The sequence below is a fragment of the Rhopilema esculentum genome, chromosome 10 (genome assembly GCF_057945365.1).
Source record: "Rhopilema esculentum isolate cy_ngs chromosome 10, ASM5794536v1, whole genome shotgun sequence".
In the NCBI taxonomy this organism is placed as follows: domain Eukaryota; kingdom Metazoa; phylum Cnidaria; class Scyphozoa; order Rhizostomeae; family Rhizostomatidae; genus Rhopilema; species Rhopilema esculentum.
In genome coordinates, this window is record NC_142824.1 from 3360046 (window position 1) to 3420993 (window position 60948).

At 32.6% G+C, this 60948-nt stretch overlaps 2 protein-coding genes and 2 long non-coding RNA genes across 6 annotated transcripts; all 4 read right to left on the reverse strand.

Annotated features, from left to right (window-relative positions):
* Positions 1-9655: 9655 nt before the first annotated feature.
* Positions 9656-11642, reverse strand: LOC148959221 (uncharacterized). Its single transcript, XR_016144106.1, has 3 exons — positions 11525-11642; positions 10133-10255; positions 9656-9795 (listed from the first exon to the last, which is right to left on the reverse strand). It is a non-coding gene; the product is annotated as an uncharacterized LOC148959221 (long non-coding RNA).
* Positions 11643-19145: 7503 nt separating this feature from the next.
* On the reverse strand, positions 19146-24133 carry LOC148959222 (uncharacterized). 2 transcript variants are annotated; one of them, XR_016144104.1, is made up of 4 exons: positions 24088-24133; positions 23628-23750; positions 20373-20954; positions 19154-20023 (listed from the first exon to the last, which is right to left on the reverse strand). It is a non-coding gene; the product is annotated as an uncharacterized LOC148959222 (long non-coding RNA). The 2 variants fall into 2 exon arrangements; XR_016144105.1 differs by lacking the exons at positions 23628-23750; positions 24088-24133 and adding an exon at positions 21304-21518 and having other exon boundaries at positions 19146-20023.
* Positions 24134-33342: 9209 nt separating this feature from the next.
* On the reverse strand, positions 33343-40296 carry LOC148959223 (uncharacterized). Its single transcript, XM_089110816.1, has 5 exons — positions 40284-40296; positions 39431-39589; positions 38038-38160; positions 37106-37228; positions 33343-33524 (listed from the first exon to the last, which is right to left on the reverse strand). Exons 1-5 carry the CDS (start codon positions 40294-40296, stop codon positions 33343-33345), a joined length of 600 nt encoding a protein of 199 aa, XP_088966942.1.
* A 2799-nt stretch (positions 40297-43095) lies between these two features.
* On the reverse strand, positions 43096-60670 carry LOC135687883 (uncharacterized). Of its 2 annotated transcripts, XM_089110380.1 has the most exons (7): positions 60549-60670; positions 59159-59352; positions 49344-49442; positions 47367-47489; positions 44573-44695; positions 43642-43764; positions 43096-43292 (listed from the first exon to the last, which is right to left on the reverse strand). In XM_089110380.1, exons 2-7 carry the CDS (start codon positions 59235-59237, stop codon positions 43111-43113), a joined length of 729 nt encoding a protein of 242 aa, XP_088966506.1. In that variant the 5' UTR covers positions 59238-59352; positions 60549-60670; the 3' UTR covers positions 43096-43110. The 2 variants fall into 2 exon arrangements, with proteins under 2 accessions (XP_088966506.1, XP_088966507.1); XM_089110381.1 differs by lacking the exons at positions 43096-43292; positions 43642-43764; positions 60549-60670 and adding an exon at positions 44027-44223 and having other exon boundaries at positions 59159-59415.
* Between the last annotated feature and the right edge of the window lie 278 nt (positions 60671-60948).

Below are 60948 nucleotides of genomic sequence, written 5' to 3' on the forward strand. Positions count from 1 at the left end.
TAAGCATTCCTCAACATCTAAAAACAAATATGAAATACATTCAAAATGATATCACAATTACGAATTCTATAACAGGAATTAGCAAAATAAAGTTTTCAACATCATGTCAATTAAAAAACAACATGTATTCGTCAAGAAAATCAATAAAGGAAAGAACAGAACATGTTTCTACAAAATAAGGTACAAAATCAACATTGAATAAAGGAATACCTTACAAGCATTAAAACCAACACGAAAATTACCAAAGGACACATGGGAAAAACAAAGCAATCCCAGGATTTTTTTAAACATATCTTCATAACAATTTTTTGTTCTGAAAGAGTTCACACGATACTTTCTTTAATAGAAACGAACCGTTACAATTTCTGCCATCTCCTACAAAACCACTTTTACATGAACAAGTGTAGTTGCCAACTGTGTTTGTACAAGAGGCGTTTGAGTGACAAGTATGAGCATTGAGTAAGCATTCCTCAACATCTAAAAACAAATATGAAATACATTCAAAATGATATCACAATTACGAATTCTATAACAGGAATTAACAAATTAAAGTTTTCAACATCATGTCAATTAAAAAACAACATGTATTCGTCAAGAGAATCAATAAAGGAAAGAACAGAACATGTTTCTACAAAATAAGGTACAAAATCAACATTGAATAAAGAAATACCTTACAAGCATTAAAACCAACACGAAAATTACCAAAGGACACATGGGAAAAACAAAGCAATCCCAGGATTTTTTTAAACATATCTTCATAACAATTTTTTGTTCTGAAAGAGTTCACACGATACTTTCTTTAATAGAAACGAACCGTTACAATTTCTGCCATCTCCTACAAAACCACTTTTACATGAACAAGTGTAGTTGCCAACTGTGTTTGTACAAGACGCGTTAGAGTGACAAGTATGAGCATTGGTTGAGCATTCGTCAACATCTAAGAACAAATATGAGATACACTTAAAAATTGCCACTGTAATTAAGAAACAAACTTTTCATAACTCTATAAAAAAAACATACAAAATTAGGTTTTTAATATCATCGCAATTAAAAACCAGCATAAATTGCCTAGGAGATTCAGTATATAAAGAACATGATATTTTCCAGAAAATAAGGTATAATCCAAAGTTTATAGATAGGAATACCTTACATGCATTTAAAAAAGACGAAAATTGACAAAGGACACATGGCCAATACGAAACAATTCCATGATGTTTTAAACAGACGTTCATAACTCATTTTTCTTTTTCAATTGTACACGTGACATTTTGTAATAGTAGATACAAACCTGTACAATTTCTCCCGTCACCTACAAAACCACTATTACATGAACAAGTGTAGTTGCCAACTGTGTTTGTACAAGAGGCGTTTGAGTGACAAGTATGAGCATTGAGTAAGCATTCCTCAACATCTAAAAACAAATATGAAATACATTCAAAATGATATCACAATTACGAATTCTATAACAGGAATTAGCAAAATAAAGTTTTCAACATCATGTCAATTAAAAAACAACATGTATTCGTCAAGAAAATCAATAAAGGAAAGAACAGAACATGTTTCTACAAAATAAGGTACAAAATCAACATTGAATAAAGGAATACCTTACAAGCATTAAAACCAACACGAAAATTACCAAAGGACACATGGGAAAAACAAAGCAATCCCAGGATTTTTTTAAACATATCTTCATAACAATTTTTTGTTCTGAAAGAGTTCACACGATACTTTCTTTAATAGAAACGAACCGTTACAATTTCTGCCATCTCCTACAAAACCACTTTTACATGAACAAGTGTAGTTGCCAACTGTGTTTGTACAAGAGGCGTTTGAGTGACAAGTATGAGCATTGAGTAAGCATTCCTCAACATCTAAAAACAAATATGAAATACATTCAAAATGATATCACAATTACGAATTCTATAACAGGAATTAACAAAATAAAGTTTTCAACATCATGTCAATTAAAAAACAACATGTATTCGTCAAGAGAATCAATAAAGGAAAGAACAGAACATGTTTCTACAAAATAAGGTACAAAATCAACATTGAATAAAGAAATACCTTACAAGCATTAAAACCAACACGAAAATTACCAAAGGACACATGGGAAAAACAAAGCAATCCCAGGATTTTTTTAAACATATCTTCATAACAATTTTTTGTTCTGAAAGAGTTCACACGATACTTTCTTTAATAGAAACGAACCGTTACAATTTCTGCCATCTCCTACAAAACCACTTTTACATGAACAAGTGTAGTTGCCAACTGTGTTTGTACAAGACGCGTTAGAGTGACAAGTATGAGCATTGGTTGAGCATTCGTCAACATCTAAGAACAAATATGAGATACACTTAAAAATTGCCACTGTAATTAAGAAACAAACTTTTCATAACTCTATAAAAAAAACATACAAAATTAGGTTTTTAATATCATCGCAATTAAAAACCAGCATAAATTGCCTAGGAGATTCAGTATATAAAGAACATGATATTTTCCAGAAAATAAGGTATAATCCCAAGTTTATAGATAGGAATACCTTACATGCATTTAAAAAAGACGAAAATTGACAAAGGACACATGGCCAATACGAAACAATTCCATGATGTTTTAAACAGACGTTCATAACTCATTTTTCTTTTTCAATTGTACACGTGACATTTTGTAATAGTAGATACAAACCTGTACAATTTCTCCCGTCACCTACAAAACCACTATTACATGAACAAGTGTAGTTGCCAACTGTGTTTGTACAAGAGGCGTTTGAGTGACAAGTATGAGCATTGAGTAAGCATTCCTCAACATCTAAAAACAAATATGAAATACATTTAAAATGATATCACAATTACGAATTCTATAACAGCAATTAACAAATTAAAGTTTTCAACATCATGTCAATTAAAAAACAACATGTATTCGTCAAGAGAATCAATAAAGGAAGGAACAGAACATGTTTCTACAAAATAAGGTACAAAATCAACATTGAATAAAGGAATACCTTACAAGCATTAAAACCAACACGAAAATTACCAAAGGACACATGGGAAAAACAAAGCAATTCCAGGATTTTTTTAAACAGATCTTCATAACAATTTTTTGTTCTGAAAGAGTTCACACGATACTTTCTTTAATAGAAACGAACCGTTACAATTTCTGCCATCTCCTACAAAACCACTATTACATGAACAAGTGTAGTTGCCAACTGTGTTTGTACAAGACGCGTTAGAGTGACAAGTATGAGCATTGGTTGAGCATTCGTCAACATCTAAGAACAAATATGAGATACACTTAAAAATTGCCACTGTAATTAAGAAACAAACTTCTCATAACTCTATAAAAAAAACATACAAAATTAGGTTTTTAATATCATCGCAATTTAAAACCAGCATAAATTGCCTAGGAGATTCAGTATATAAAGAACATGATATTTTCCAGAAAATAAGGTATAATCCCAAGTTTATAGATAGGAATACCTTATATGCATTTAAAAAAGACGAAAATTAACAAAGGACACATGGCCAATACGAAACAATTCCATGATGTTTTAAACAGAAGTTCATAACTCATTTTTCTTTTTCAATTGTACACGTGACATTTTGTAAGAGTAGATACAAACCTGTACAATTTCTCCCATCTCCTACAAAACCACTATTACATGAACAAGTGTAGTTGCCAACTGTGTTTGTACAAGAGGCGTTTGAGTGACAAGTATGAGCATTGAGTAAGCATTCCTCAACATCTAAAAACAAATATGAAATACATTCAAAATGATATCACAATTACGAATTCTATAACAGGAATTAGCAAAATAAAGTTTTCAACATCATGTCAATTAAAAAACAACATGTATTCGTCAAGAAAATCAATAAAGGAAAGAACAGAACATGTTTCTACAAAATAAGGTACAAAATCAACATTGAATAAAGGAATACCTTACAAGCATTAAAACCAACACGAAAATTACCAAAGGACACATGGGAAAAACAAAGCAATCCCAGGATTTTTTTAAACATATCTTCATAACAATTTTTTGTTCTGAAAGAGTTCACACGATACTTTCTTTAATTGAAACGAACCGTTACAATTTCTGCCATCTCCTACAAAACCACTTTTACATGAACAAGTGTAGTTGCCAACTGTGTTTGTACAAGAGGCGTTTGAGTGACAAGTATGAGCATTGAGTAAGCATTCCTCAACATCTAAAAACAAATATGAAATACATTCAAAATGATATCACAATTACGAATTCTATAACAGGAATTAACAAAATAAAGTTTTCAACATCATGTCAATTAAAAAACAACATGTATTCGTCAAGAGAATCAATAAAGGAAAGAACAGAACATGTTTCTACAAAATAAGGTACAAAATCAACATTGAATAAAGAAATACCTTACAAGCATTAAAACCAACACGAAAATTACCAAAGGACACATGGGAAAAACAAAGCAATCCCAGGATTTTTTTAAACATATCTTCATAACAATTTTTTGTTCTGAAAGAGTTCACACGATACTTTCTTTAATAGAAACGAACCGTTACAATTTCTGCCATCTCCTACAAAACCACTTTTACATGAACAAGTGTAGTTGCCAACTGTGTTTGTACAAGACGCGTTAGAGTGACAAGTATGAGCATTGGTTGAGCATTCGTCAACATCTAAGAACAAATATGAGATACACTTAAAAATTGCCACTGTAATTAAGAAACAAACTTTTCATAACTCTATAAAAAAAACATACAAAATTAGGTTTTTAATATCATCGCAATTAAAAACCAGCATAAATTGCCTAGGAGATTCAGTATATAAAGAACATGATATTTTCCAGAAAATAAGGTATAATCCCAAGTTTATAGATAGGAATACCTTACATGCATTTAAAAAAGACGAAAATTGACAAAGGACACATGGCCAATACGAAACAATTCCATGATGTTTTAAACAGACGTTCATAACTCATTTTTCTTTTTCAATTGTAGACGTGACATTTTGTAAGAGTAGATACAAACCTGTACAATTTCTCCCGTCACCTACAAAACCACTATTACATGAACAAGTGTAGTTGCCAACTGTGTTTGTACAAGAGGCGTTTGAGTGACAAGTATGAGCATTGAGTAAGCATTCCTCAACATCTAAAAACAAATATGAAATACATTTAAAATGATATCACAATTACGAATTCTATAACAGGAATTAACAAAATAAAGTTTTCAACATCATGTCAATTAAAAAACAACATGTATTCGTCAAGAGAATCAATAAAGGAAAGAACAGAACATGTTTCTACAAAATAAGGTACAAAATCAACATTGAATAAAGGAATACCTTACAAGCATTAAAACCAACACGAAAATTACCAAAGGACACATGGGAAAAACAAAGCAATCCCAGGATTTTTTTAAACATATCTTCATAACAATTTTTTGTTCATAAAGAGTTCACACGATACTTTCTTTAATAGAAACGAACCGTTACAATTTCTGCCATCTCCTACAAAACCACTTTTACATGAACAAGTGTAGTTGCCAACTGTGTTTGTACAAGACGCGTTAGAGTGACAAGTATGAGCATTGGTTGAGCATTCGTCAACATCTAAGAACAAATATGAGATACACTTAAAAATTGCCACTGTAATTAAGAAACAAACTTCTCATAACTCTATAAAAAAACATACAAAATTAGGTTTTTAATATCATCGCAATTTAAAACCAGCATAAATTGCCTAGGAGATTCAGTATATAAAGAACATGATATTTTCCAGAAAATAAGGTACAATCCCCAGTTTATATATAGGAATACCTTATATGCAATTAAAAAAGACGAAAATTAACAAAGGACACATGGCCAATACGAAACAATTCCATGATGTTTTAAACAGACGTTCATAACTCATTTTTCTTTTTCAATTGTACACGTGACATTTTGTAAGAGTAGATACAAACCTGTACAATTTCTGCCATCTCCTACAAAACCACTATTACATGAACAAGTGTAGTTGCCAACTGTGTTTGTACAAGAGGCGTTTGAGTGACAAGTATGAGCATTGAGTAAGCATTCCTCAACATCTAAAAACAAATATGAAATACATCTAAAATGATATCACAATTACGAATTCTATAACAGGAATTAACAAAATAAAGTTTTCAACATCATGTCAATTAAAAAACAACATGTATTCGTCAAGAGAATCAATAAAGGAAAGAACAGAACATGTTTCTACAAAATAAGGTACAAAATCAACATTGAATAAAGGAATACCTTACAAGCATTAAAACCAACACGAAAATTACCAAAGGACACATGGGAAAAACAAAGCAATCCCAGGATTTTTTTAAACATATCTTCATAACAATTTTTTGTTCTGAAAGAGTTCACACGATACTTTCTTTAATAGAAACGAACCGTTACAATTTCTGCCATCTCCTACAAAACCACTTTTACATGAACAAGTGTAGTTGCCAACTGTGTTTGTACAAGATGCGTTAGAGTGACAAGTATGAGCATTGGTTGAGCATTCGTCAACATCTAAGAACAAATATGAGATACACTTAAAAATTGCCACTGTAATTAAGAAACAAACTTCTCATAACTCTATAAAAAACATACAAAATTATGTTTTTAATATCATCGCAATTTAAAACCAGCATAAATTGCCTAGGAGATTCAGTATATAAAGAACATGATATTTTCCAGAAAATAAGGTATAACCCCAAGTTTATATATAGGAATACCTTATATGCAATTAAAAAAGACGAAAATTAACAAAGGACACATGGCCAATACGAAACAATTCCATGATGTTTTAAACAGACGTTCATAACTCATTTTTCTTTTTCAATTGTACACGTGACATTTTGTAAGAGTAGATACAAACCTGTACAATTTCTGCCATCTCCTACAAAACCACTATTACATGAACAAGTGTAGTTGCCAACTGTGTTTGTACAAGAGGCGTTTGAGTGACAAGTATGAGCATTGAGTAAGCATTCCTCAACATCTAAAAACAAATATGAAATACATTCAAAATGATATCACAATTACGAATTCTATAACAGGAATTAACAAAATAAAGTTTTCAACATCATGTCAATTAAAAAACAACATGTATTCGTCAAGAGAATCAATAAAGGAAAGAACAGAACATGTTTCTACAAAATAAGGTACAAAATCAACATTGAATAAAGGAATACCTTACAAGCATTAAAACCAACACGAAAATTACCAAAGGACACATGGGAAAAACAAAGCAATCCCAGGATTTTTTTAAACATATCTTCATAACAATTTTTTGTTCTGAAAGAGTTCACACGATACTTTCTTTAATAGAAACGAACCGTTACAATTTCTGCCATCTCCTACAAAACCACTTTTACATGAACAAGTGTAGTTGCCAACTGTGTTTGTACAAGATGCGTTAGAGTGACAAGTATGAGCATTGGTTGAGCATTCGTCAACATCTAAGAACAAATATGAGATACACTTAAAAATTGCCACTGTAATTAAGAAACAAACTTCTCATAACTCTATAAAAAACATACAAAATTATGTTTTTAATATCATCGCAATTTAAAACCAGCATAAATTGCCTAGGAGATTCAGTATATAAAGAACATGATATTTTCCAGAAAATAAGGTATAACCCCAAGTTTATATATAGGAATACCTTATATGCAATTAAAAAAGACAAAAATTAACAAAGGACACATGGCCAATACGAAACAATTCCATGATGTTTTAAACAGACGTTCATAACTCATTTTTCTTTTTCAATTGTACACGTGACATTTTGTAAGAGTAGATACAAACCTGTACAATTTCTGCCATCTCCTACAAAACCACTATTACATGAACAAGTGTAGTTGCCAACTGTGTTTGTACAAGAGGCGTTTGAGTGACAAGTATGAGCATTGAGTAAGCATTCCTCAACATCTAAAAACAAATATGAAATACATTCAAAATGATATCACAATTACGAATTCTATAACAGCAATTAACAAAATAAAGTTTTCAACATCATGTCAATTAAAAAACAACATGTATTCGTCAAGAGAATCAATAAAGGAAAGAACAGAACATGTTTCTACAAAATAAGGTACAAAATCAACATTGAATAAAGGAATACCTTACAAGCATTAAAACCAACACGAAAATTACCAAAGGACACATGGGAAAAACAAAGCAATCCCAGGATTTTTTTAAACATATCTTCATAACAATTTTTTGTTCTGAAAGAGTTCACACGATACTTTCTTTAATAGAAACGAACCGTTACAATTTCTGCCATCTCCTACAAAACCACTTTTACATGAACAAGTGTAGTTGCCAACTGTGTTTGTACAAGACGCGTTAGAGTGACAAGTATGAGCATTGGTTGAGCATTCGTCAACATCTAAGAACAAATATGAGATACACTTAAAAATTGCCACTGTAATTAAGAAACAAACTTTTCATAACTCTATAAAAAAAACATACAAAATTAGGTTTTTAATATCATCGCAATTTAAAACCAGCATAAATTGCCTAGGAGATTCAGTATATAAAGAACATGATATTTTCCAGAAAATAAGGTATAATCCCAAGTTTATATATAGGAATACCTTATATGCAATTAAAAAAGACGAAAATTAACAAAGGACACATGGCCAATACGAAACAATTCCATGATGTTTTAAACAGACGTTCATAACTCATTTTTCTTTTTCAATTGTACACGTGACATTTTGTAAGAGTAGATACAGACCTGTACAATTTCTGCCATCTCCTACAAAACCACTATTACATGAACAAGTGTAGTTGCCAACTGTGTTTGTACAAGACGCGTTTGAGTGACAAGTATGCGCGTTGGTTGAGCATTCGTCAACATCTAAAAAAAATATGAAATACAGTTAAAATGATATCACAATTACGAATTCTATAACAGGAATTAACAAAATAAAGTTTTCAACATCATGTCAATTAAAAAACAACATGTATTCGTCAAGAGAATCAATAAAGGAAAGAACAGAACATGTTTCTACAAAATAAGGTACAAAATCAACATTGAATAAAGGAATACCTTACAAGCATTAAAACCAACACGAAAATTACCAAAGGACACATGGGAAAAACAAAGCAATCCCAGGATTTTTTTAAACATATCTTCATAACAATTTTTTGTTCTGAAAGAGTTCACACGATACTTTCTTTAATAGAAACGAACCGTTACAATTTCTGCCATCTCCTACAAAACCACTTTTACATGAACAAGTGTAGTTGCCAACTGTGTTTGTACAAGACGCGTTAGAGTGACAAGTATGAGCATTGGTTGAGCATTCGTCAACATCTAAGAACAAATATGAGATACACTTAAAAATTGCCACTGTAATTAAGAAACAAACTTCTCATAACTCTATAAAAAACATACAAAATTAGGTTTTTAATATCATCGCAATTTAAAACCAGCATAAATTGCCTAGGAGATTCAGTATATAAAGAACATGATATTTTCCAGAAAATAAGGTATAATCCCAAGTTTATATATAGGAATACCTTATATGCAATTAAAAAAGACGAAAATTAACAAAGGACACATGGCCAATACGAAACAATTCCATGATGTTTTAAACAGACGTTCATAACTCATTTTTCTTTTTCAATTGTACACGTGACATTTTGTAAGAGTAGATACAAGCCTGTACAATTTCTGCCATCTCCTACAAAACCACTATTACATGAACAAGTGTAGTTGCCAACTGTGTTTGTACAAGAGGCGTTTGAGTGACAAGTATGAACATTGAGTAAGCATTCCTCAACATCTAAAAACAAATATGAAATACATTTAAAATGATATCACAATTACGAATTCTATAACAGGAATTAACAAAATAAAGTTTTCAACATCATGTCAATTAAAAAACAACATGCATTCGTCAAGAAAATCAATAAAGGAAAGAACAGAACATGTTTCTACAAAATAAGGTACAAAATCAACATTGAATAAAGGAATACCTTACAAGCATTAAAACCAACACGAAAATTACCAAAGGACACATGGGAAAAACAAAGCAATCCCAGGATTTTTTTAAACATATCTTCATAACAATTTTTTGTTCTGAAAGAGTTCACACGATACTTTCTTTAATAGAAACGAACCGTTACAATTTCTGCCATCTCCTACAAAACCACTTTTACATGAACAAGTGTAGTTGCCAACTGTGTTTGTACAAGACGCGTTTGAGTGACAAGTATGCGCGTTGATTGAGCATTCGTCAACATCTAAAAAAAATATGAAATACAGTTAAAATGATATCACAATTACGAAATCTATAACAGGAATTACCAAAATAAAGTTTTCAACATCATGTCAATTAAAAAACAACATGTATTCGTCAGGAGAGTCAGTAAAGGAAAGAACAGAACATGTTTCTACAAAATTAGGTACGAGATCAACATTAAATAAAGGAATACCTTACAAGCATTAAAACCAACACGAAAATTACCAAAGGACACATGGGAAAAACAAAGCGATCCCAGGATTTTTTTAAACAGATCTTCATAACAATTTTTTGTTCTGAAAGAGTTCACACGATACTTTCTTTAAAAGAAACGAACCGTTACAATTTCTGCCATCTCCTACAAAACCACTATTACATGAACAAGTGTAGTTGCCAACTGTGTTTGTACAAGAGGCGTTTGAGTGACAAGTATGAGCATTGAGTAAGCATTCCTCGACATCTAAAAACAAATATGAAATACATTTAAAATGATATCACAATTACGAATTCTATAACAGGAATTAACAAAATAAAGTTTTCAACATCATGTCAATTAAAAAACAACATGTATTCGTCAAGAGAATCAATAAAGGAAAGAACAGAACATGTTTCTACAAAATAAGGTACAAAATCAACATTGAATAAAGGAATACCTTACAAGCATTAAAACCAACACGAAAATTACCAAAGGACACATGGGAAAAAACAAAGCAATCCCAGGATTTTTTTAAACATATCTTCATAACAATTTTTTGTTCTGAAAGAGTTCACACGATACTTTCGTTAATAGAAACGAACCGTTACAATTTCTGCCATCTCCTACAAAACCACTTTTACATGAACAAGTGTAGTTGCCAACTGTGTTTGTACAAGACGCGTTAGAGTGACAAGTATGAGCATTGGTTGAGCATTCGTCAACATCTAAGAACAAATATGAGATACACTTAAAAATTGCCACTGTAATTAAGAAACAAAGTTCTCATAACTCTATAAAAAACATACAAAATTAGGTTTTTAATATCATCGCAATTTAAAACCAGCATAAATTGCCTAGGAGATTCAGTATATAAAGAACATGATATTTTCCAGAAAATAAGGTATAACCCCAAGTTTATATATAGGAATACCTTATATGCAATTAAAAAAGACGAAAATTAACAAAGGACACATGGCCAATACGAAACAATTCCATGATGTTTTAAACAGACGTTCATAACTCATTTTTCTTTTTCAATTGTACACGTGACATTTTGTAAGAGTAGATACAAACCTGTACAATTTCTGCCATCTCCTACAAAACCACTATTACATGAACAAGTGTAGTTGCCAACTGTGTTTGTACAAGAGGCGTTTGAGTGACAAGTATGAGCATTGAGTAAGCATTCCTCAACATCTAAAAACAAATATGAAATACATTCAAAATGATATCACAATTACGAATTCTATAACAGGAATTAACAAAATAAAGTTTTCAACATCATGTCAATTAAAAAACAACATGTATTCGTCAAGAGAATCAATAAAGGAAAGAACAGAACATGTTTCTACAAAATAAGGTACAAAATCAACATTGAATAAAGGAATACCTTACAAGCATTAAAACCAACACGAAAATCACCAAAGGACACATGGGAAAAACAAAGCAATCCCAGGATTTTTTTAAACATATCTTCATAACAATTTTTTGTTCTGAAAGAGTTCACACGATACTTTCTTTAATAGAAACGAACCGTTACAATTTCTACCATCTCCTACAAAACCACTTTTACATGAACAAGTGTAGTTGCCAACTGTGTTTGTACAAGACGCGTTAGAGTGACAAGTATGAGCATTGGTTGAGCATTCGTCAACATCTAAGAACAAATATGAGATACACTTAAAAATTGCCACTGTAATTAAGAAACAAACTTCTCATAACTCTATAAAAAAACATACAAAATTAGGTTTTTAATATCATCGCAATTTAAAACCAGCATAAATTGCCTAGGAGATTCAGTATATAAAGAACATGATATTTTCCAGAAAATAAGGTATAATCCCAAGTTTATATATAGGAATACCTTATATGCAATTAAAAAAGACGAAAATTAGCAAAGGACACATGGCCAATACGAAACAATTCCATGATGTTTTAAACAGACGTTCATAACTCATTTTTCTTTTTCAATTGTACACGTGACATTTTGTAAGAGTAGATACAAACCTGTACAATTTCTGCCATCTCCTACAAAACCACTATTACATGAACAAGTGTAGTTGCCAACTGTGTTTGTACAAGACGCGTTTGAGTGACAAGTATGCGCGTTGGTTGAGCATTCGTCAACATCTAAAAAAAATATGAAATACAGTTAAAATGATATCACAATTACGAAATCTATAACAGGAATTACCAAAATAAAGTTTTCAACATCATGTCAATTAAAAAACAACATGTATTCGTCAGGAGAGTCAGTAAAGGAAAGAACAGAACATGTTTCTACAAAATTAGGTACGAGATCAACATTAAATAAAGGAATACCTTACAAGCATTAAAACCAACACGAAAATTACCAAAGGACACATGGGAAAAACAAAGCGATCCCAGGATTTTTTTAAACAGATCTTCATAACAATTTTTTGTTCTGAAAGAGTTCACACGATACTTTCTTTAAAAGAAACGAACCGTTACAATTTCTGCCATCTCCTACAAAACCACTATTACATGAACAAGTGTAGTTGCCAACTGTGTTTGTACAAGAGGCGTTTGAGTGACAAGTATGAGCATTGAGTAAGCATTCCTCAACATCTAAAAACAAATATGAAATACATTTAAAATGATATCACAATTACGAATTCTATAACAGGAATTAACAAAATAAAGTTTTCAATATCATGTCAATTAAAAAACAACATGTATTCGTCAAGAGAATCAATAAAGGAAAGAACAGAACATGTTTCTACAAAATAAGGTACAAAATCAACATTGAATAAAGGAATACCTTACAAGCATTAAAACCAACACGAAAATTACCAAAGGACACATGGGAAAAACAAAGCAATCCCAGGATTTTTTTAAACATATCTTCATAACAATTTTTTGTTCTGAAAGAGTTCACACGATACTTTCTTTAATAGAAACGAACCGTTACAATTTCTGCCATCTCCTACAAAACCACTATTACATGAACAAGTGTAGTTGCCAACTGTGTTTGTACAAGAGGCGTTTGAGTGACAAGTATGAGCATTGAGTAAGCATTCCTCAACATCTAAAAACAAATATGAAATACATTTAAAATGATATCACAATTACGAATTCTATAACAGGAATTAACAAAATAAAGTTTTCAACATCATGTCAATTAAAAAACAACATGTATTCGTCAAGAGAATCAATAAAGGAAAGAACAGAACATGTTTCTACAAAATAAGGTACAAAATCAACATTGAATAAAGGAATACCTTACAAGCATTAAAACCAACACGAAAATTACCAAAGGACACATGGGAAAAACAAAGCAATCCCAGGATTTTTTTAAACATATCTTCATAACAATTTTTTGTTCTGAAAGAGTTCACACGATACTTTCTTTAATAGAAACGAACCGTTACAATTTCTGCCATCTCCTACAAAACCACTTTTACATGAACAAGTGTAGTTGCCAACTGTGTTTGTACAAGACGCGTTAGAGTGACAAGTATGAGCATTGGTTGAGCATTCGTCAACATCTAAGAACAAATATGAGATACACTTAAAAATTGCCACTGTAATCAAGAAACAAAGTTCTCATAACTCTATAAAAAACATACAAAATTAGGTTTTTAATATCATCGCAATTTAAAACCAGCATAAATTGCCTAGGAGATTCAGTATATAAAGAACATGATATTTTCCAGAAAATAAGGTATAACCCCAAGTTTATATATAGGAATACCTTATATGCAACTAAAAAAGACGAAAATTAACAAAGGACACATGGCCAATACGAAACAATTCCATGATGTTTTAAACAGACGTTCATAACTCATTTTTCTTTTTCAATTGTACACGTGACATTTTGTAAGAGTAGATACAAACCTGTACAATTTCTGCCATCTCCTACAAAACCACTATTACATGAACAAGTGTAGTTGCCAACTGTGTTTGTACAAGAGGCGTTTGAGTGACAAGTATGAGCATTGAGTAAGCATTCCTCAACATCTAAAAACAAATATGAAATACATTCAAAATGATATCACAATTACGAATTCTATAACAGGAATTAACAAAATAAAGTTTTCAACATCATGTCAATTAAAAAACAACATGTATTCGTCAAGAGAATCAATAAAGGAAAGAACAGAACATGTTTCTACAAAATAAGGTACAAAATCAACATTGAATAAAGGAATACCTTACAAGCATTAAAACCAACACGAAAATTACCAAAGGACACATGGGAAAAACAAAGCAATCCCAGGATTTTTTTAAACATATCTTCATAACAATTTTTTGTTCTGAAAGAGTTCACACGATACTTTCTTTAATAGAAACGAACCGTTACAATTTCTGCCATCTCCTACAAAACCACTTTTACATGAACAAGTGTAGTTGCCAACTGTGTTTGTACAAGACGCGTTAGAGTGACAAGTATGAGCATTGGTTGAGCATTCGTCAACATCTAAGAACAAATATGAGATACACTTAAAAATTGCCACTGTAATTAAGAAACAAACTTCTCATAACTCTATAAAAAAAACATACAAAATTAGGTTTTTAATATCATCGCAATTTAAAACCAGCATAAATTGCCTAGGAGATTCAGTATATAAAGAACATGATATTTTCCAGAAAATAAGGTATAATCCCAAGTTTATATATAGGAATACCTTATATGCAATTAAAAAAGACGAAAATTAGCAAAGGACACATGGCCAATACGAAACAATTCCATGATGTTTTAAACAGACGTTCATAACTCATTTTTCTTTTTCAATTGTACACGTGACATTTTGTAAGAGTAGATACAAACCTGTACAATTTCTGCCATCTCCTACAAAACCACTATTACATGAACAAGTGTAGTTGCCAACTGTGTTTGTACAAGACGCGTTTGAGTGACAAGTATGCGCGTTGGTTGAGCATTCGTCAACATCTAAAAAAAATATGAAATACAGTTAAAATGATATCACAATTACGAAATCTATAACAGGAATTAACAAAATAAAGTTTTCAACATCATGTCAATTAAAAAACAACATGTATTCGTCAAGAGAATCAATAAAGGAAAGAACAGAACATGTTTCTACAAAATAAGGTACAAAATCAATATTGAATAAAGGAATACCTTACAAGCATTAAAACCAACACGAAAATTACAAAAGGACACATGGGAAAAACAAAGCAATCCCAGGATTTTTTTAAACATATCTTCATAACAATTTTTTGTTCTGAAAGAGTTCACACGATACTTTCTTTAATAGAAACGAACCGTTACAATTTCTGCCATCTCCTACAAAACCACTATTACATGAACAAGTGTAGTTGCCAACTGTGTTTGTACAAGAGGCGTTTGAGTGACAAGTATGAGCATTGAGTAAGCATTCCTCAACATCTAAAAACAAATATGAAATACATTTAAAATGATATCACAATTACGAATTCTATAACAGGAATTAACAAAATAAAGTTTTCAACATCATGTCAATTAAAAAACAACATGTATTCGTCAAGAGAATCAATAAAGGAAAGAACAGAACATGTTTCTACAAAATAAGGTACAAAATCAACATTGAATAAAGGAATACCTTACAAGCATTAAAACCAACACGAAAATTACCAAAGGACACATGGGAAAAACAAAGCAATCCCAGGATTTTTTTAAACATATCTTCATAACAATTTGTTGTTCTGAAAGAGTTCACACGATACTTTCTTTAATAGAAACGAACCGTTACAATTTCTGCCATCTCCTACAAAACCACTTTTACATGAACAAGTGTAGTTGCCAACTGTGTTTGTACAAGACGCGTTAGAGTGACAAGTATGAGCATTGGTTGAGCATTCGTCAACATCTAAGAACAAATATGAGATACACTTAAAAATTGCCACTGTAATTAAGAAACAAAGTTCTCATAACTCTATAAAAAACATACAAAATTAGGTTTTTAATATCATCGCAATTTAAAACCAGCATAAATTGCCTAGGAGATTCAGTATATAAAGAACATGATATTTTCCAGAAAATAAGGTATAACCCCAAGTTTATATATAGGAATACCTTACATGCATTTAAAAAAGACGAAAATTAACAAAGGACACATGGCCAATACGAAACAATTCCATGATGTTTTAAACAGACGTTCATAACTCATTTTTCTTTTTCAATTGTACACGTGACATTTTGTAAGAGTAGATACAAACCTGTACAATTTCTGCCATCTCCTACAAAACCACTATTACATGAACAAGTGTAGTTGCCAACTGTGTTTGTACAAGACGCGTTAGAGTGACAAGTATGAGCATTGGTTGAGCATTCGTCAACATCTAAGAACAAATATGAGATACACTTAAAAATTGCCACTGTAATTAAGAAACAAAGTTCTCATAACTCTATAAAAAACATACAAAATTAGGTTTTTAATATCATCGCAATTTAAAACCAGCATAAATTGCCTAGGAGATTCAGTATATAAAGAACATGATATTTTCCAGAAAATAAGGTATAATCCCAAGTTTATATATAGGAATACCTTACATGCATTTAAAAAAGACGAAAATTAACAAAGGACACATGGCCAATACGAAACAATTCCATGATGTTTTAAACAGACGTTCATAACTCATTTTTCTTTTTCAATTGTACACGTGACATTTTGTAAGAGTAGATACAAACCTGTACAATTTCTGCCATCTCCTACAAAACCACTATTACATGAACAAGTGTAGTTGCCAACTGTGTTTGTACAAGAGGCGTTTGAGTGACAAGTATGAGCATTGAGTAAGCATTCCTCAACATCTAAAAACAAATATGAAATACATTTAAAATGATATCACAATTACGAATTCTATAACAGCAATTAACAAAATAAAGTTTTCAACATCATGTCAATTAAAAAACAACATGTATTCGTCAAGAAAATCAATAAAGGAAAGAACAGAACATGTTTCTACAAAATTAGGAACAAGATCAACATTAAATAAAGGAATACCTTACAAGCATTAAAACCAACACGAAAATTACCAAAGGACACATGGGAAAAACAAAGCGATCCCAGGATCATTTTAGACAGATCTTCATAACAATTTTTTGTTCTGAAAGAGTTCACACGATACTTTCTTTAATAGAAACGAACCGTTACAATTTCTGCCATCTCCTACAAAACCACTATTACATGAACAAGTGTAGTTGCCAACTGTGTTTGTACAAGACGCGTTAGAGTGACAAGTATGAGCATTGGTTGAGCATTCGTCAACATCTAAGAACAAATATGAGATACACTTAAAAATTGCCACTGTAATTAAGAAACAAAGTTCTCATAACTCTATAAAAAACATACAAAATTAGGTTTTTAATATCATCGCAATTTAAAACCAGCATAAATTGCCTAGGAGATTCAGTATATAAAGAACATGATATTTTCCAGAAAATAAGGTATAACCCCAAGTTTATATATAGGAATACCTTACATGCATTTAAAAAAGACGAAAATTAACAAAGGACACATGGCCAATACGAAACAATTCCATGATGTTTTAAACAGACGTTCATAACTCATTTTTCTTTTTCAATTGTACACGTGACATTTTGTAAGAGTAGATACAAACCTGTACAATTTCTGCCATCTCCTACAAAACCACTATTACATGAACAAGTGTAGTTGCCAACTGTGTTTGTACAAGACGCGTTAGAGTGACAAGTATGAGCATTGGTTGAGCATTCGTCAACATCTAAGAACAAATATGAGATACACTTAAAAATTGCCACTGTAATTAAGAAACAAAGTTCTCATAACTCTATAAAAAACATACAAAATTAGGTTTTTAATATCATCGCAATTTAAAACCAGCATAAATTGCCTAGGAGATTCAGTATATAAAGAACATGATATTTTCCAGAAAATAAGGTATAATCCCAAGTTTATATATAGGAATACCTTACATGCATTTAAAAAAGACGAAAATTAACAAAGGACACATGGCCAATACGAAACAATTCCATGATGTTTTAAACAGACGTTCATAACTCATTTTTCTTTTTCAATTGTACACGTGACATTTTGTAAGAGTAGATACAAACCTGTACAATTTCTGCCATCTCCTACAAAACCACTATTACATGAACAAGTGTAGTTGCCAACTGTGTTTGTACAAGAGGCGTTTGAGTGACAAGTATGAGCATTGAGTAAGCATTCCTCAACATCTAAAAACAAATATGAAATACATTTAAAATGATATCACAATTACGAATTCTATAACAGGAATTAACAAAATAAAGTTTTCAACATCATGTCAATTAAAAAACAACATGTATTCGTCAAGAGAATCAATAAAGGAAAGAACAGAACATGTTTCTACAAAATAAGGTACAAAATCAACATTGAATAAAGGAATACCTTACAAGCATTAAAACCAACACGAAAATTACCAAAGGACACATGGGAAAAACAAAGCAATCCCAGGATTTTTTTAAACATATCTTCATAACAATTTTTTGTTCTGAAAGAGTTCACACGATACTTTCTTTAATAGAAACGAACCGTTACAATTTCTGCCATCTCCTACAAAACCACTATTACATGAACAAGTGTAGTTGCCAACTGTGTTTGTACAAGACGCGTTTGAGTGACAAGTATGAGAATTGGTTGAGCATTCGTCAACATCTAAAAACAAATATGAGATACACTTAAAAATTGCCATTGTAGAAAAGAAACAAACTTTTCATAACTCTATAAAAAACATACAAAATTAGGTTTTTAATATCATCTCAATTTAAAACCAGCATAAATTGCCTAGGAGATTCAGTATATAAAGAACATGATATTTTCCAGAAAATAAGGTATAATCCAAAGTTTATATATAGGAATACCTTATATGCAATTAAAAAAGACGAAAATTAACAAAGGACACATGGGCAACACGAAACAATGCCATGATTTTTTAAACAGACGTTTATAAATCGTTTTTGTTCTTTAATTGTACAAGTCACATTTTGTAAGAGTAGATACAGACCTGTACAATTTCTGCCATCTCCTACAAAACCACTATTACATGAACAAGTGTAGTTGCCAACTGTGTTTGTACAAGACGCGTTTGAGTGACAAGTATGCGCGTTGGTTGAGCATTCGTCAACATCTAAAAAAAATATGAAATACAGTTAAAATGATATCACAATTACGAAATCTATAACAGGAATTACCAAAATAAAGTTTTCAACATCATGTCAATTAAAAAACAACATGTATTCGTCAGGAGAGTCAGTAAAGGAAAGAACAGAACATGTTTCAAAAAAATTAGGTACAAAATCAACATTGAATAAAGGAATACCTTACAAGCATTAAAACCAACACGAAAATTACCAAAGGACACATTGGAAAAACAAAGCAATCCCAGGATTTTTTTAAACAGATCTTCATAACAATTTTTTGTTCTGAAAGATTTCACACGATACTTTCTTTAATAGAAACGAACCGTTACAATTTCTGCCATCTCCTACAAAACCACTATTACATGAACAAGTGTAGTTGCCAACTGTGTTTGTACAAGACGCGTTTGAGTGACAAGTATGAGAACTGGTTGAGCATTCGTCAACATCTAAAAACAAATATGAGATACACTTAAAAATTGCCATTGTAATTAAGAAACAAACTTTTCATAACTCTATAAAAAACATACAAAATTAGGTTTTTAATATCATCTCAATTTAAAACCAGCATAAATTGCCTAGGAGATTCAGTATATAAAGAACATGATATTTTCCAGAAAATAAGGTATAATCCCAAGTTTATATATAGGAATACCTTATATGCAATTAAAAAAGACGAAAATTAACAAAGGACACATGGGCAACACGAAACAATGCCATGATTTTTTAAACAGACGTTTATAAATCGTTTTTGTTCTTTAATTGTACAAGTCACATTTTGTAAGAGTAGATACAGACCTGTACAATTTCTGCCATCTCCTACAAAACCACTATTACATGAACAAGTGTAGTTGCCAACTGTGTTTGTACAAGACGCGTTTGAGTGACAAGTATGCGCGTTGGTTGAGCATTCGTCAACATCTAAAAAAAAAATGAAATACAGTTAAAATGATATCACAATTACGAAATCTATAACAGGAATTACCAAAATAAAGTTTTCAACATCATGTCAATTAAAAAACAACATGTATTCGTCAGGAGAGTCAGTAAAGGAAAGAACAGAACATGTTTCAAAAAAATTAGGTACAAAATCAACATTGAATAAAGGAATACCTTACAAGCATTAAAACCAACACGAAAATTACCAAAGGACACATTGGAAAAACAAAGCAATCCCAGGATTTTTTTAAACAGATCTTCATAACAATTTTTTGTTCTGAAAGATTTCACACGATACTTTCTTTAATAGAAACGAACCGTTACAATTTCTGCCATCTCCTACAAAACCACTATTACATGAACAAGTGTAGTTGCCAACTGTGTTTGTACAAGACGCGTTTGAGTGACAAGTATGAGAACTGGTTGAGCATTCGTCAACATCTAAAAACAAATATGAGATACACTTAAAAATTGCCATTGTAATTAAGAAACAAACTTTTCATAACTCTATAAAAAACATACAAAATTAGGTTTTTAATATCATCTCAATTTAAAACCAGCATAAATTGCCTAGGAGATTCAGTATATAAAGAACATGATATTTTCCAGAAAATAAGGTATAATCCCAAGTTTATATATAGGAATACCTTATATGCAATTAAAAAAGACGAAAATTAACAAAGGACACATGGGCAACACGAAACAATGCCATGATTTTTTAAACAGACGTTTATAAATCGTTTTTGTTCTTTAATTGTACAAGTCACATTTTGTAAGAGTAGATACAGACCTGTACAATTTCTGCCATCTCCTACAAAACCACTATTACATGAACAAGTGTAGTTGCCAACTGTGTTTGTACAAGACGCGTTTGAGTGACAAGTATGCGCGTTGGTTGAGCATTCGTCAACATCTAAAAAAAAAATGAAATACAGTTAAAATGATATCACAATTACGAAATCTATAACAGGAATTACCAAAATAAAGTTTTCAACATCATGTCAATTAAAAAACAACATGTATTCGTCAAGAGAATCAATAAAGGAAAGAACAGAACATGTTTCTACAAAATAAGGTACAAAATCAACATTGAATAAAGGAATACCTTACAAGCATTAAAACCAACACGAAAATTACCAAAGGACACATGGGAAAAACAAAGCAATCCCAGGATTTTTTTAAACAGATCTTCATAACAATTTTTTGTTCTGAAAGAGTTCACACGATACTTTCTTTAAAAGAAACGAACCGTTACAATTTCTGCCATCTCCTACAAAACCACTTTTACATGAACAAGTGTAGTTGCCAACTGTGTTTGTACAAGACGCGTTAGAGTGACAAGTATGAGCATTGGTTGAGCATTCGTCAACATCTAAGAACAAATATGAGATACACTTAAAAATTGCCACTGTAATTAAGAAACAAACTTCTCATAACTCTATAAAAAACATACAAAATTAGGTTTTTAATATCATCGCAATTTAAAACCAGCATAAATTGCCTAGGAGATTCAGTATATAAAGAACATGATATTTTCCAGAAAATAAGGTATAACCCCAAGTTTATATATAGGAATACCTTATATGCAATTAAAAAAGCGAAATTTAACAAAGGACACATGGCCAATACGAAACAATTCCATGATGTTTTAAACAGACGTTCATAACTCATTTTTCTTTTTCAATTGTACACGTGACATTTTGTAAGAGTAGATACAAACCTGTACAATTTCTGCCATCTCCTACAAAACCACTATTACATGAACAAGTGTAGTTGCCAACTGTGTTTGTACAAGAGGCGTTTGAGTGACAAGTATGAGCATTGAGTAAGCATTCCTCAACATCTAAAAACAAATATGAAATACATTCAAAATGATATCACAATTACGAATTCTATAACAGCAATTAACAAAATAAAGTTTTCAACATCATGTCAATTAAAAAACAACATGTATTCGTCAAGAGAATCAATAAAGGAAAGAACAGAACATGTTTCTACAAAATAAGGTACAAAATCAACATTGAATAAAGGAATACCTTACAAGCATTAAAACCAACACGAAAATTACCAAAGGACACATGGGAAAAACAAAGCAATCCCAGGATTTTTTTAAACATATCTTCATAACAATTTTTTGTTCTGAAAGAGTTCACACGATACTTTCTTTAATAGAAACGAACCGTTACAATTTCTGCCATCTCCTACAAAACCACTTTTACATGAACAAGTGTAGTTGCCAACTGTGTTTGTACAAGAGGCGTTTGAGTGACAAGTATGAGCATTGAGTAAGCATTCCTCAACATCTAAAAACAAATATGAAATACATTCAAAATGATATCACAATTACGAATTCTATAACAGGAATTAACAAAATAAAGTTTTCAACATCATGTCAATTAAAAAACAACATGTATTCGTCAAGAGAATCAATAAAGGAAAGAACAGAACATGTTTCTACAAAATAAGGTACAAAATCAACATTGAATAAAGAAATACCTTACAAGCATTAAAACCAACACGAAAATTACCAAAGGACACATGGGAAAAACAAAGCAATCCCAGGATTTTTTTAAACATATCTTCATAACAATTTTTTGTTCTGAAAGAGTTCACACGATACTTTCTTTAATAGAAACGAACCGTTACAATTTCTGCCATCTCCTACAAAACCACTTTTACATGAACAAGTGTAGTTGCCAACTGTGTTTGTACAAGACGCGTTAGAGTGACAAGTATGAGCATTGGTTGAGCATTCGTCAACATCTAAGAACAAATATGAGATACACTTAAAAATTGCCACTGTAATTAAGAAACAAACTTTTCATAACTCTATAAAAAAAACATACAAAATTAGGTTTTTAATATCATCGCAATTAAAAACCAGCATAAATTGCCTAGGAGATTCAGTATATAAAGAACATGATATTTTCCAGAAAAAAAGGTATAATCCCAAGTTTATAGATAGGAATACCTTACATGCATTTAAAAAAGACGAAAATTGACAAAGGACACATGGCCAATACGAAACAATTCCATGATGTTTTAAACAGACGTTCATAACTCATTTTTCTTTTTCAATTGTACACGTGACATTTTGTAATAGTAGATACAAACCTGTACAATTTCTCCCGTCACCTACAAAACCACTATTACATGAACAAGTGTAGTTGCCAACTGTGTTTGTACAAGAGGCGTTTGAGTGACAAGTATGAGCATTGAGTAAGCATTCCTCAACATCTAAAAACAAATATGAAATACATTTAAAATGATATCACAATTACGAATTCTATAACAGCAATTAACAAACTAAAGTTTTCAACATCATGTCAATTAAAAAACAACATGTATTCGTCAAGAGAATCAATAAAGGAAGGAACAGAACATGTTTCTACAAAATAAGGTACAAAATCAACATTGAATAAAGGAATACCTTACAAGCATTAAAACCAACACGAAAATTACCAAAGGACACATGGGAAAAACAAAGCAATCCCAGGATTTTTTTAAACAGATCTTCATAACAATTTTTTGTTCTGAAAGAGTTCACACGATACTTTCTTTAATAGAAACGAACCGTTACAATTTCTGCCATCTCCTACAAAACCACCATTACATGAACAAGTGTAGTTGCCAACTGTGTTTGTACAAGAGGCGTTTGAGTGACAAGTATGAGCATTGAGTAAGCATTCCTCAACATCTAAAAACAAATATGAAATACATTCAAAATGATATCACAATTACGAATTCTATAACAGGAATTAACAAAATAAAGTTTTCAACATTATGTCAATTAAAAAACAACATGTATTCGTCAAGAGAATCAATAAAGGAAAGAACAGAACATGTTTCTACAAAAGAAGGTACAAAATCAACATTGAATAAAGAAATACCTTACAAGCATTAAAACCAACACGAAAATTACCAAAGGACACATGGGAAAAACAAAGCAATCCCAGGATTTTTTTAAACATATCTTCATAACAATTTTTTGTTTATAAAGAGTTCACACGATACTTTCTTTAATAGAAACGAACCGTTACAATTTCTGCCATCTCCTACAAAACCACTTTTACATGAACAAGTGTAGTTGCCAACTGTGTTTGTACAAGACGCGTTAGAGTGACAAGTATGAGCATTGGTTGAGCATTCGTCAACATCTAAGAACAAATATGAGATACACTTAAAAATTGCCACTGTAATTAAGAAACAAACTTTTCATCACTCTATAAAAAAAACATACAAAATTAGGTTTTTAGTATCATCGCAATTTAAAACCAGCATAAATTGCCTAGGAGATTCAGTATATAAAGAACATGATATTTTCCAGAAAAAAAGGTATAATCCCAAGTTTATATATAGGAATACCTTACATGCATTTAAAAAAGACGAAAATTAACAAAGGACACATGGCCAATACGAAACAATTCCATGATGTTTTAAACAGACGTTCATAACTCATTTTTCTTTTTCACTTGTACACGTGACATTTTGTAATAGTAGATACAAACCTGTACAATTTCTCCCGTCACCTACAAAACCACTATTACATGAACAAGTGTAGTTGCCAACTGTGTTTGTACAAGAGGCGTTTGAGTGACAAGTATGAGCATTGAGTAAGCATTCCTCAACATCTAAAAACAAATATGAAATACATTTAAAATGATATCACAATTACGAATTCTATAACAGGAATTAACAAAATAAAGTTTTCAACATCATGTCAATTAAAAAACAACATGTATTCGTCAAGAGAATCAATAAAGGAAAGAACAGAACATGTTTCTACAAAATAAGGTACAAAATCAACATTGAATAAAGGAATACCTTACAAGCATTAAAACCAACACGAAAATTACCAAAGGACACATGGGAAAAACAAAGCAATCCCAGGATTTTTTTAAACATATCTTCATAACAATTTTTTGTTCTGAAAGAGTTCACACGATACTTTCTTTAATAGAAACGAACCGTTACAATTTCTGCCATCTCCTACAAAACCACTTTTACATGAACAAGTGTAGTTGCCAACTGTGTTTGTACAAGACGCGTTAGAGTGACAAGTATGAGCATTGGTTGAGCATTCGTCAACATCTAAGAACAAATATGAGATACACTTAAAAATTGCCACTGTAATTAAGAAACAAACTTCTCATAACTCTATAAAAAAAACATACAAAATTAGGTTTTTAATATCATCGCAATTTAAAACCAGCATAAATTGCCTAGGAGATTCAGTATATAAAGAACATGATATTTTCCAGAAAATAAGGTATAACCCCAAGTTTATATATAGGAATACCTTATATGCAATTAAAAAGACGAAAATGAACAAAGGACACATGGCCAATACGAAACAATTCCATGATGTTTTAAACAGACGTTCATAACTCATTTTTCTTTTTCAATTGTAGACGTGACATTTTGTAAGAGTAGATACAAACCTGTACAATTTCTGCCATCTCCTACAAAACCACTATTACATGAACAAGTGTAGTTGCCAACTGTGTTTGTACAAGAGGCGTTTGAGTGACAAGTATGAGCATTGAGTAAGCATTCCTCAACATCTAAAAACAAATATGAAATACATTTAAAATGATATCACAATTACGAATTCTATAACAGGAATTAACAAAATAAAGTTTTCAACATCATGTCAATTAAAAAACAACATGTATTCGTCAAGAGAATCAATAAAGGAAAGAACAGAACATGTTTCTACAAAATAAGGTACAAAATCAACATTGAATAAAGGAATACCTTACAAGCATTAAAACCAACACGAAAATTACCAAAGGACACATGGGAAAAACAAAGCAATCCCAGGATTTTTTTAAACATATCTTCATAACAATTTTTTGTTCATAAAGAGTTCACACGATACTTTCTTTAATAGAAACGAACCGTTACAATTTCTGCCATCTCCTACAAAACCACTTTTACATGAACAAGTGTAGTTGCCAACTGTGTTTGTACAAGACGCGTTAGAGTGACAAGTATGAGCATTGGTTGAGCATTCGTCAACATCTAAGAACAAATATGAGATACACTTAAAAATTGCCACTGTAATTAAGAAACAAACTTCTCATAACTCTATAAAAAAACATACAAAATTAGGTTTTTAATATCATCGCAATTTAAAACCAGCATAAATTGCCTAGGAGATTCAGTATATAAAGAACATGATATTTTCCAGAAAATAAGGTATAATCCCAAGTTTATATATAGGAATACCTTATATGCAATTAAAAAAGACGAAAATTAACAAAGGACACATGGCCAATACGAAACAATTCCATGATGTTTTAAACAGACGTTCATAACTCATTTTTCTTTTTCAATTGTACACGTGACATTTTGTAAGAGTAGATACAAACCTGTACAATTTCTGCCATCTCCTACAAAACCACTATTACATGAACAAGTGTAGTTGCCAACTGTGTTTGTACAAGAGGCGTTTGAGTGACAAGTATGAGCATTGAGTAAGCATTCCTCAACATCTAAAAACAAATATGAAATACATCTAAAATGATATCACAATTACGAATTCTATAACAGGAATTAACAAAATAAAGTTTTCAACATCATGTCAATTAAAAAACAACATGTATTCGTCAAGAGAATCAATAAAGGAAAGAACAGAACATGTTTCTACAAAATAAGGTACAAAATCAACATTGAATAAAGGAATACCTTACAAGCATTAAAACCAACACGAAAATTACCAAAGGACACATGGGAAAAACAAAGCAATCCCAGGATTTTTTTAAACATATCTTCATAACAATTTTTTGTTCTGAAAGAGTTCACACGATACTTTCTTTAATAGAAACGAACCGTTACAATTTCTGCCATCTCCTACAAAACCACTTTTACATGAACAAGTGTAGTTGCCAACTGTGTTTGTACAAGATGCGTTAGAGTGACAAGTATGAGCATTGGTTGAGCATTCGTCAACATCTAAGAACAAATATGAGATACACTTAAAAATTGCCACTGTAATTAAGAAACAAACTTCTCATAACTCTATAAAAAACATACAAAATTATGTTTTTAATATCATCGCAATTTAAAACCAGCATAAATTGCCTAGGAGATTCAGTATATAAAGAACATGATATTTTCCAGAAAATAAGGTATAACCCCAAGTTTATATATAGGAATACCTTATATGCAATTAAAAAAGACGAAAATTAACAAAGGACACATGGCCAATACGAAACAATTCCATGATGTTTTAAACAGACGTTCATAACTCATTTTTCTTTTTCAATTGTACACGTGACATTTTGTAAGAGTAGATACAAACCTGTACAATTTCTGCCATCTCCTACAAAACCACTATTACATGAACAAGTGTAGTTGCCAACTGTGTTTGTACAAGAGGCGTTTGAGTGACAAGTATGAGCATTGAGTAAGCATTCCTCAACATCTAAAAACAAATATGAAATACATTCAAAATGATATCACAATTACGAATTCTATAACAGGAATTAACAAAATAAAGTTTTCAACATCATGTCAATTAAAAAACAACATGTATTCGTCAAGAGAATCAATAAAGGAAAGAACAGAACATGTTTCTACAAAATAAGGTACAAAATCAACATTGAATAAAGGAATACCTTACAAGCATTAAAACCAACACGAAAATTACCAAAGGACACATGGGAAAAACAAAGCAATCCCAGGATTTTTTTAAACATATCTTCATAACAATTTTTTGTTCTGAAAGAGTTCACACGATACTTTCTTTAATAGAAACGAACCGTTACAATTTCTGCCATCTCCTACAAAACCACTTTTACATGAACAAGTGTAGTTGCCAACTGTGTTTGTACAAGAGGCGTTTGAGTGACAAGTATGAGCATTGAGTAAGCATTCCTCAACATCTAAAAACAAATATGAAATACATTCAAAATGATATCACAATTACGAATTCTATAACAGGAATTAACAAAATAAAGTTTTCAACATCATGTCAATTAAAAAACAACATGTATTCGTCAAGAGAATCAATAAAGGAAAGAACAGAACATGTTTCTACAAAATAAGGTACAAAATCAACATTGAATAAAGGAATACCTTACAAGCATTAAAACCAACACGAAAATTACCAAAGGACACATGGGAAAAACAAAGCAATCCCAGGATTTTTTTAAACATATCTTCATAACAATTTTTTGTTCATAAAGAGTTCACACGATACTTTCTTTAATAGAAACGAACCGTTACAATTTCTGCCATCTCCTACAAAACCACTTTTACATGAACAAGTGTAGTTGCCAACTGTGTTTGTACAAGACGCGTTAGAGTGACAAGTATGAGCATTGGTTGAGCATTCGTCAACATCTAAGAACAAATATGAGATACACTTAAAAATTGCCACTGTAATTAAGAAACAAACTTCTCATAACTCTATAAAAAAACATACAAAATTAGGTTTTTAATATCATCGCAATTTAAAACCAGCATAAATTGCCTAGGAGATTCAGTATATAAAGAACATGATATTTTCCAGAAAATAAGGTATAATCCCAAGTTTATATATAGGAATACCTTATATGCAATTAAAAAAGACGAAAATTAACAAAGGACACATGGCCAATACGAAACAATTCCATGATGTTTTAAACAGACGTTCATAACTCATTTTTCTTTTTCAATTGTACACGTGACATTTTGTAAGAGTAGATACAAACCTGTACAATTTCTGCCATCTCCTACAAAACCACTATTACATGAACAAGTGTAGTTGCCAACTGTGTTTGTACAAGAGGCGTTTGAGTGACAAGTATGAGCATTGAGTAAGCATTCCTCAACATCTAAAAACAAATATGAAATACATCTAAAATGATATCACAATTACGAATTCTATAACAGGAATTAACAAAATAAAGTTTTCAACATCATGTCAATTAAAAAACAACATGTATTCGTCAAGAGAATCAATAAAGGAAAGAACAGAACATGTTTCTACAAAATAAGGTACAAAATCAACATTGAATAAAGGAATACCTTACAAGCATTAAAACCAACACGAAAATTACCAAAGGACACATGGGAAAAACAAAGCAATCCCAGGATTTTTTTAAACATATCTTCATAACAATTTTTTGTTCTGAAAGAGTTCACACGATACTTTCTTTAATAGAAACGAACCGTTACAATTTCTGCCATCTCCTACAAAACCACTTTTACATGAACAAGTGTAGTTGCCAACTGTGTTTGTACAAGATGCGTTAGAGTGACAAGTATGAGCATTGGTTGAGCATTCGTCAACATCTAAGAACAAATATGAGATACACTTAAAAATTGCCACTGTAATTAAGAAACAAACTTCTCATAACTCTATAAAAAACATACAAAATTATGTTTTTAATATCATCGCAATTTAAAACCAGCATAAATTGCCTAGGAGATTCAGTATATAAAGAACATGATATTTTCCAGAAAATAAGGTATAACCCCAAGTTTATATATAGGAATACCTTATATGCAATTAAAAAAGACGAAAATTAACAAAGGACACATGGCCAATACGAAACAATTCCATGATGTTTTAAACAGACGTTCATAACTCATTTTTCTTTTTCAATTGTACACGTGACATTTTGTAAGAGTAGATACAAACCTGTACAATTTCTGCCATCTCCTACAAAACCACTATTACATGAACAAGTGTAGTTGCCAACTGTGTTTGTACAAGAGGCGTTTGAGTGACAAGTATGAGCATTGAGTAAGCATTCCTCAACATCTAAAAACAAATATGAAATACATTCAAAATGATATCACAATTACGAATTCTATAACAGGAATTAACAAAATAAAGTTTTCAACATCATGTCAATTAAAAAACAACATGTATTCGTCAAGAGAATCAATAAAGGAAAGAACAGAACATGTTTCTACAAAATAAGGTACAAAATCAACATTGAATAAAGGAATACCTTACAAGCATTAAAACCAACACGAAAATTACCAAAGGACACATGGGAAAAACAAAGCAATCCCAGGATTTTTTTAAACATATCTTCATAACAATTTTTTGTTCTGAAAGAGTTCACACGATACTTTCTTTAATAGAAACGAACCGTTACAATTTCTGCCATCTCCTACAAAACCACTTTTACATGAACAAGTGTAGTTGCCAACTGTGTTTGTACAAGATGCGTTAGAGTGACAAGTATGAGCATTGGTTGAGCATTCGTCAACATCTAAGAACAAATATGAGATACACTTAAAAATTGCCACTGTAATTAAGAAACAAACTTCTCATAACTCTATAAAAAACATACAAAATTATGTTTTTAATATCATCGCAATTTAAAACCAGCATAAATTGCCTAGGAGATTCAGTATATAAAGAACATGATATTTTCCAGAAAATAAGGTATAACCCCAAGTTTATATATAGGAATACCTTATATGCAATTAAAAAAGACGAAAATTAACAAAGGACACATGGCCAATACGAAACAATTCCATGATGTTTTAAACAGACGTTCATAACTCATTTTTCTTTTTCAATTGTACACGTGACATTTTGTAAGAGTAGATACAAACCTGTACAATTTCTGCCATCTCCTACAAAACCACTATTACATGAACAAGTGTAGTTGCCAACTGTGTTTGTACAAGAGGCGTTTGAGTGACAAGTATGAGCATTGAGTAAGCATTCCTCAACATCTAAAAACAAATATGAAATACATTCAAAATGATATCACAATTACGAATTCTATAACAGCAATTAACAAAATAAAGTTTTCAACATCATGTCAATTAAAAAACAACATGTATTCGTCAAGAGAATCAATAAAGGAAAGAACAGAACATGTTTCTACAAAATAAGGTACAAAATCAACATTGAATAAAGGAATACCTTACAAGCATTAAAACCAACACGAAAATTACCAAAGGACACATGGGAAAAACAAAGCAATCCCAGGATTTTTTTAAACATATCTTCATAACAATTTTTTGTTCTGAAAGAGTTCACACGATACTTTCTTTAATAGAAACGAACCGTTACAATTTCTGCCATCTCCTACAAAACCACTTTTACATGAACAAGTGTAGTTGCCAACTGTGTTTGTACAAGACGCGTTAGAGTGACAAGTATGAGCATTGGTTGAGCATTCGTCAACATCTAAGAACAAATATGAGATACACTTAAAAATTGCCACTGTAATTAAGAAACAAACTTTTCATAACTCTATAAAAAAAACATACAAAATTAGGTTTTTAATATCATCGCAATTTAAAACCAGCATAAATTGCCTAGGAGATTCAGTATATAAAGAACATGATATTTTCCAGAAAATAAGGTATAATCCCAAGTTTATATATAGGAATACCTTATATGCAATTAAAAAAGACGAAAATTAACAAAGGACACATGGCCAATACGAAACAATTCCATGATGTTTTAAACAGACGTTCATAACTCATTTTTCTTTTTCAATTGTACACGTGACATTTTGTAAGAGTAGATACAAACCTGTACAATTTCTGCCATCTCCTACAAAACCACTATTACATGAACAAGTGTAGTTGCCAACTGTGTTTGTACAAGAGGCGTTTGAGTGACAAGTATGAGCATTGAGTAAGCATTCCTCAACATCTAAAAACAAATATGAAATACATTTAAAATGATATCACAATTACGAATTATATAACAGGAATTAACAAAATAAAGTTTTCAACATCATGTCAATTAAAAAACAACATGTATTCGTCAAGAGAATCAATAAAGGAAAGAACAGAACATGTTTCTACAAAATAAGGTACAAAATCAACATTGAATAAAGGAATACCTTACAAGCATTAAAACCAACACGAAAATTACCAAAGGACACATGGGAAAAACAAAGCAATCCCAGGATTTTTTTAAACATATCTTCATAACAACTTTTTGTTCTGAAAGAGTTCACACAATACTTTCTTTAATAGAAACGAACCGTTACAATTTCTGCCATCTCCTACAAAACCACTTTTACATGAACAAGTGTAGTTGCCAACTGTGTTTGTACAAGATGCGTTAGAGTGACAAGTATGACCATTGGTTGAGCATTCGTCAACATCTAAGAACAAATATGAGATACACTTAAAAATTGCCACTGTAATTAAGAAACAAACTTCTCATAACTCTATAAAAAACATACAAAATTAGGTTTTTAATATCATCGCAATTTAAAACCAGCATAAATTGCCTAGGAGATTCAGTATATAAAGAACATGATATTTTCCAGAAAATAAGGTATAATCCCAAGTTTATATATAGGAATACCTTATATGCAATTAAAAAAGACGAAAATTAACAAAGGACACATGGGCAACACGAAACAATGCCATGATTTTTTAAACAGACGTTTATAAATCGTTTTTGTTCTTTAATTGTACAAGTCACATTTTGTAAGAGTAGATACAGACCTGTACAATTTCTGCCATCTCCTACAAAACCACTATTACATGAACAAGTGTAGTTGCCAACTGTGTTTGTACAAGACGCGTTTGAGTGACAAGTATGCGCGTTGGTTGAGCATTCGTCAACATCTAAAAAAAATATGAAATACAGTTAAAATGATATCACAATTACGAATTCTATAACAGGAATTAACAAAATAAAGTTTTCAACATCATGTCAATTAAAAAACAACATGTATTCGTCAAGAGAATCAATAAAGGAAAGAACAGAACATGTTTCTACAAAATAAGGTACAAAATCAACATTGAATAAAGGAATACCTTACAAGCATTAAAACCAACACGAAAATTACCAAAGGACACATGGGAAAAACAAAGCAATCCCAGGATTTTTTTAAACATATCTTCATAACAATTTTTTGTTCTGAAAGAGTTCACACGATACTTTCTTTAATAGAAACGAACCGTTACAATTTCTGCCATCTCCTACAAAACCACTTTTACATGAACAAGTGTAGTTGCCAACTGTGTTTGTACAAGACGCGTTTGAGTGACAAGTATGCGCGTTGATTGAGCATTCGTCAACATCTAAAAAAAATATGAAATACAGTTAAAATGATATCACAATTACGAAATCTATAACAGGAATTACCAAAATAAAGTTTTCAACATCATGTCAATTAAAAAACAACATGTATTCGTCAGGAGAGTCAGTAAAGGAAAGAACAGAACATGTTTCTACAAAATTAGGTACGAGATCAACATTAAATAAAGGAATACCTTACAAGCATTAAAACCAACACGAAAATTACCAAAGGACACATGGGAAAAACAAAGCGATCCCAGGATTTTTTTAAACAGATCTTCATAACAATTTTTTGTTCTGAAAGAGTTCACACGATACTTTCTTTAAAAGAAACGAACCGTTACAATTTCTGCCATCTCCTACAAAACCACTATTACATGAACAAGTGTAGTTGCCAACTGTGTTTGTACAAGAGGCGTTTGAGTGACAAGTATGAGCATTGAGTAAGCATTCCTCGACATCTAAAAACAAATATGAAATACATTTAAAATGATATCACAATTACGAATTCTATAACAGGAATTAACAAAATAAAGTTTTCAACATCATGTCAATTAAAAAACAACATGTATTCGTCAAGAGAATCAATAAAGGAAAGAACAGAACATGTTTCTACAAAATAAGGTACAAAATCAACATTGAATAAAGGAATACCTTACAAGCATTAAAACCAACACGAAAATTACCAAAGGACACATGGGAAAAAACAAAGCAATCCCAGGATTTTTTTAAACATATCTTCATAACAATTTTTTGTTCTGAAAGAGTTCACACGATACTTTCTTTAATAGAAACGAACCGTTACAATTTCTGCCATCTCCTACAAAACCACTTTTACATGAACAAGTGTAGTTGCCAACTGTGTTTGTACAAGACGCGTTAGAGTGACAAGTATGAGCATTGGTTGAGCATTCGTCAACATCTAAGAACAAATATGAGATACACTTAAAAATTGCCACTGTAATTAAGAAACAAAGTTCTCATAACTCTATAAAAAACATACAAAATTAGGTTTTTAATATCATCGCAATTTAAAACCAGCATAAATTGCCTAGGAGATTCAGTATATAAAGAACATGATATTTTCCAGAAAATAAGGTATAACCCCAAGTTTATATATAGGAATACCTTATATGCAATTAAAAAAGACGAAAATTAACAAAGGACACATGGCCAATACGAAACAATTCCATGATGTTTTAAACAGACGTTCATAACTCATTTTTCTTTTTCAATTGTACACGTGACATTTTGTAAGAGTAGATACAAACCTGTACAATTTCTGCCATCTCCTACAAAACCACTATTACATGAACAAGTGTAGTTGCCAACTGTGTTTGTACAAGAGGCGTTTGAGTGACAAGTATGAGCATTGAGTAAGCATTCCTCAACATCTAAAAACAAATATGAAATACATTCAAAATGATATCACAATTACGAATTCTATAACAGGAATTAACAAAATAAAGTTTTCAACATCATGTCAATTAAAAAACAACATGTATTCGTCAAGAGAATCAATAAAGGAAAGAACAGAACATGTTTCTACAAAATAAGGTACAAAATCAACATTGAATAAAGGAATACCTTACAAGCATTAAAACCAACACGAAAATCACCAAAGGACACATGGGAAAAACAAAGCAATCCCAGGATTTTTTTAAACATATCTTCATAACAATTTTTTGTTCTGAAAGAGTTCACACGATACTTTCTTTAATAGAAACGAACCGTTACAATTTCTGCCATCTCCTACAAAACCACTTTTACATGAACAAGTGTAGTTGCCAACTGTGTTTGTACAAGACGCGTTAGAGTGACAAGTATGAGCATTGGTTGAGCATTCGTCAACATCTAAGAACAAATATGAGATACACTTAAAAATTGCCACTGTAATTAAGAAACAAACTTCTCATAACTCTATAAAAAAACATACAAAATTAGGTTTTTAATATCATCGCAATTTAAAACCAGCATAAATTGCCTAGGAGATTCAGTATATAAAGAACATGATATTTTCCAGAAAATAAGGTATAATCCCAAGTTTATATATAGGAATACCTTATATGCAATTAAAAAAGACGAAAATTAGCAAAGGACACATGGCCAATACGAAACAATTCCATGATGTTTTAAACAGACGTTCATAACTCATTTTTCTTTTTCAATTGTACACGTGACATTTTGTAAGAGTAGATACAAACCTGTACAATTTCTGCCATCTCCTACAAAACCACTATTACATGAACAAGTGTAGTTGCCAACTGTGTTTGTACAAGACGCGTTTGAGTGACAAGTATGCGCGTTGGTTGAGCATTCGTCAACATCTAAAAAAAATATGAAATACAGTTAAAATGATATCACAATTACGAAATCTATAACAGGAATTACCAAAATAAAGTTTTCAACATCATGTCAATTAAAAAACAACATGTATTCGTCAGGAGAGTCAGTAAAGGAAAGAACAGAACATGTTTCTACAAAATTAGGTACGAGATCAACATTAAATAAAGGAATACCTTACAAGCATTAAAACCAACACGAAAATTACCAAAGGACACATGGGAAAAACAAAGCGATCCCAGGATTTTTTTAAACAGATCTTCATAACAATTTTTTGTTCTGAAAGAGTTCACACGATACTTTCTTTAAAAGAAACGAACCGTTACAATTTCTGCCATCTCCTACAAAACCACTATTACATGAACAAGTGTAGTTGCCAACTGTGTTTGTACAAGAGGCGTTTGAGTGACAAGTATGAGCATTGAGTAAGCATTCCTCAACATCTAAAAACAAATATGAAATACATTTAAAATGATATCACAATTACGAATTCTATAACAGGAATTAACAAAATAAAGTTTTCAATATCATGTCAATTAAAAAACAACATGTATTCGTCAAGAGAATCAATAAAGGAAAGAACAGAACATGTTTCTACAAAATAAGGTACAAAATCAACATTGAATAAAGGAATACCTTACAAGCATTAAAACCAACACGAAAATTACCAAAGGACACATGGGAAAAACAAAGCAATCCCAGGATTTTTTTAAACATATCTTCATAACAATTTTTTGTTCTGAAAGAGTTCACACGATACTTTCTTTAATAGAAACGAACCGTTACAATTTCTGCCATCTCCTACAAAACCACTATTACATGAACAAGTGTAGTTGCCAACTGTGTTTGTACAAGAGGCGTTTGAGTGACAAGTATGAGCATTGAGTAAGCATTCCTCAACATCTAAAAGCAAATATGAAATACATTTAAAATGATATCACAATTACGAATTCTATAACAGGAATTAACAAAATAAAGTTTTCAACATCATGTCAATTAAAAAACAACATGTATTCGTCAAGAGAATCAATAAAGGAAAGAACAGAACATGTTTCTACAAAATAAGGTACAAAATCAACATTGAATAAAGGAATACCTTACAAGCATTAAAACCAACACGAAAATTACCAAAGGACACATGGGAAAAACAAAGCAATCCCAGGATTTTTTTAAACATATCTTCATAACAATTTTTTGTTCTGAAAGAGTTCACACGATACTTTCTTTAATAGAAACGAACCGTTACAATTTCTGCCATCTCCTACAAAACCACTTTTACATGAACAAGTGTAGTTGCCAACTGTGTTTGTACAAGACGCGTTAGAGTGACAAGTATGAGCATTGGTTGAGCATTCGTCAACATCTAAGAACAAATATGAGATACACTTAAAAATTGCCACTGTAATTAAGAAACAAAGTTCTCATAACTCTATAAAAAACATACAAAATTAGGTTTTTAATATCATCGCAATTTAAAACCAGCATAAATTGCCTAGGAGATTCAGTATATAAAGAACATGATATTTTCCAGAAAATAAGGTATAACCCCAAGTTTATATATAGGAATACCTTATATGCAACTAAAAAAGACGAAAATTAACAAAGGACACATGGCCAATACGAAACAATTCCATGATGTTTTAAACAGACGTTCATAACTCATTTTTCTTTTTCAATTGTACACGTGACATTTTGTAAGAGTAGATACAAACCTGTACAATTTCTGCCATCTCCTACAAAACCACTATTACATGAACAAGTGTAGTTGCCAACTGTGTTTGTACAAGAGGCGTTTGAGTGACAAGTATGAGCATTGAGTAAGCATTCCTCAACATCTAAAAACAAATATGAAATACATTCAAAATGATATCACAATTACGAATTCTATAACAGGAATTAACAAAATAAAGTTTTCAACATCATGTCAATTAAAAAACAACATGTATTCGTCAAGAGAATCAATAAAGGAAAGAACAGAACATGTTTCTACAAAATAAGGTACAAAATCAACATTGAATAAAGGAATACCTTACAAGCATTAAAACCAACACGAAAATTACCAAAGGACACATGGGAAAAACAAAGCAATCCCAGGATTTTTTTAAACATATCTTCATAACAATTTTTTGTTCTGAAAGAGTTCACACGATACTTTCTTTAATAGAAACGAACCGTTACAATTTCTGCCATCTCCTACAAAACCACTTTTACATGAACAAGTGTAGTTGCCAACTGTGTTTGTACAAGACGCGTTAGAGTGACAAGTATGAGCATTGGTTGAGCATTCGTCAACATCTAAGAACAAATATGAGATACACTTAAAAATTGCCACTGTAATTAAGAAACAAACTTCTCATAACTCTATAAAAAAAACATACAAAATTAGGTTTTTAATATCATCGCAATTTAAAACCAGCATAAATTGCCTAGGAGATTCAGTATATAAAGAACATGATATTTTCCAGAAAATAAGGTATAATCCCAAGTTTATATATAGGAATACCTTATATGCAATTAAAAAAGACGAAAATTAGCAAAGGACACATGGCCAATACGAAACAATTCCATGATGTTTTAAACAGACGTTCATAACTCATTTTTCTTTTTCAATTGTACACGTGACATTTTGTAAGAGTAGATACAAACCTGTACAATTTCTGCCATCTCCTACAAAACCACTATTACATGAACAAGTGTAGTTGCCAACTGTGTTTGTACAAGACGCGTTTGAGTGACAAGTATGCGCGTTGGTTGAGCATTCGTCAACATCTAAAAAAAATATGAAATACAGTTAAAATGATATCACAATTACGAAATCTATAACAGGAATTAACAAAATAAAGTTTTCAACATCATGTCAATTAAAAAACAACATGTATTCGTCAAGAGAATCAATAAAGGAAAGAACAGAACATGTTTCTACAAAATAAGGTACAAAATCAATATTGAATAAAGGAATACCTTACAAGCATTAAAACCAACACGAAAATTACAAAAGGACACATGGGAAAAACAAAGCAATCCCAGGATTTTTTTAAACATATCTTCATAACAATTTTTTGTTCTGAAAGAGTTCACACGATACTTTCTTTAATAGAAACGAACCGTTACAATTTCTGCCATCTCCTACAAAACCACTATTACATGAACAAGTGTAGTTGCCAACTGTGTTTGTACAAGAGGCGTTTGAGTGACAAGTATGAGCATTGAGTAAGCATTCCTCAACATCTAAAAACAAATATGAAATACATTTAAAATGATATCACAATTACGAATTCTATAACAGGAATTAACAAAATAAAGTTTTCAACATCATGTCAATTAAAAAACAACATGTATTCGTCAAGAGAATCAATAAAGGAAAGAACAGAACATGTTTCTACAAAATAAGGTACAAAATCAACATTGAATAAAGGAATACCTTACAAGCATTAAAACCAACACGAAAATTACCAAAGGACACATGGGAAAAACAAAGCAATCCCAGGATTTTTTTAAACATATCTTCATAACAATTTGTTGTTCTGAAAGAGTTCACACGATACTTTCTTTAATAGAAACGAACCGTTACAATTTCTGCCATCTCCTACAAAACCACTTTTACATGAACAAGTGTAGTTGCCAACTGTGTTTGTACAAGACGCGTTAGAGTGACAAGTATGAGCATTGGTTGAGCATTCGTCAACATCTAAGAACAAATATGAGATACACTTAAAAATTGCCACTGTAATTAAGAAACAAAGTTCTCATAACTCTATAAAAAACATACAAAATTAGGTTTTTAATATCATCGCAATTTAAAACCAGCATAAATTGCCTAGGAGATTCAGTATATAAAGAACATGATATTTTCCAGAAAATAAGGTATAACCCCAAGTTTATATATAGGAATACCTTACATGCATTTAAAAAAGACGAAAATTAACAAAGGACACATGGCCAATACGAAACAATTCCATGATGTTTTAAACAGACGTTCATAACTCATTTTTCTTTTTCAATTGTACACGTGACATTTTGTAAGAGTAGATACAAACCTGTACAATTTCTGCCATCTCCTACAAAACCACTATTACATGAACAAGTGTAGTTGCCAACTGTGTTTGTACAAGACGCGTTAGAGTGACAAGTATGAGCATTGGTTGAGCATTCGTCAACATCTAAGAACAAATATGAGATACACTTAAAAATTGCCACTGTAATTAAGAAACAAAGTTCTCATAACTCTATAAAAAACATACAAAATTAGGTTTTTAATATCATCGCAATTTAAAACCAGCATAAATTGCCTAGGAGATTCAGTATATAAAGAACATGATATTTTCCAGAAAATAAGGTATAATCCCAAGTTTATATATAGGAATACCTTACATGCATTTAAAAAAGACGAAAATTAACAAAGGACACATGGCCAATACGAAACAATTCCATGATGTTTTAAACAGACGTTCATAACTCATTTTTCTTTTTCAATTGTACACGTGACATTTTGTAAGAGTAGATACAAACCTGTACAATTTCTGCCATCTCCTACAAAACCACTATTACATGAACAAGTGTAGTTGCCAACTGTGTTTGTACAAGAGGCGTTTGAGTGACAAGTATGAGCATTGAGTAAGCATTCCTCAACATCTAAAAACAAATATGAAATACATTTAAAATGATATCACAATTACGAATTCTATAACAGCAATTAACAAAATAAAGTTTTCAACATCATGTCAATTAAAAAACAACATGTATTCGTCAAGAAAATCAATAAAGGAAAGAACAGAACATGTTTCTACAAAATTAGGAACAAGATCAACATTAAATAAAGGAATACCTTACAAGCATTAAAACCAACACGAAAATTACCAAAGGACACATGGGAAAAACAAAGCGATCCCAGGATCATTTTAGACAGATCTTCATAACAATTTTTTGTTCTGAAAGAGTTCACACGATACTTTCTTTAATAGAAACGAACCGTTACAATTTCTGCCATCTCCTACAAAACCACTATTACATGAACAAGTGTAGTTGCCAACTGTGTTTGTACAAGACGCGTTAGAGTGACAAGTATGAGCATTGGTTGAGCATTCGTCAACATCTAAGAACAAATATGAGATACACTTAAAAATTGCCACTGTAATTAAGAAACAAAGTTCTCATAACTCTATAAAAAACATACAAAATTAGGTTTTTAATATCATCGCAATTTAAAACCAGCATAAATTGCCTAGGAGATTCAGTATATAAAGAACATGATATTTTCCAGAAAATAAGGTATAACCCCAAGTTTATATATAGGAATACCTTACATGCATTTAAAAAAGACGAAAATTAACAAAGGACACATGGCCAATACGAAACAATTCCATGATGTTTTAAACAGACGTTCATAACTCATTTTTCTTTTTCAATTGTACACGTGACATTTTGTAAGAGTAGATACAAACCTGTACAATTTCTGCCATCTCCTACAAAACCACTATTACATGAACAAGTGTAGTTGCCAACTGTGTTTGTACAAGACGCGTTAGAGTGACAAGTATGAGCATTGGTTGAGCATTCGTCAACATCTAAGAACAAATATGAGATACACTTAAAAATTGCCACTGTAATTAAGAAACAAAGTTCTCATAACTCTATAAAAAACATACAAAATTAGGTTTTTAATATCATCGCAATTTAAAACCAGCATAAATTGCCTAGGAGATTCAGTATATAAAGAACATGATATTTTCCAGAAAATAAGGTATAATCCCAAGTTTATATATAGGAATACCTTACATGCATTTAAAAAAGACGAAAATTAACAAAGGACACATGGCCAATACGAAACAATTCCATGATGTTTTAAACAGACGTTCATAACTCATTTTTCTTTTTCAATTGTACACGTGACATTTTGTAAGAGTAGATACAAACCTGTACAATTTCTGCCATCTCCTACAAAACCACTATTACATGAACAAGTGTAGTTGCCAACTGTGTTTGTACAAGAGGCGTTTGAGTGACAAGTATGAGCATTGAGTAAGCATTCCTCAACATCTAAAAACAAATATGAAATACATTTAAAATGATATCACAATTACGAATTCTATAACAGGAATTAACAAAATAAAGTTTTCAACATCATGTCAATTAAAAAACAACATGTATTCGTCAAGAGAATCAATAAAGGAAAGAACAGAACATGTTTCTACAAAATAAGGTACAAAATCAACATTGAATAAAGGAATACCTTAGAAGCATTAAAACCAACACGAAAATTACCAAAGGACACATGGGAAAAACAAAGCAATCCCAGGATTTTTTTAAACATATCTTCATAACAATTTTTTGTTCTGAAAGAGTTCACACGATACTTTCTTTAATAGAAACGAACCGTTACAATTTCTGCCATCTCCTACAAAACCACTATTACATGAACAAGTGTAGTTGCCAACTGTGTTTGTACAAGACGCGTTTGAGTGACAAGTATGAGAACTGGTTGAGCATTCGTCAACATCTAAAAACAAATATGAGATACACTTAAAAATTGCCATTGTAGAAAAGAAACAAACTTTTCATAACTCTATAAAAAACATACAAAATTAGGTTTTTAATATCATCTCAATTTAAAACCAGCATAAATTGCCTAGGAGATTCAGTATATAAAGAACATGATATTTTCCAGAAAATAAGGTATAATCCAAAGTTTATATATAGGAATACCTTATATGCAATTAAAAAAGACGAAAATTAACAAAGGACACATGGGCAACACGAAACAATGCCATGATTTTTTAAACAGACGTTTATAAATCGTTTTTGTTCTTTAATTGTACAAGTCACATTTTGTAAGAGTAGATACAGACCTGTACAATTTCTGCCATCTCCTACAAAACCACTATTACATGAACAAGTGTAGTTGCCAACTGTGTTTGTACAAGACGCGTTTGAGTGACAAGTATGCGCGTTGGTTGAGCATTCGTCAACATCTAAAAAAAATATGAAATACAGTTAAAATGATATCACAATTACGAAATCTATAACAGGAATTACCAAAATAAAGTTTTCAACATCATGTCAATTAAAAAACAACATGTATTCGTCAGGAGAGTCAGTAAAGGAAAGAACAGAACATGTTTCAAAAAAATTAAGTACAAAATCAACATTGAATAAAGGAATACCTTACAAGCATTAAAACCAACACGAAAATTACCAAAGGACACATTGGAAAAACAAAGCAATCCCAGGATTTTTTTAAACAGATCTTCATAACAATTTTTTGTTCTGAAAGATTTCACACGATACTTTCTTTAATAGAAACGAACCGTTACAATTTCTGCCATCTCCTACAAAACCACTATTACATGAACAAGTGTAGTTGCCAACTGTGTTTGTACAAGACGCGTTTGAGTGACAAGTATGAGAACTGGTTGAGCATTCGTCAACATCTAAAAACAAATATGAGATACACTTAAAAATTGCCATTGTAATTAAGAAACAAACTTTTCATAACTCTATAAAAAACATACAAAATTAGGTTTTTAATATCATCTCAATTTAAAACCAGCATAAATTGCCTAGGAGATTCAGTATATAAAGAACATGATATTTTCCAGAAAATAAGGTATAATCCCAAGTTTATATATAGGAATACCTGATATGCAATTAAAAAAGACGAAAATTAACAAAGGACACATGGGCAACACGAAACAATGCCATGATTTTTTAAACAGACGTTTATAAATCGTTTTTGTTCTTTAATTGTACAAGTCACATTTTGTAAGAGTAGATACAGACCTGTACAATTTCTGCCATCTCCTACAAAACCACTATTACATGAACAAGTGTAGTTGCCAACTGTGTTTGTACAAGACGCGTTTGAGTGACAAGTATGCGCGTTGGTTGAGCATTCGTCAACATCTAAAAAAAAAATGAAATACAGTTAAAATGATATCACAATTACGAAATCTATAACAGGAATTACCAAAATAAAGTTTTCAACATCATGTCAATTAAAAAACAACATGTATTCGTCAGGAGAGTCAGTAAAGGAAAGAACAGAACATGTTTCAAAAAAATTAGGTACAAAATCAACATTGAATAAAGGAATACCTTACAAGCATTAAAACCAACACGAAAATTACCAAAGGACACATTGGAAAAACAAAGCAATCCCAGGATTTTTTTAAACAGATCTTCATAACAATTTTTTGTTCTGAAAGATTTCACACGATACTTTCTTTAATAGAAACGAACCGTTACAATTTCTGCCATCTCCTACAAAACCACTATTACATGAACAAGTGTAGTTGCCAACTGTGTTTGTACAAGACGCGTTTGAGTGACAAGTATGAGAACTGGTTGAGCATTCGTCAACATCTAAAAACAAATATGAGATACACTTAAAAATTGCCATTGTAATTAAGAAACAAACTTTTCATAACTCTATAAAAAACATACAAAATTAGGTTTTTAATATCATCTCAATTTAAAACCAGCATAAATTGCCTAGGAGATTCAGTATATAAAGAACATGATATTTTCCAGAAAATAAGGTATAATCCCAAGTTTATATATAGGAATACCTTATATGCAATTAAAAAAGACGAAAATTAACAAAGGACACATGGGCAACACGAAACAATGCCATGATTTTTTAAACAGACGTTTATAAATCGTTTTTGTTCTTTAATTGTACAAGTCACATTTTGTAAGAGTAGATACAGACCTGTACAATTTCTGCCATCTCCTACAAAACCACTATTACATGAACAAGTGTAGTTGCCAACTGTGTTTGTACAAGACGCGTTTGAGTGACAAGTATGCGCGTTGGTTGAGCATTCGTCAACATCTAAAAAAAAAATGAAATACAGTTAAAATGATATCACAATTACGAAATCTATAACAGGAATTACCAAAATAAAGTTTTCAACATCATGTCAATTAAAAAACAACATGTATTCGTCAAGAGAATCAATAAAGGAAAGAACAGAACATGTTTCTACAAAATAAGGTACAAAATCAACATTGAATAAAGGAATACCTTACAAGCATTAAAACCAACACGAAAATTACCAAAGGACACATGGGAAAAACAAAGCAATCCCAGGATTTTTTTAAACAGATCTTCATAACAATTTTTTGTTCTGAAAGAGTTCACACGATACTTTCTTTAAAAGAAACGAACCGTTACAATTTCTGCCATCTCCTACAAAACCACTTTTACATGAACAAGTGTAGTTGCCAACTGTGTTTGTACAAGACGCGTTAGAGTGACAAGTATGAGCATTGGTTGAGCATTCGTCAACATCTAAGAACAAATATGAGATACACTTAAAAATTGCCACTGTAATTAAGAAACAAACTTCTCATAACTCTATAAAAAACATACAAAATTAGGTTTTTAATATCATCGCAATTTAAAACCAGCATAAATTGCCTAGGAGATTCAGTATATAAAGAACATGATATTTTCCAGAAAATAAGGTATAACCCCAAGTTTATATATAGGAATACCTTATATGCAATTAAAAAAGCGAAATTTAACAAAGGACACATGGCCAATACGAAACAATTCCATGATGTTTTAAACAGACGTTCATAACTCATTTTTCTTTTTCAATTGTACACGTGACATTTTGTAAGAGTAGATACAAACCTGTACAATTTCTGCCATCTCCTACAAAACCACTATTACATGAACAAGTGTAGTTGCCAACTGTGTTTGTACAAGAGGCGTTTGAGTGACAAGTATGAGCATTGAGTAAGCATTCCTCAACATCTAAAAACAAATATGAAATACATTCAAAATGATATCACAATTACGAATTCTATAACAGCAATTAACAAAATAAAGTTTTCAACATCATGTCAATTAAAAAACAACATGTATTCGTCAAGAGAATCAATAAAGGAAAGAACAGAACATGTTTCTACAAAATAAGGTACAAAATCAACATTGAATAAAGGAATACCTTACAAGCATTAAAACCAACACGAAAATTACCAAAGGACACATGGGAAAAACAAAGCAATCCCAGGATTTTTTTAAACATATCTTCATAACAATTTTTTGTTCTGAAAGAGTTCACACGATACTTTCTTTAATAGAAACGAACCGTTACAATTTCTGCCATCTCCTACAAAACCACTTTTACATGAACAAGTGTAGTTGCCAACTGTGTTTGTACAAGACGCGTTAGAGTGACAAGTATGAGCATTGGTTGAGCATTCGTCAACATCTAAGAACAAATATGAGATACACTTAAAAATTGCCACTGTAATTAAGAAACAAACTTCTCATAACTCTATAAAAAACATACAAAATTAGGTTTTTAATATCATCGCAATTTAAAACCAGCATAAATTGCCTAGGAGATTCAGTATATAAAGAACATGATATTTTCCAGAAAATAAGGTATAACCTCAAGTTTATATATAGGAATACCTTATATGCAATTAAAAAAGACGAAAATTAACAAAGGACACATGGCCAATACGAAACAATTCCATGATGTTTTAAACAGACGTTCATAACTCATTTTTCTTTTTCAATTGTACACGTGACATTTTGTAAGAGTAGATACAAACCTGTACAATTTCTGCCATCTCCTACAAAACCACTATTACATGAACAAGTGTAGTTGCCAACTGTGTTTGTACAAGAGGCGTTTGAGTGACAAGTATGAGCATTGAGTAAGCATTCCTCAACATCTAAAAACAAATATGAAATACATTCAAAATGATATCACAATTACGAATTCTATAACAGGAATTAACAAAATAAAGTTTTCAACATCATGTCAATTAAAAAACAACATGTATTCGTCAAGAGAATCAATAAAGGAAAGAACAGAACATGTTTCTACAAAATAAGGTACAAAATCAACATTGAATAAAGGAATACCTTACAAGCATTAAAACCAACACGAAAATTACCAAAGGACACATGGGAAAAACAAAGCAATCCCAGGATTTTTTTAAACATATCTTCATAACAACTTTTTGTTCTGAAAGAGTTCACACGATACTTTCTTTAATAGAAACGAACCGTTACAATTTCTGCCATCTCCTACAAAACCACTTTTACATGAACAAGTGTAGTTGCCAACTGTGTTTGTACAAGACGCGTTAGAGTGACAAGTATGAGCATTGGTTGAGCATTCGTCAACATCTAAGAACAAATATGAGATACACTTAAAAATTGCCACTGTAATTAAGAAACAAACTTCTCATAACTCTATAAAAAACATACAAAATTAGGTTTTTAATATCATCGCAATTTAAAACCAGCATAAATTGCCTAGGAGATTCAGTATATAAAGAACATGATATTTTCCAGAAAATAAGGTATAATCCCAAGTTTATATATAGGAATAACTTACTTGTATTTGAAAAAAGACAAAAATTAACAAAGGACACATGGCCAATACGAAACAATTCCATGATCTTTTAAACAGACGTTCATAACTCATTTTTGTTTTTAAATTGCACCCATGATATTTGTAAGGGTAGATACAAACCTGTACAATTTCTGCCATCTCCTACAAAACCATCATTACATGAACAAGTGTAGTTGCCAACTGTGTTTGTACAAGACGCGTTTGAGTGACAAGAATGCGCATTGGTTGAGCATTCGTCAACATCTAAAAACAAATATTAAATCCATTTAAAAAGGAAAGTTTGATTGAGAAACTAACTTTTTAAATTCTATAAAAGGAATATACACAATTAAGGTTTTGAAATCATGTCAATTAAAAAACAACATAAATTTGATTCAGTATAGATGAAATCATATGATGTTTCTAGAAAATTAGGTACAATGTAAACTTTAGAGATAGGACTACTTTAGATGCATTTAAACGAACACGAGAAGTAACAGAAGACACATCGCCACAACTAAGTAACTCCATGATTTTGTTAAAGAGAGGTTTTATATGCCAATGGGGGGACGTTTGAGGAAGGTCACGGCGTCCTCTGTCCTCCCAGAAACTGCAAAACTCCAAAATGTTGGTGATGAAGCAGGGAGCTCAGCGTTAATTAGGAAGTTTGTCGAGCTTTCAATCTGCGATTCATTTATTTTGTTGGTCATCGTTGGTCATAGTTATGTTTTTATTGCAAATAACTTGCGATAAATAGCAAGCTAACAGCTATAATTTGCCAATAAATAGAAATCTCAAAGATGCCGGGAATCGAACATTTCAGACTTTATCTTACTATAGCGTGTTTGTAGCCTACAGTATATCATTTCTCCTTCAAAATCATACATTCCACATTAAAACTGGAGAGGGAGGGAGTTACTTTTCAAAGGAAAGAGAAGATATAAACTTTCATTGAAAAGTCTCAACTATTTTTGACCGAGATTGCAGCTAGAAGCCATCTTAGCTTTACGAATGCAATGTTCGTCACATGACATTCCTATACACACTACCATAGTACATACCGCACTATACTACACTAAGAACAATTATTTTCTACAAGGGAATTTACTTTTTTGCGGAAATTGTTTTTTCACTGATAAACTATTCGTTTCACTGAGATAGGTCTGGACGTTTTGTGAAAATATATATATTTGAGCAGAAAGTACTGGAGAAACTTCAAGTATTTACAGTATTTGGCATAGTTAGCCATGCAAGTCTTTAAAATTCTTATAAAATTTTTAAAATTGAAATTATTGTTATGAGCTCAAAAGAATCTGTAAAACTAGTTGGTCACATTTTACTGAATGCCCCCCCCCCCCCCTCAAGCTATATTGTCTAGGCACATCACTGATCGATGAAGACCATGAAACAAACACAGTAGACTTGGGTTATACTGACAACATATGTTGCTTGAAAACTTATGAAGTTTTCCCAAGAAAATATTAGTCAATCCAATACCGGGACATTCCATGTCAAGTGGGACCAAAAAATTGCATGTCATAGATGTCATAGTTTTTTTGACATTGATGTCATAGATTTCCTTCAAAATTTGCATATACATTCACATTCACACTCTAACAGCATGGGCTTCTCATAACTCTAATTTTCCGCTAATCATGCCCACTCAAAGATTCATTTTTAAGGTCATTTTTGGACTAGATGTGATATTTTCATGAGAAAACATATTAGAATAGAGAAAAATCAAAATGGCGGATTTATGAAATTTCAGCAGAAAAACTCACATATTCAAATTGCTTTATTTTAGGAACCAAATGAGATATTTGACTGACATTTTCAATTTTTGTCTATCTAGTGGTGTTGTCTGCTCATACAAAAATGGAAAAAAATCTGTGACCATGAGATATAACCAGTAGTGTAATTTTAGGGAAAGTGACTGTTAGCAGAGACAACTGTACAAACAAATTGTGTTAAATATCACCAGAAACAAAGACTGATGCTTAAATGCTAAATATCAATAAAGGAAACCTGTATGAAATATGTAAATATATTGTCTGGAAAGCAATAAAAAAATTTTAATTTAAAAGAAAATTTTGATATTAGCAATAAAGGTATAGTGACCTGAGCAGAATGTCCCGTTTCCTGAAAATCCTAAATTGCATTCACAAGTTCCATTGTTACAATATGCACTGGAATGACACTCATCTGTACAATTTTGGGCTGAAAAGTAATTATGCAATTGATTAAAATTGTTTCAAGTCACATGTTCAAAAAATTATAACTCTAATAGCAGACCAAGCTGTTTGTTGACTATATTATAAACTAAAAATGTTTACAAGTTTTTACAGGTAACACATCAAAGTATTCTATAATTATGTATTATATTATTGGTTACAAAGACATGTATGGATCTCTTTAAACAGTATAATCTAGCAAACATTTTAATAATGATGGCAAACTCCTAAATGATAAAAATATCTAAAAAGAAATGCAAATAGTACAAATGTGTGTAATATGAGACAAAACAATACCAAAAAAGATCATTGAACTCGCCACCCCAAAAACTTGCCCAAAAACTATTGAATACTCATGGTGACTAAAATGACAAGAAAGGTGACCAACCAGCTAGTCGGAAAAGGGAAGGAGTGGTGATAAAAATTTATACACTTGTTTTCTGTATATTTAAATGTCATGATCTATGATATCACTGTCACTGAACGCAAATAGATCATGGGGTGGATTAGGACTTAGATTACCTGTCATTTATTCAGCAAGGTAACATGAAAAGGCTATAAAGTGGCTGAAAAAAACTATCAACGAGCTAAATTTGAAAGTTGATAAACCTTGACAGAAAATTGAAAAACAAATCATTCTTAAAAACAGGCATACTTTCTAAATAGAAACAAATTTAGGTAAAATGAGGTATTGGGGCACTTCCAAATGGCCATTTGGCCATTATTTGGAGGTGGCTGCTGCGCAGAGATTTTTAAGAAGGTGTGACCATTGCACAGATGTGACTGTTATTACAGGTCTCACTATACTTACAATATGAAATCCTATTTAAAACTTAGAAATAGTATAAATGAAAAATCCCCAAAACCCTAAATAGTGCTAGGGGGCAGAGAAAGACACATTTTTTCAAGGGCCAACCCTCCACTTCCCATAATTGATATTGGTGCTTTTTGCATATTCAGGGCTATGCAATACCCTTAGGTAACAACATTATCAACATAATGCATCCAGTCTTGGTGATCTGCTACATTGAAGATGATTTGTCATAAACTCATTGGATTGCTAGGTCAAAATCTGTATACTCAAAAAGACCAAATGATCACAAAAGTTCCGAAGAGAAGGAATTCTTCATTTTACCAGAGGGAGTCTCTTGTCATTTCCTCAATTATTTTCTTCATACATTATTATTTTGTTTATCTGTTTTGATTGGCCTTGAAGAGTATGTACATTTTGCATGCAAACTGGGCCCTATTTGTCCTGATATCCCTTCCAAAAATTGTATATAATATGTGCCCCTGCATGGGAAGCAAATCTTAAGGTGCTCAAATTTCCATTCATTGACAGCTCTATCAGTTTTACCTTCCTTTAATTTAAGATAATGAAAGTAGAGGGCTTATTAAATAATTTATCTCCCACTTGCCTTCACAATTACTTCACACCAAAACTCACCCGTTCACACAGGATTGTAACTCATCAAACAGCTAGAGGTGGTCTTTTCAAATCTATCAAAAATACTTCTGCATATGGTTTTCAAACAATTCAGTACTTTGGCTCCAAGCTTTGGGATACTCTTCTATTATTCATTCGTGTTGCTAGCTCCGTTTCAGTTTTGATCAGAACTGAAGGCATACCTTGTCACCAACAACCACATCCATCAAAATTCCTATTCATAATTCCTATAAGTTGGAACTTACTTATACCTGCCATCATTTCTAATGCATATCTGGTTTATCGTTGTTGTTGCTTTTTAAAATTTCTTGCTCTAGTGGGGAGCCCAACAATCATGTAAATTATTTCTGCTTTCGTAGTAGTGTTTTCTCTTTATTATTGTTTGGTTTTTCTTGTTTAATTAGTAGTTGTACAGTATATAATTATGTAGAATTGTATTTAGGATTGATTGATAAATGAACGGAACTTGAAAATTGAATGGAGAATGACGGCTCGCAGAATAAGAAATTACAGAATTATTCTCATCTGGTCTAGATTTCATGTCAGCTTTCGACGAGATCTCAGGACTGCATGTAAAAGTGCACTTTGTGACTGTGGTGTGCTAGAGTGCATTCGTAATTTGCTAGACTGCTAAATTGCACAAATTTCTCTGGAGTGCAGCTGCCATGGAATCCATACTTGTTTCTAATTCTGAAACAGAACCTCACATCAATACTTATAGGAGCCATTTAAAATGGCCGCCAAAACAGACTTGGCCTTACTGCGCAGCGCATAAGACATCTAGCGCCTTCGCAGCTTCTGTGTCATTTTCGTATTTCTTTTCGTACTTCTCTGTGTCGTTTTCGTAAATGACACGGACTTGGTCATTTCGTGTGATACTTATTTATTATATCTGGGTTTGTTCTCTTAGTAATGGACTATTTACACTCTGCCGTTTTGAACGAGGTATAATACTTATAAATTTCAGGCACCACGGAGCGTAGAGAAAAATGGTTTCTAAAAGAGTAGGGTGGACCAAAACCATGAAAAGAGGTTTTACTGGTTGTTCGTTTCTTAATACTTTGCATTTTTGCAAAAAATACCTTAGATTTGCTTTCATTTCCGCCAGAACTTATTCAAACCGTCTGCTATGCCAGGAAACCATGGAACACAGATTATCTACTTGTAGTAATAGATCGTTAAGCCGAAAACCCACTCCGGAAAATGATCCGCGGATGGGATCAGATCGTGTTGTTCTTTCGACCCGCGGATCGTTTCAAATTGGAATGCACGTTGACATTATCTCCACGGGATCTTGCCTCATGACGCAAGTGCTCTTTTGTTCAAAAAGTTCTAATTCGATTTTGATTTCGAAAATGATTTCAACTTTTTTTCGATCCGTTTTGATCCGTCGCGGATCAGTCATGTGACCATTTTTGCATTCAAAGCGCTTGCGCAACACAAAATCTGATCCGATCCGCAGATCATTTTCCAGCGTGGGTTTTCGGCTTTAGTCGCGGTATCTTGGAATAGAGATTGTCCTGAAATAGAGGTTATCCGTTCAACAAAAGCATCCGCGGTGATTCCAAAGCTTGACAAGATATTCTCTCCACAAATATTAAAATCGGACAATGGTCCACCGTTTAGCAGTTGCGAATTCACCATGCATTAAAGCATCGGGAATTGTACACAGTCCTGATACACCATGCTGGCCCAAGGACCGCGGAGAATATCACAGATTGAGGGGGCTGAATAATTGGGGGGGGGTGAACGTGCTACAAACCAAGGCGACTTTTGGTATGATTTGGTACGATACATTTTGGAAATTATTGGAGGGCTAAAGTGCCAGGTTGTGGAAGGGAGCAGAGGCAAGAGCTAATCGATTCTCGCTGCAGTACCGCACCACTACACACACTGTCGCAAAGGTTGCGCCATGCGAGTTATTGTTTAATCGGAAACAATAATTGAGAATTGTTTAATCGAGTCATTGTTTACAAAGACAACTTCCCATTATTGACAACAAATTGGTGATAGACAGACACAAAGAAGCCAGGGAAATTGAAGAAAAGAGTCAATCAAATCATAAACAATGTGCAGACAATAGAAGAAATGCTACAAAAAGCACGATTATAGTTGGCCATACAGTAATTGTCAAACAACAACGAAAAGCAAGCTGTCTACACGGTTTAATGAGACTCCATATGTTGTTATCAGCAGAAAATACAATCGTGTAGTTGCAGAAAATGGTAAAGTATGAAAAAATTCTACAGATGAAAAAGTACAGATTCAGAAGATGAAGAATACAGGTCAAGAGCAGTAAATAATGATAGCCAAAGGAAAGAGCAAGACCAGGAAAATGAAGCCCGACAACAGGTACCGCGGAGCAGGGGAGCTGGGCGCCCCACTTTTTGTGAAAAATAAAAATATATAACGAAGTCATATATTTGCGATGCCTGGACAAGACCAGCCAAGAAGACAACGACGTCCACCAGTAAGGTTTGGTCACCCCATTACTTCGCAGCTGGTAAGGTGAACATTAAAGGGCCTCTCCGGCCAAATTTTGCACTTGCATTTTATGGGCTGATCTAAAGGAGTTGAACCTGCTGATCACGAATTCGTTATTTGTTTCTCGATATTTTTAACAGTTTGTGAGATATAAGCTCTTGCATTTCGATATTTGAATTGAATTAACCGACAACAATTTTTCGGTTTGGTGACACTGTGACGCAATTTTGACATCACAGTGTATTTCGTTAGTCTCGCCTCAAACCGAATCGAACATCGGCGATTCGCAAATTGAACACTGCTAGTAACTCTCAGTTCTGTTCCACCGGCTTTTAGTTTGAGCATTTGAATCATTTTCTTTGATTGACATTTATCTAATTTGTTTACATATATGTTTACTCTTTTAAAAAGAGGGGGTGATGTAATAGTGTACTTATTTACCATTATTGAGATGGCCCTTATCATAATGGACTTATTATAAAGATCTCGTATGCATATAACCTTTTACTTTTTTAGATTGAGTTGAATTGTGATTTTAGTTGTTGGAATGCTGCGTTACAGTTGTGTCGAAGTACACTCTTTTTTATAAGAACAATTCTATAAGAACACGGGCCTCAAAAATGGTCAGAAGTTAAGAACAAATTAAGAACAAGCTGGGGCTGAACTACTGTAAGATGCAATTTTGAACAACGTTTTATTTCAAAAACGAGGATTTTTAGCCATGTTGGTGTGCTTTTTCGGTGAATATTCAAACTTATCGGCAAATGAAGGTTGTCTCACTCACTTTCTTGGCAAATGAGGCCTAAAAAGCTCCTTAGAGTGAAGCTAGCAATCGCTCTGCTTACATTCTATTAATTTAAGAACACAACAAATTAAGAACCATTCAGCCTCAGATTTTCGTAAAAATTGAGAACAGTCAGCCTGAACTTAAATCTACTGGTTCTTATAAAAAGGAGTGTATAATCAGGTTGCATCCTCCTGCATGAAATATAATACCTCTGTGGAAAAACTTCCAAGAATTTCTGACTGTGACTCAGCAGCTCAGTTTACATCCACAGCTCAGTCTACATCCACAGCTCAGTCTACTTCGCACGTAGCTCCGTCTACGTTAGTTGCAGGTCGACCTGCTTTTTTGACAGCTCACCCTGTACAGGGGCGTCACTTGAGAGGGGTATGGGGGATGGTTCACTCCCAACTACGAAAGTAGGACCTTTTCGCAGGGCAAAACGGATTTTTACAGGGCAAATGTTTTCTACCAACGGATCTCTTTTGTTGTTTTTCTTATGTAACTGTAACAAAAAAATAGGCTATGCTTGTAATTTGTCTACTCCAAAAATAAAATGATACAGACTACCAGTGACACGAAGTAGAAATTGCCAGCGTGATCTTGGGCTGAGTGGAATTTATTTCTAAATTGATTCTGATTTCCTTTCACCTGAGTGTTACACCCATTTCTACGGTTACACCCTTGGTTGATATTTGTGTCTTATTTAATACCATACTGAAAAGACAAGCACCGCTTGCCAGAAAACTAGGACACTGTAAACGGGGCTATTTGGGTCAAAATTTGATGGAATGGTTTGCATATTTGGGTCTTAATTTGCTTTGACTGTAACCAGAAGCGTCAATTTAAGAAGGGAGTCGACTATAAACGGTTTTAATATCTATTTTTGTGGATGATATAGGGTGTATTGTATATATTGATGTAGGTTTTCAAGCTTGTGTTTGCCAGGTGAAGATTATGTCATCGACAAATCTTGTCCAAAATATTCGACTACACCCCATCGCGGCATTGCTCAAAATATGCTGTCATGAATATGTTGGCATAATTTGGGGCAAAGGGTTGCGGTGCCTTAAGGGGGGAGGGGTTAATAACATTTACCAATACACTCTTCTTTATAAGAGCCAGTAAATTGAAGTTCAGGCTGGTTGTTCTTAACTTTTTTCGAAAATCTGAGGCTGAATTTTTCTTAACTTGTTCTTAAATTTATAGGGTATAAACAGTGCGATTGTTAGTTTTTGGCTCTAGGGAGGTGTCCAGGTCTCATTTGCCAACAAAGTGCGTGAGAAAACCTATCTAGCCCGGACAAAAATAATATAAAGCTGAAATTTGGCACTGATGTTCTATGCTATGTTGGAAATGACCAGCAAAAAAGCCCCATCGATTGGACATTGGGAATTCCTTAGTTAGGCACATCCCATAATGGCGCAACTATCAGCAGGGGTTCAAGTTTTGATGTTGCTAAAACCACATAGTATTCACATCTTTTGAAAGAGAGTTTCATCCTGAAAAACTCTTATTTAACATACATACCCTTAGAATATGCAAATAAGTGGGGATTAGGCAAAACAAAGCGGGACGAGTGAATATTGAAAAGCGCGCGAAAAAATTGCTGATCCTCTTGCTGAATATTTTCATTTCAATTTGCAACTTCTATAGATGAAAAACCATTTAGTGTGCGAATGAAATAAAGTATGATAATATTCTTGCTTTGCAACGAGTGAAGTTCCATCTGTAGCAGGCAGGTTTGACCAGAGGTCAGTGGCGGCGCGCACTGAAAAAAGTTGGTTATATTCTACAAAATATGGGTGTGGCATGCTGAGGGCCACACCACAATTTAACTTTTGTAATGAAAGAAAGAAGATTCATCAATTCAAAAGATCCGAAAAAAATATAACACAGTTTGTTAACTTAGTGTATGAAACTATGACATTTTTGTTATTTATGAGAAAATTTTTCATTGTTGCACTGATTAGTCCCTGAAATCTGGTCACAATATTTCACACGAAAGTTGGTGAGAAACTCCGGTATGGTCTAAGCCGGTCTAGGCCCAGACGAAAGGGGTGCGCATGAAGGGGCGCAGTTTATTAGTGGTCATAGATAGACCATTTGAGCAGAAGAACTTCACCGCACCATGCTCTCAGTCAAAAGCCGCTGCTATTTTTAGGGTTCTAGAATCGCGGTTCTAGTATTGCTCCAAGTTGGAAGTGCAAAGACCGTCACGGATCACATTTGGTATCCAGTGTCTGGATTCCAGATAAAAGTAGATCAATGTTGTTATTCAAAATAATCACAGACAATCAGTTAACTTATATTAACTTGGGTGTTGCTCCTGTGTGATACGACTCTGTGCTGAAAGGAGCGAAAACCTTTAGATACTCCCCAACGATAACACCGCCTCGCAATTCTTTCCATCTTTATGAAACCTTCGTCAAAATCTTAGATTCAACTAATGTAAATTCACAGATACTCTTTTTATTGATTAAGGGAGATTCAAAACTATCAACGTCAGAACTCACAAGGCTAAAACCAGGGGCGGACTGGCTCCAAATCTAGGGCCCGGGCAAATTCGTCGAGAAAGGACCCCGAAATTCAAATTAAGTTTACGGGTATCATTGAAGTCTTTAGTGGAACACTTTTACAGCTGGCTTAAAAGGCTATTGGAATATTGCTATTAGTTTTCCTTGATTTACATCGCATAGCTAAAGAAACGCCAGATTCATCACAGTGGAGCCACATTAAAAAAGAAATGGATTTAATACCGTATCATACAAATGTACCCAAATATGGAACTCAGTTCCAAACCAAATAAAATACTCAACAACTTTACAAACATTCAAGAAAAACCTCCAAATTTTCATCGTTCAATTGTACTTGTGATCTTTGCAAGGAATACGTATGCAACATCTGTTATACCTAATTTACATTATATCTAGCGTTGGTAATTCAAATTAATTGGTTTAAACTAGCTTCTAGTTTGTCTGGGGCTGGCATGAATTTGCTAGAATTTGTTAGAATACTTCTAGTTTGTTGTCTGGATTTCAGGCTAGCAATATGAAAGCGTCAGTAGCATAGGCAGGGCTGGCGAAACGTTCTTGGAAGGTGGTAATGAGGGGGGGGGGGTAAAGTGTTTAGATTGCTCCGGGGTTTACTAAAGGTCACCACCATGGTTAGGAATTTTGGCCGAATTCAAGAAAAAGTTTGGATTGGGCAGTAAATGCATCTAAAATATTTACAACATCAATTTCGACTAAAGGAGGATCCGTGATTATACAGCCACGTAGCTGCAGGGGGCACGGGGGGCTGTTTGTTATATATCTGTTTTCTTGGTATAAAGCCTGCCCCCCTCAGGTATGGTTCTTGCTCGAGTTTGCCCCCCCCCCCCTCTAGGCCGACACCTACAGCTACGCGGTTGATATTATATGGTTTTAGCGACATCAAAATTTGAACCCCTGTTGATCAGTGCGCCGTTATGGGATTTGCCCAAATAACGAATTCCCAATCGATGGGGCTTTTTTCTGGTTATTCCCAGTATAGTATGAAACCTATGTGCCAAATTTCAGCTTTATATTGTTTTTGTCCGGGTAAAATCGTAATTCCATTACACTATATGGTGCTATATTCAACATTAGTTTTGATGTAATCAGTGATGGTTTATTATTCGTAATGGGACATGGTGAAGCAAGTCTCATATTCCTAAAATAAGGCTTCTTTTCTGCAAAAATGCCCTTTTACCAGATTTTAAAGGGCCGGTGGGCCAGTCCGCCACTGTTCATAGACCAACGATTTGGTATTAGAATCAGGCAAAAAGTTCCATGATTACCGTGCTAGCAAATTCTAACTTGTGTAGGTTTAATGGAAGGGTTAATTAGTTTACACTCTTCTTTTGTAAGAACAATTTTGCAAGAAAATGAGTCCCAAAATTGGTCAAAAGTAAAGAACCAATTTAAAATAAGCTGAGGCTGAGGTACCGTAAAATGTTATTTTGAATAAGTTGTGAAATCCTCTTGATAATTCCATCTCGAAGAGTTTTTAGCGATCTAGGGGTGCTTTGTAGGTGAATGTTGAGCTGGCCTTGAGCTACTCTGGGTACCAGGGCTTCAGAATGTTAAAGGATGAAGAACGGGGAAAGGAATTGCGAAGCTTCTGGCACCCAGGGTAAACTTGAGCACAATAGAAAGCGATCGCACTGCCTACACATTCTAATAATAATAGCGATCTAATAATTCAAGGAAAAATAAGAACAATTTAGCCTAATAGTTGTGGAAAAATTAATAAAAGACAGCCACAGAACTTCAATTTATTGGTTTCTATAAGAAATGAGTCTATAAGGTTTAGCGAGAATAGTGGAATCAAAATCGAACGTATCTCTTATTTTGATTAATTAGTAGAGGAATAATCCGACGACCGCTCAAGCGGCAAAAGCGGTAGCCTGGATCCGCCCCTGTTAAATGCTAGATTATTCTATTTGTAGCCCCAATATCTCAATTTATAGTTCAACCAGCTCTGATCTTCAAGGTCCCACAAAGGAATAAAACGAGCTTTTCTTAGCAACGTCGATACGTCGTTCAATGGCCTCCCTATGAAAGCTAGGCGAAAACTTGCACTTTAAAATGTTTCATAAAACTGTTTGGTAATTCTGTCTCATACCGCTCGTGTTTCAACAGAGTTAACTACCGCTTGTTCTTAACCGAGCGATATGATGATAAAAGCATTGTATTGCAATCCTGTCAGGTTTCAAGCGAAAAACAGTGAGGACGCGAGTTAAAAGGATTCTCACCCACACAGCGCTTTTTCAAAAAGGTGCGACCTATTTATGACTTTTCGTCAATAACCGCTTCGCTTCCAGCAGAGTCTTTGCTTCCAGAAGACTTTCCAGATAATACAGCTACGATATCATAGTTGCTTGCTTGATCATAGTTGCTATAAAAAAATGCCCTGTCGAAGAATATTCCCCGTTTTGTAATACTTTTGATAGAATTTTACTTACCGTTTGCCTTCCAGGAAGCGAACATCAAGATACCAGTTAAGATTAGAATAATCGAGCCAGCTCGATTCATCCGACTCATTTTGAATATCACGGACTTCTGTTATCTGTCATCGAAAATAAATTCTTGTTTTACTTCTTTATGAAACACGACAAGCTCTTTTCCTGAAAAAGTTGCTGTGACATTGCCGAGAGGCCTAAATTGAATCGAAGAAAGAGTGCATCAAAGCGTGTCCCAAAAATGCATGAGAGAATCAGAACAGTGAATAAAGCGAATTGTGTTGGTTACAGAGAAAAAGCTACATAGTGTTTAAATATGCAGCACAACAAAAGGAATGTTAATACTTTTGGTGAAATCGGATATTATCTTAAACGCCGATGTTTTCGATGGGTTATTGTAGTAGAACTATCAAAGGGCAGCTTGGAAAACGAGCAACCAGATAACTTTTGTAGCGCCCACGGTAAACAAGTCGCTATTACAACAATAGTGACAGTTTCCATGCGGGTGAAAGCATTGAACGGTGTTGATGAACCGCTCTGCCGAGAAGCTCCCAGCACTTCTCCCGTCTTTATAGATAAGGAATCTTGTAGCTGAATTTTGTAAGAAAAGGCTAGGTTTTTGAGGTATAAAGATTTCACTGAAAAACTTTAGCTTTTTCCGCGCTAGCATCCGCGCGACAAGTTCGGATCCGCGCGCTGTTCATGTAATGAGCCAAATCAGGCTTGAATCGTTCATTATAAATGACTCACCTTAAAAGAATTTTCCGTTTCCGATACTTATATTATAATGAAAAGAACTATTTAATCGGACAGGATCGAATATGGACGTGGGAAGTTAAAGCAAGTACGATCTGCTACATTTGAAGCACTATTGTCACTACACTATCTAACTTTTCAACATGTAACATGGAATGCCCAGTTATTCTACTGTTCTTTTCTGTGGGAATAACAAGCAGAAAATGATCTGACTCGAATTCAAGTCAACTGGTTTGAGATTGCGGTGAAGGCGGTTTTAAACTGAGATCGGTTAAATTTCAGCTCAGCATACTATGGACAGAGTTTTAAGAATATAATAAACATCTTTAGATGAAGTGAAGTATTACGCCGAGAAGAAACGATTTTTCCTATTTGCAGGGCCGTCGGAAGCAGGGTGGGAAGGCTTGGGCCTAGAGCCCCCAACCCCAATAGTTATCAAATTGTACTATATTTTCTTTATAAGGGGGTACCAGGTATTTTGGCGTGATTGTATGATCAGCATATTTCCGATGCGTGAATTCGTGAAAAAAAATTTGTGCGTGAAAAGACATTCGCGCGTGACCTGAGAATTAACCTTTTCATGGCATGATTGCGTATAAATGATTACTGCAAACAAATTTCGAAATGGAGTGCTTACTTTTCTAACAGCAGAAGGTCTTGGTTTCGGGCACGAGGCCAGATAAATGTCTCCAGTATTCAGAAATTCCAATGCCGACTGCTCTGCCAACAGGAAGCTAATATCAAAATATTGTCATGATCGCGGATCACTTAGCAGAAAAGATCTTGTTAAAGATTCAAGAAATTGCTCGTATTGGATAGCTATTAAATATTACTCAACGGACCGGCGATATAGTACATATATGGCCCCAAACCTTTTGCATTTAATTTTATCTTTCAGTACTTGTTTTTAAATTGGTGCGGCAGTGAGGCAGCGCACTGTCAGCACAGCAGCCTCTTATAACGGAAACAGAAAGCAACCCTGATTACCCTGATGTAATCTACCAAGACGACGATGTTTATTGCTGAAGATCAAGAAA

What these genes read in the sequence shown, in the direction of transcription:
- LOC135687883 (XM_089110380.1), bottom strand. Translation starts at nt 59,237, where the DNA reads ATGAGTCGGATGAATCGAGCTGGCTCGATTATTCTAATCTTAACTGGT. An exon ending in CGCTTCCTGGAAGGCAAACG is followed by an intron (nt 49,443 to 59,158) that starts GTAAGTAAAATT and finishes ATTACTTTTCAG; the next exon opens with CCCAAAATTGTACAGATGAG. An exon ending in AGATGGCAGAAATTGTACAG is followed by an intron (nt 43,765 to 44,572) that starts GTCTGTATCTAC and finishes TTTTTTTTTTAG; the next exon opens with ATGTTGACGAATGCTCAACC.
- LOC148959223 (XM_089110816.1), bottom strand. An exon ending in AGATGGCAGAAATTGTAACG is followed by an intron (nt 37,229 to 38,037) that starts GTTCGTTTCTAT and finishes ATTTGTTCTTAG; the next exon opens with ATGTTGACGAATGCTCAACC. An exon ending in AGATGGCAGAAATTGTAACG is followed by an intron (nt 33,525 to 37,105) that starts GTTCGTTTCTAT and finishes TATTTTTTTTAG; the next exon opens with ATGTTGACGAATGCTCAATC.